Genomic DNA, 71,912 nt, shown 5'->3' on the forward strand with positions numbered 1-71,912 from the left:
TTATCTCTCAGAACTGAGCAAGTGGAGAGACGTTCGTTCATCTAGCACCAAGGGAACGGGTTGCAGGAGACACTTTTTCTCTGCTTTCTCAGTCTGTTTAATAGTGCCGGTTTGAAGTTCCTGCAGTTTTCACTGTAAAACAGAGTTGGAGCTTCTACCTCTAAATATATATGTATGGAATGGAGTTTGCAACTGAAAAGAAACTTTGTGTTCCCAAAAAGCTAGGTGAAGGACGGCTTTCACACACACTTATCTCTCAGAACTGAGCAAGTGGAGAGACTTTCGTTCATCTAGCACCAAGGGAACGGGTTGCAGGAGACACTTTTTCTCTGCTTTCTCAGTTTGTTTCCTAGTGCCGGTTTGAAGTTCCTGCAGTTTTCACTGTCAAACCGAGTTGGAGCTTGTACCTCCCCATATATATGTATGGAATGGAGTTTGCAACTGAAAAGAAACTTTGTGTTCCCAACAAGCTAGGTGAAGGACGGCTTTCACACACACTTATCTCTCAGAACTGAGCAAGTGGAGAGACGTTCGTTCATCTAGCACCAAGGGAACGGGTTGCAGGAGACACTTTTTCTCTGCTTTCTCAGTTTGTTTCCTAGTGCCGGTTTGAAGTTCCTGCAGTTTTCACTGTAAAACCGAGTTGGAGCTTCTACCTCCAAATATATATGTATGGAATGGAGTTTGCAACTGAAAAGAAACTTTGTGTTCCCAAAAAGCTAGATGAAGGACGGCTTTCACACACACTTATCTCTCAGAACTGAGCAAGTGGAGAGACGTTCGTTCATCTAGCACCAAGGGAACGGGTTGCAGGAGTCACTTTTCCTCTGCTTTCTCAGTCTGTTTCCTAGTGCCGGTTGGAAGTTCCTGCAGTTTTCACTGTAAAACCGAGTTGGAGCTTCTACCTCCAAATATATATGTATGGAATGGAGTTTGCAACTGAAAAGAAACTTTGTGTTCCCAAAATGCTAGGTGAAGGACGGCTTTCACACACACTTATCTCTCAGAACTGAGCAAGTGGAGAGACGTTCGTTCATCTAGCACCAAGGGAACGGGTTGCAGGAGACACTTTTTCTCTGCTTTCTCAGTCTGTTTCCTAGTGCCGGTTTGAAGTTCCTGCAGTTTTCACTGTAAAACCGAGTTGGAGCTAGAACCTCCCAATATATATGTATGGAATGGAGTTTGCAACTGAAAAGAAACTTTGTGTTCCCAACAAGCAAGGTGAAGGACGGCTTTCACACACACTTATCTCTCAGAACTGAGCAAGTGGAGAGACGTTCGTTCATCTAGCACCAAGGGAACGGGTTGCAGGAGACACTTTTTCTCTGCTTTCTCAGTCTGTTTCCTAGTGCCGGTTTGAAGTTCCTGCAGTTTTCACTGTAAAACCGAGTTGGAGCTTGTACCTCCCCATATATATGTATGGAATGGAGTTTGCAACTGAAAAGAAACTTTGTGTTCCCAACAAGCTAGGTGAAGGACGGCTTTCACACACACTTATCTCTCAGAACTGAGCAAGTGGAGAGACGTTCGTTCATCTAGCACCAAGGGAACGGTTTGCAGGAGAAACTTTTTCTCTGCTTTCTCAGTCTGTTTCCTAGTGCCGGTTTGAAGTTCCTGCAGTTTTCACTGTAAAACCGAGTTGGAGTTTCTACCTCCAAATATATATGTATGGAATGGAGTTTGCAACTGAAAAGAATCTTTGTGTTCCCAAAAAGCTAGGTGAAGGACGGCTTTCACACACACTTATCTCTCAGAACTGAGCAAGTGGAGAGACGTTCGTTCATCTAGCACCAAGGGAACGGGTTGCAGGAGACACTTTTTCTCTGCTTTCTCAGTCTGTTTCCTAGTGCCGGTTTGAAGTTCCTGCAGTTTTCACTGTCTAACCGAGTTGGAGCTTCTACCTCCAAATATATATGTATGGAATGGAGTTTGCAACTGAAAAGAAACTTTGTGTTCCCAACAAGCTAGGTGAAGGACGGCTTTCACACACACTTCTCTCTCAGAACTGAGCAAGTGGAGAGACGTTCGTTCATCTAGCACCAAGGGAACGGGTTGCAGGAGACACTATTTCTCTGCTTTCTCAGTCTGTTTCCTAGGGCCAGTTTGAAGTTCCTGCAGTTTTCACTGTCAAACCGAGTTGGAGCTAGTACCTCCCCATATATATGTATGGAATGGAGTTTGCAACTGAAAAGAATATTTGTGTTCCCAACAAGCTAGGTGAAGGACGGCTTTCACACACACTTTTCTCTCAGAACTGAGCAAGTGGAGAGACGTTCGTTCATCTAGCACCAAGGGAACGGGTTGCAGGAGAGACTTTTTCTCTGCTTTCTCAGTCTGTTTCCTAGTGCCGGTTTGAAGTTCCTGCAGTTTTCACTGTAAAACCGAGTTGGAGCTTCTACTTCCAAATATATATGTATGGAATGGAGTTTGCAATTGAAAAGAAACTTTGTGTTCCCAACAAGCTAGGTGAAGGACGGCTTTCACACACACTTATCTCTCAGAACATAGCAAGTGGAGAGACTTTCGTTCATATAGCACCAAGGGAACGGTTTGCAGGAGACACTTTTTCTCTGCTTTCTCAGTCTGTTTCCTAGTGCCGGTTTGAAGTTCCTGCAGTTTTCACTGTAAAACCGAGTTGGAGCTAGTACCTCCCCATATATATGTATGGAATGGAGTTTGCAACTGAAAAGAAACTTTGTGTTCCCAACAAGCTAGGTGAAGGACGGCTTTCACACACACTTATCTCTCTGAACTGAGCAAGTGGAGAGACGTTCGTTTATCTAGCACCAAGGGAACGGGTTGCAGGAGACACTTTTTCTCTGCTTTCTCAGTCTGTTTCCTAGTGCCGGTTTGAAGTTCCTGCAGTTTTCACTGTAAAACCGAGTTGGAGCTTCTACCTCCAAATATATATGTATGGAATGGAGTTTGCAACTGAAAAGAAACTTTGTGTTCCCAACAAGCTAGGTGAAGGACGGCTTTCACACACACTTATCTCTCAGAACTGAGCAAGTGGAGAGACGTTCGTTTATCTAGAACCAAGGGAACGGGTTGCAGGAGACACTTTTTCTCTGCTTTCTCAGTCTGTTTCCTAGTGCCGGTTTGAAGTTCCTGCAGTTTTCACTGTAAAACCGATTTGGAGCTTCTACCTCCAAATATATATGTATGGAATGGAGTTTGCAACTGAAAAGAAACTTTGTGTTACCAACAAGCTAGGTGAAGGACGGTTTTCACACACACTTATCTCTCAGAACTGAGCAAGTGGAGAGACGTTCGTTCATCTAGCACCAAGGGAACGGGTTGCAGGAGACACTATTTCTCTGCTTTCTCAGTCTGTTTCCTAGTGCCGGTTTGAAGTTCCTGCAGTTTTCACTGTAAAACCGAGTTGGAGCTAGTACCTCCCCATATATATGTATGGAATGGAGTTTGCAACTGAAAAGAAACTTTGTGTTCCCAACAAGCTAGGTGAAGGACGGCTTTCACAAACACTTATCTCTCAGAACTGAGCAAGTGGAGAGACGTTCGTTCATCTAGCACCAAGGGAACGGGTTGCAGGAGACACTTTTTCTCTGCTTTCTCAGTCTGTTTCCTAGTGCCGGTTTGAAGTTCCTGCAGTTTTCACTGTAAAATCGAGTTGGAGCTAGTACCTCCAAATATATATGTATGGAATGGAGTTTGCAAGTGAAAAGAAACTTTGTGTTCCCAACAAGCTAGGTGAAGGACGGCTTTCACACACACTTATCTCTCAGAACTGAGCAAGTGGAGAGACGTTCGTTCATCTAGCACCAAGGGAACGGGTTGCAGGAGACACTTTTTCTCTGCTTTCTCAGTCTGTTTCCTAGTGCCGGTTTGAAGTTCCTGCAGTTTTCACTGTAAAACCGATTTGGAGCTTCTACCTCCAAATATATATGTATGGAATGGAGTTTGCAACTGAAAAGAAACTTTGTGTTACCAACAAGCTAGGTGAAGGACGGTTTTCACACACACTTATCTCTCAGAACTGAGCAAGTGGAGAGACGTTCGTTCATCTAGCACCAAGGGAACGGGTTGCAGGAGACACTATTTCTCTGCTTTCTCAGTCTGTTTCCTAGTGCCGGTTTGAAGTTCCTGCAGTTTTCACTGTAAAACCGAGTTGGAGCTAGTACCTCCCCATATATATGTATGGAATGGAGTTTGCAACTGAAAAGAAACTTTGTGTTCCCAAAAAGCTAGGTGAAGGACGGCTTTCACAAACACTTATCTCTCAGAACTGAGCAAGTGGAGAGACGTTCGTTCATCTAGCACCAAGGGAACGGGTTGCAGGAGACACTTTTTCTCTGCTTTCTCAGTCTGTTTCCTAGTGCCGGATTGAAGTTCCTGCAGTTTTCACTGTAAAATCGAGTTGGAGCTAGTACCTCCAAATATATATGTATGGAATGGAGTTTGCAAGTGAAAAGAAACTTTGTGTTCCCAACAAGCTAGGTGAAGGACGGCTTTCACACACACTTATCTCTCAGAACTGAGCAAGTGGAGAGACGTTCGTTCATCTAGCACCAAGGGAACGGGTTGCAGGAGACACTTTTTCTCTGCTTTCTCAGTCTGTTTCCTAGTGCCGGTTTGAAGTTCCTGCAGTTTTCACTGTAAAACCGAGTTGTAGCTAGTACCTCCCCATATATATGTATGGAATGGAGTTTGCAACTGAAAAGAAACTTTGTGTTCCCAACAAGCTAGGTGAAGGACGGCTTTCACACACACTTATCTCTCAGAACTGAGCAAGTGGAGAGACGTTCGTTCATCTAGCACCAAGGGAACGGGTTGCAGGAGACACTTTTTCTCTGCTTTCTCAGTCTGTTTCCTAGTGCCGGTTTGAAGTTCCTGCAGTTTTCACTGTAAAACCGAGTTGGAGCTTCTACCTCCAAATATATATGTATGGAATGGAGTTTGCAACTGAAAAGAAACTTTGTGTTCCCAACAAGCTAGGTGAAGGACGGCTTTCACACACACTTTTCTCTCAGAACTGAGCAAGTGGAGAGACGTTCGTTCATCTAGCACCAAGGGAACGGGTTGCAGGAGACACTTTTTCTCTGCTTTCTCAGTCTGTTTCCTAGTGCCGGTTTGAAGTTCCTGCAGTTTTCACTGTCAAACCGAGTTGGAGCTAGTACCTCCCCATATATATGTATGGAATGGAGTTTGCAACTGAAAAGAAACTTTGTGTTCCCAACAAGCTAGGTGAAGGACGGCTTTCACACACACTTATCTCTCAGAACTGAGCAAGTGGAGAGACGTTCGTTCATCTAGCACCAAGGGAACGGTTTGCAGGAGAGACTTTTTCTGCTTTCTCAGTCTGTTTCCTAGTGCCGGTTTGAAGTTCCTGCAGTTTTCACTGTAAAACCGAGTTGGAGCTTCTACCTCCAAATATATATGTATGGAATGGAGTTTGCAACTGAAAAGAATCTTTGTGTTCCCAAAAAGCTAGGTGAAGGACTGCTTTCACACACACTTATCTCTCAGAACAGAGCAAGTGGAGAGACGTTCGTTCATCTAGCACCAAGGGAACGGGTTGCAGGAGACACTTTTTCTCTGCTTTCTCAGTCTGTTTCCTAGTGCCGGTTTGAAGTTCCTGCAGTTTCCACTGTCAAAACGAGTTGGAGCTTCTACCTCCAAATATATATGTATGGAATGGAGTTTACAACTGAAAAGAAACTTTGTGTTCCCAACAAGCTAGGTGAAGTTCGGCTTTCACACACACTTATCTCTCAGAACTGAGCAAGTGGAGAGACGTTCGTTCATCTAGCACCAAGGGAACGGGTTGCAGGAGACACTTTTTCTCTGCTTTCTCAGTCTGTTTCCTAGTGCCGGTTTGAAGTTCCTGCAGTTTTCACTGTAAAACCGAGTTGGAGCTAGTACCTCCCCATATATATGTATGGAATGGGGTTTGCAACTGAAAAGAAACTTTGTGTTCCCAACAAGCTAGGTGAAGGACGGCTTTCACACACACTTATCTCTCAGAACTGAGCAAGTGGAGAGACGTTCGTTCATCTAGCACCAAGGGAACGGGTTGCAGGAGACACTTTTTCTCTGCTTTCTCAGTCTGTTTCCTAGTGCCGGTTTGAAGTTCCTGCAGTTTTCACTGTCAAACCGAGTTGGAGCTAGTACCTCCCCATATATATGTATGGAATGGAGTTTGCAACTGAAAAGAAACTTTGTGTTCACAACAAGCTAAGTGAAGGACGGCTTTCACACACAATTATCTCTCAGAACTGAGCAAGTGGAGAGACGTTCGTTCATCTAGCACCAAGGGAACGGGTTGCATGAGACACATTTTCTCTTCTTTCTCAGTCTGTTTCCTAGTGCCGGTTTGAAGTTCCTGCAGTTTTCACTGTAAAACCGAGTTGGAGCTTGTTCCTCCCCATATATATGTATGGAATGTAGTTTGCAACTGAAAAGAAACTTTGTGTTCCCTACAAGCTAGGTGAAGAACGGCTTTCACACACACTTATCTCTCAGAACTGAGCAAGTGGAGAGACGTTCGTTCATCTAGCACCAAGGGAACGGGTTGCAGGAGACACTTTTTCTCTGCTTTCTCAGTCTGTTTCCTAGTGCCGGTTTGAAGTTCCTGCAGTTTTCACTGTCAAACCGATTTGGAGCTAGTATCTCCCCATATATATTTATGGAATGGAGATTACAACTGAAAAGAAACTTTGTGTTCCCAACAAGCTAGGTGAAGAGCGGCTTTCACACACATTTATCTCTCAGAACTGAGCAAGTGGAGAGACGTTCGTCCATCTAGCACCAAGGGAACGGGTTGCAGGAGACACTTTTTCTCTGCTTTCTCAGTCTGTTTCCTAGTGCCGGTTTGAAGTTCCTGCAGTTTTCACTGTAAAACCGAGTTGGAGCTTCTACCTCCCCATATATATGTATGGAATGGAGTTTGCAACTGAAAAGAAACGTTGTGTTCCCAACAAGCTAGGTGAATGACGGCTTTCACACACTCTTATCTCTCAGAACTGAGCAAGTGGAGAGACGTTCGTTCATCTAGCACCAAGGGAACGGGTTGCAGGAGACACTTTTTCTCTGCTTTCTCAGTCTGTTTCCTAGTGCCGGTTTGAAGTTCTTGCAGTTTTCACTGTAAAACCGAGTTGGAGCTAGTACCTCCCCATATATATGTATGGAATGGAGTTTGCAACTGAAAAGAAACTTTGTGTTCCCAACAAGCTAGGTGAAGGACGGCTTTCACACGCACTTATCTCTCAGAACTGAGCAAGTGGAGAGACGTTCGTTCATCTAGCACCAAGGGAACGGGTTGCAGGAGACACTTTTTCTCTGCTTTCTCACTGTGTTTCCTACTGCCGGTTTGAAGTTCCTGCAGTTTTCACTGTAAAACCGAGTTGGAGCTTCTACCTCCCCATATATATGTATGGAATGGAGTTTGCAACTGAAAAGAAACTTTGTGTTCCCAACAAGCTAGGTGAAGGACGGCTTTCACACGCAATTATCTCTCAGAACTGAGCAAGTGGAGAGACTTTCGTTCATCTAGCACCAAGGGAACGGGTTGCAGGAGACACTTTTTCTCTGCATTCTCAGTCTGTTTCCTAGTGCCGGTATGAAGTTCCTGCAGTTTTCACTGTAAAACCTAGTTGGAGCTTGTACCTCCCCATATATATGTATGGATTGGAGTTTGCAACTGAAAAGAAACTTTGTGTTCCCAACAAGCTAGGTGAAGGACGGCTTTCACACACACTTATCTCTCAGAACTGAGCAAGTGGAGAGACTTTCGTTCATCTAGCACCAAGGGAACGGGTTGAAGGAGACACTATTCTCTGATTTTTCAGAATGTTTCCTAGTGCCGGTTTGAAGGTCCTGCAGTTTTCACTGTAAAAACTAGTTGGATCTAGTACCTCCCCATATATATGTATGGAATGGAGTTTGCAACTGAAAAGAAACTTTGTGTTCCCAACAAGTTAGGTGAAGGACGGCTTTCACACATATATATCTCTCAGAACTGAGCAAGTGGAGAGCCGTTCGTTCATCTAGCACCAAGGGAACAGGTTGCAGGAGACATAATTTCTCTGCTTCCTCAGTCTGTTTCCAAGTGCCGGTTTGAAGTTCCTGCAGTTTTCACTGTAAAACAGAGTTGGAGCTTGTACCTCCCCATATATATGTAAGGAATGGAGTTTGCAACTGAAAAGAAACTTTGTGTTCCCAACAAGCTAGGTGAAGGACGGCTTTCACACACACTTATCTCTCAGAACTGAGCAAGTGGAGAGACTTTCGTTCATCTAGCACCAAGGGAACGGGTTGCAGGAGACACTTTTTCTCTGCTTCCTCTGTCTGTTTCCAAGTGCCGGTTTGACGTTCATGCAGTTTTCAGTGTAAAACCGAGTTGAAGCTTGTACCTCCCCATATATATGTATGGAATGGAGTTCGCAACTGAAAAGAAACTTTGTGTTCCCAACAAGCTAGGTGAAGTTCGGCTTTCACACACACTTATTTCTCAGAACTGAGCAAGTGAAGAGACTTTCGTTCATCTAGCACCAAGGGAACGGGTTGCAGGAGACACATTTTCTCTGCTTTCTCACTCTGTTTCCTACTGCCGGTTTGAAGTTCCTGCAGTTTTCACTGTAAAACCGAGTTGGAGCTAGTACCTCCCCATATATATGTATGGAATGGAGTTTGCAACTGAAAAGAAACTTTGTGTTCCCAACAAGCTAGGTGAAGGACGGCTTTCACACACACTTAGTTCTCTGAACCGAGCAAGTGAAGAGACGTTCGTTCATCTAGCACCAAGGGAACGGGTTGCAGGAGACACATTTTCTCTGCATTCTCAGTCTGTTTCCTAGTGCCGGTATGAAGTTCCTGCAGTTGTCACTGTCAAACAGAGTTGGAGCTAGTACCTCCCCATATATATGTATGGAATGGAGTTTGCAACTGAAAAGAAACTTTGTGTTCCCAACAAGCTAGGTGATGGACGGCTTTCACACATACATATCTCTCAGAACTGAGCAAGTGGAGAGACGTTCGTTCATCTAGCACCAAGGGAACGGGTTGCAGGAGGCACTTTTTCTCTGCTTCCTCAGTCTGTTTCCTAGTGCCGGTTTGAAGTTCCTGCAGTTTTCACTGTAAAACCGAGTTGGAGCTTGTACCTCCCCATATATATGTATGGAATGGAGTTTGCAACTGAAAAGAAACTTTGTGTTCCCAACAAGCTAGGTGAAGGACGGCTTTCACACACTCTTATCTCTCAGAACTGAGCAAGTGGAGAGACGTTCGTTCATCTAGCACCAAGAGAACGGGTTGCAGGAGACACTTTTTCTCAGCTTTCTCAGTCTGTTTCCTAGTGCCGGTTTGAAGTTCCTGCAGTTTTCACTGTAAACCCAAGTTGGAGCTAGTACCTCCCCTTATATATGTATGGAATGGAGTTTGCAACTGAAAAGAAACTTTGTGTTCCCAAAAAGCTAGGTGAAGGACGGCTTTCACACGCACTTATCTCTCAGAACTGAGCAAGTGGAGAGACGTTCGTTCATCTAGCACCAAGGGAACTGGTTGCAGGAGACAATTTTTCTCTGCTTTCTCACTCTGTTTCTTACTGCCGGTTTGAAGTTCCTGCAGTTTTCACTGTAAAACCGAGTTGGAGCTTCTACCTACCCATATATATGTATGGAATGGAGTTTGCAACTGAAAAGAAACTTTGTGTTCCCAACAAGCTAGGTGAAGGACGGCTTTCACACGCACTTATCTCTCAGAATCTAGCAAGTGGAGAGACTTTCGTTCATCTAGCACCAAGGGAACGGGTTGCAGGAGACACTTTTTCTCTGCATTCTCAGTCTGTTTCCTAGTGCCGGTTTGAAGTTCCTGCAGTTTTCACTGTAAAACCGAGTTGGAGCTTGTACCTCCCCATATATATGTATGGAATGGAGTTTGCAACTGAAAAGAAACTTTGTGTTCCCAACAAGCTAGGTGAAGGACGGCTTTCACACACTCTTATCTCTCAGAACTGAGCAAGTGGAGAGACGTTCGTTCATCTAGCACCAAGGGAACGGGTTGCAGGAGACACTTTTTCACTGCATTCTCAGTCTGTTTCCTAGTGCCGGTATGAAGTTCCTGCAGTTTTCACTGTAAAACAGAGTTGGAGCTTGTACCTCCCCATATATATGTATGGAATGGAATTTGCAACTGAAAAGAAACTTTGTGTTCCCAACAAGCTAGGTGAAGGACGGCTTTCACACACACTTATCTCTCAGAACTGAGCAAGTGGAGAGACGTTCGTTCATCTAGCACCAAGGGAACGGGTTGCAGGAGACACTTTTTCTCTGTTTTCTCAGTCTGTTTCCTAGTGCCGGTTTGAAGTTCCTGCAGTTTTCACTATAAAACTGTTTTGGAGCTAGTACCTCCCCATATATATGTATGGAATGGAGTTTGCAACTGAAAAGAAACTTTGTGTTCCCAACAACCTAGGTGAAGGACGGCTTTCACACATACATATCTCTCAGAACTGAGCAAGTGGAGAGAGGTTCGTTCATCTAGCACCAAGGGAACAGTTTGCAGGAGACATAATTTCTCTGCTTCCTCAGTCTGTTTCCTAGTTCCGGTTTGAAGTTCCTGCAGTTTTCACTGTAAAACCGTGTTGGAGCTTGTACCTCCCCATATATATGTATGGAATGGAGTTTGCAACTGAAAAGAAACTTTGTGTTCCCAACAAGCTATGTGACGGACGGCTTTCAGACACACTTATTTCTCAGAACTGAGCAAGTGAAGAGACGTTTGTTCATCTAGCACCAAGGGAACGGGTTGCTGGAGACAATTTTTCTCTGCATTCTCAGTCTGTTTCCTAGTGCCGGTATGAAGTTCCTGCAGTTTTCTCTGTAAAACCGAGTTGGAGCTTGTACCTCCCCATATATATGTATGGAATGGAGTTTGCAACTGAAAAGAAACTTTGTGTTCCCAACAAGCTATGTGAAGGACGGCTTTCACACACAGTTATCTCTCAGAAATTAGCAAGTGGAGAGACTTTCGTTCATCTAGCACCAAGGGAACGGGTTGCAGGAGACACTTTTTCTCTGCTTTCTCAGTCTGTTTCCTAGTGCCGTTTTGAAGTTCCTGCAGTTTTCACTGTCAAAACGAGTTGGAGCTAGTACCTCCCCATATAAATGTATGGAATGGAGTTTGAAACTGAAAAGAAACTTTGTGTTCCCAACAAGCTAGGTGAAGTTCGGCTTTCAAACACACTTATTTCTCAGAACTGAGCAAGTGAAGAGACTTTCGTTCATCTAGCACCAAGGGAACGGTTTGCAGGAGACACATTTTCTCTGCTTTCTCACTCTGTTTCCTACTGCCGGTTTGAAGTTCCTGCAGTTTTCACTGTAAAACGGAGTTGGAGCTAGTACCTCCCCATATATATGTATGGAATGGAGTTTGCAACTGAAAAGAAACTTTGTGTTCCCAACAAGCTAGGTGAAGGACGGCTTTCACACACACTTAGTTCTCTGAACCGAGCAAGTGAAGAGACGTTCGTTCATCTAGCAACAAGGGAACGGGTTGCAGGAGACATATTTTCTCTGCAGTCTCAGTCTGTTTCCTAGTGCCGGTATGAAGTCCCTGCAGTTGTCACTGTCAAACCGAGTTGGAGCTAGTACCTCCCCATATAAATGTATGGAATGGAGTTTGCAACTGAAAAGAAACTTTGTGTTCCCAACAAGCTAGGTGATGGACGGCTTTCACACATACATATCTCTCAGAACTGAGCAAGTGGAGAGACGTTCGTTCATCTAGCACCAAGGGAACGGGATGCAGGAGGCACTTTTTCTCTGCTTCCTCAGTGTGTTTCCTAGTGCCGGTTTGAAGTTCCTGCAGTTTTCACAGTAAAACCGAGTTGGAGCTTGTACCTCCCCATATATATGTATGGAATGGAGTTTGCAACTGAAAAGAAACTTTGTGTTCCCAACAAGCTAGGTGAAGGACGGCTTTCACACACTCTTATCTCTCAGAACTGAGCAAGTGGAGAGACGTTCGTTCATCTAGCACCAAGGGAACGTGTTGCAGGAGACACTTTTTCTCATCTTTCTCAGTCTGTTTCCTAGTGCCGGTTTGAAGTTCCTGCAGTTTTCACTGTAAAACCGAGTTGGAGCTTGTACCTCCCCATATATATGTATGGAATGGAGTTTGCAACTGAAAAGTAACTTTGTGTTCCCAAAAAGCTAGGTGAAGGACGGCTTTCACACACACTTATCTCTCAGAACAGAGCAAGTGGAGAGACGTTCGTTCATCTAGCACCAAGGGAACGGGTTGCAGGAGACACTTTTTCTCTGCTTTCTCAGTCTGTTTCCTAGTGCCGGTTTGAAGTTCCTGCAGTTTTCACTGTCAAACCGAGTTGGAGCTAGTACCTCCCCATATATATGTATGGAATTGAGTTTGCAACTGAAAAGAAACTTTGTGTTCACAACAAGCTAAGTGAAGGACGGCTTTCACACACAATTATCTCTCAGAACTGAGCAAGTGGAGAGACGTTCATTCATCTAGCACCAAGGGAACGGGTTGCAGGTGACACATTTTCTCTTCTTTCTCAGTATGTTTCCTAGTGCCGGTTTGAAGTTCCTGCAGTTTTCACTGTAAAACCGAGTTGGAGCTTGTACCTCCCCATATATATGTATGGAATGGAGTTTGCAACTGAAAAGAAACTTTGTGTTCCCTACAAGCTAGGTGAAGGACGGCTTTCACACACACTTATCTCTCAGAACTGAGCAAGTGGAGAGACGTTCGTTCATCTAGCACCAAGGGAACGGGTTGCAGGAGACACTTTTTCTCTGCTTTCTCAGTGTGTTTCCTAGTGCCGGTTTGAAGTTCCTGCAGTTTTCACTGTAAAACCGAGTTGGAGCTAGTACCTCCCCATATATATGTATGGAATGGAGTTTGCAACTGAAAAGAAACTTTGTGTTCCCAACAAGCTAGGTGAAGGACGGCTTTCACACACACTTATCTCTCAGAACAGAGCAAGTGGAGAGACGTTCGTTCATCTAGCACCAAGGGAACGGGTTGCAGGAGACACTTTTTCTCTGCTTTCTCAGTCTGTTTCCTAGTGCCGGTTTGAAGTTCCTGCAGTTTTCACTGTCAAACCGAGTTGGAGCTAGTACCTCCCCATATAATGTATGGAATGGAGTTTGCAACTGAAAAGAAACTTTGTGTTCCCAACAAGCTAGGTGAAGGACGGCTTTCACACACACTTATCTCTCGGAACTGAGCAAGTGGAGAGACGTTCGTTCATCTAGCACCAAGGGAACGGGTTGCAGGAGACACTTTTTCTCTGCTTTCTCAGTCTGTTTCCTAGTGCCGGTTTGAAGTTCCTGCAGTTTTCACTGTAAAACCGAGTTGGAGCTAGTACCTCCCCATATATATGTATGGAATGGAGTTTGCAACTGAAAAGAAACTTTGTGTTCCCAACAAGCTAGTTGAAGGACGGCTTTCACACACACTTATCTCTCAGAACTGAGCAAGTGGAGAGACGTTCGTTCATCTAGCACCAAGGGAACGGGTTGCAGGAGACACTTTTTCTCTGCTTTCTCAGTCTGTTTCCTAGTGCTGGTTTGAAGTTCCTGCAGTTTTCACTGTAAAACCGAGTTGGAGCTTGTACCTCCCCATATATATGTATGGAATGGAGTTTGCAACTGAAAAGAAACTTTGTGTTCCCAACAAGCTAGGTGAAGGACGGCTTTCACACACACTTATCTCTCAGAACTGAGCAAGTGGAGAGACGTTCGTTCATCTAGCACCAAGGGAACGGGTTGCAGGAGACACTTTTTCTCTGCTTTCTCAGTCTGTTTCCTAGTGCCGGTTTGAAGTTCCTGCAGTTTTCACTGTAAAACCGATTTGGAGCTTCTACCTCCAAATATATATGTATGGAATGGAGTTTGTAACTGAAAAGAAACTTTGTGTTCCCAACAAGCTAGGTGAAGGTCGGCTTTCACACACACTTATCTCTCAGAACTGAGCAAGTGGAGAGACGTTCGTTCATCTAGCACCTAGGGAACGGGTTGCAGGGGACACATTTTCTCTGCTTTCTCAGTATGTTTCCTAGTGCCGGTTTGAAGTTCCTGCAGTTTTCACTGTAAAACCGAGTTGGAGCTTGTACCTCCCCATATATATGTATGGAATGGAGTTTGCAACTGAAAAGAAACTTTGTGTTCCCAACAAGATAGGTGAAGGACGGCTTTCAAACACACTTATCTCTCAGAACTGAGCAATTGGAGAGACGTTCGTTCATCTAGCACCAAGGGAACTGGTTGCAGGAGACACTATTCTCTGCTTTCTCAGTCTGTTTCCTAGTGCCGGTTTGAAGTTCCTGCAGTTTTCACTGTAAAACCGAGTTGGAGCTTGTACCTCCCCATATATATGTATGGAATGGAGTTTGCAACTGAAAAGAAACTTTGTGTTCCCAACAAGCTAGATGAAGGACGGCTTTCACACACACTTATCTCTCAGAACTGAGCAAGTGGAGAGACGTTCGTTCATCTAGCACCAAGGGAACGGGTTGCAGGAGTCACTTTTCCTCTGCTTTCTCAGTCTGTTTCCTAGTGCCGGTTGGAAGTTCCTGCAGTTTTCACTGTAAAACCGAGTTGGAGCTTCTACCTCCAAATATATATGTATGGAATGGAGTTTGCAACTGAAAAGAAACTTTGTGTTCCCAAAATGCTAGGTGAAGGACGGCTTTCACACACACTTATCTCTCAGAACTGAGCAAGTGGAGAGACGTTCGTTCATCTAGCACCAAGGGAACGGGTTGCAGGAGACACTTTTTCTCTGCTTTCTCAGTCTGTTTCCTAGTGCCGGTTTGAAGTTCCTGCAGTTTTCACTGTAAAAGCGAGTTGGAGCTAGAACCTCCCCATATATATGTATGGAATGGAGTTTGCAACTGAAAAGAAACTTTGTGTTCCCAACAAGCAAGGTGAAGGACAGCTTTCAAACACACTTATCTCTCAGAACTGAGCAAGTGGAGAGACGTTCGTTCATCTAGCACCAAGGGAACGGGTTGCAGGAGACACTTTTTCTCTGCTTTCTCAGTCTGTTTCCTAGTGCCGGTTTGAAGTTCCTGCAGTTTTCACTGTAAAACCGAGTTGGAGCTTGTACCTACCCATATATATGTATGGAATGGAGTTTGCAACTGAAAAGAAACTTTGTGTTCCCAACAAGCTAGGTGAAGGACGGCTTTCACACACACTTATCTCTCAGAACTGAGCAAGTGGAGAGACGTTCGTTCATCTAGCACCAAGGGAACGGTTTGCAGGAGAAACTTTTTCTCTGCTTTCTCAGTATGTTTCCTAGTGCCGGTTTGAAGTTCCTGCAGTTTTCACTGTAAAACCGAGTTGGAGTTTCTACCTCCAAATATATATGTATGGAATGGAGTTTGCAACTGAAAAGAATCTTTGTGTTCCCAAAAAGCTAGGTGAAGGACGGCTTTCACACACACTTATCTCTCAGAACTGAGCAAGTGGAGAGACGTTCGTTCATCTAGCACCAAGGGAACGGGTTGCAGGAGACACTTTTTCTCTGCTTTCTCAGTCTGTTTCCTAGTGCCGGTTTGAAGTTCCTGCAGTTTTCACTGTCTAACCGAGTTGGAGCTTCTACCTCCAAATATATATGTATGGAATGGAGTTTGCAACTGAAAAGAAACTTTGTGTTCCCAACAAGCTAGGTGAAGGACGGCTTTCACACACACTTCTCTCTCAGAACTGAGCAAGTGGAGAGACGTTCGTTCATCTAGCACCAAGGGAACGGGTTGCAGGAGACACTATTTCTCTGCTTTCTCAGTCTGTTTCCTAGTGCCAGTTTGAAGTTCCTGCAGTTTTCACTGTCAAACCGAGTTGGAGCTAGTACCTCCCCATATATATGTATGGAATGGAGTTTGCAACTGAAAAGAATATTTGTGTTCCCAACAAGCTAGGTGAAGGACGGCTTTCACACACACTTTTCTCTCAGAACTGAGCAAGTGGAGAGACATTCGTTCATCTAGCACCAAGGGAACGGGTTGCAGGAGAGACTTTTTCTCTGCTTTCTCAGTCTGTTTCCTAGTGCCGGTTTGAAGTTCCTGCAGTTTTCACTGTAAAACAGAGTTGGAGCTTCTACTTCCAAATATATATGTATGGAATGGAGTTTGCAATTGAAAAGAAACTTTGTGTTCCCAACAAGCTAGGTGAAGGACGGCTTTCACACACACTTATCTCTCAGAACATAGCAAGTGGAGAGACTTTCGTTCATATAGCACCAAGGGAACGGGTTGCAGGAGACACTTTTTCTCTGCTTTCTCAGTCTGTTTCCTAGTGCCGGTTTGAAGTTCCTGCAGTTTTCACTGTAAAACCGAGTTGGAGCTTCTACCTCCAAATATATATGTATGGAATGGAGTTTGCAACTGAAAAGAAACTTTGTGTTCCCAACAAGCTAGGTGAAGGACGGCTTTCACACACACTTATCTCTCAGAACTGAGCAAGTGGAGAGACGTTCGTTTATCTTGAACCAAGGGAACGGGTTGCAGGAGACACTTTTTCTCTGCTTTCTCAGTCTGTTTCCTAGTGCCGGTTTGAAGTTCCTGCAGTTTTCACTGTAAAACCGATTTGGAGCTTCTACCTCCAAATATATATGTATGGAATGGAGTTTGCAACTGAAAAGAAACTTTGTGTTACCAACAAGCTAGGTGAAGGACGGTTTTCACACACACTTATCTCTCAGAACTGAGCAAGTGGAGAGACGTTCGTTCATCTAGCACCAAGAGAACGGGTTGCAGGAGACACTTTTTCTCTGCTTTCTCAGTCTGTTTCCTAGTGCCGGTTTGAAGTTCCTGCAGTTTTCACTGTAAAATCGAGTTGGAGCTAGTACCTCCAAATATATATGTATGGAATGGAGTTTGCAACTGAAAAGAAACTTTGTGTTCCCAACAAGCTAGGTGAAGGACGGCTTTCACACACACTTATCTCTCAGAACTGAGCAAGTGGAGAGACGTTCGTTCATCTAGCACCAAGGGAACGGGTTGCAGGAGAAACTTTTTCTCTGCTTTCTCAGTCTGTTTCCTAGTGCCGGTTTGAAGTTCCTGCAGTTTTCACTGTAAAACCGAGTTGGAGTTTCTACCTCCAAATATATATGTATGGAATGGAGTTTGCAACTGAAAAGAATCTTTGTGTTCCCAAAAAGCTAGGTGAAGGACGGCTTTCACACACACTTATCTCTCAGAACTGAGCAAGTGGAGAGACGTTCGTTCATCTAGCACCAAGGGAACGGGTTGCAGGAGACACTTTTTCTCTGCTTTCTCAGTCTGTTTCCTAGTGCCGGTTTGAAGTTCCTGCAGTTTTCACTGTCTAACCGAGTTGGAGCTTCTACCTCCAAATATATATGTATGGAATGGAGTTTGCAACTGAAAAGAAACTTTGTGTTCCCAACAAGCTAGGTGAAGGACGGCTTTCACACACACTTCTCTCTCAGAACTGAGCAAGTGGAGAGACGTTCGTTCATCTAGCACCAAGGGAACGGGTTGCAGGAGACACTATTTCTCTGCTTTCTCAGTCTGTTTCCTAGTGCCAGTTTGAAGTTCCTGCAGTTTTAACTGTCAAACCGAGTTGGAGCTTCTACCTCCAAATATATATGTATGGAATGGAGTTTGCAACTGAAAAGAATATTTGTGTTCCCAACAAGCTAGGTGAAGGACGGCTTTCACACACAATTATCTCTCAGAACATAGCAAGTGGAGAGACTTTCGTTCATATAGCACCAAGGGAACGGTTTGCAGGAGACACTTTTTCTCTGCTTTCTCAGTCTGTTTCCTAGTGCCGGTTTGAAGTTCCTGCAGTTTTCACTGTAAAACCGAGTTGGAGCTAGTACCTCCCCATATATATGTATGGAATGGAGTTTGCAACTGAAAAGAAACTTTGTGTTCCCAACAAGCTAGTTGAAGGACGGCTTTCACACACACTTATCTCTCTGAACTGAGCAAGTGGAGAGACGTTCGTTTATCTAGCACCAAGGGAACGGGTTGCAGGAGACACTTTTTCTCTGCTTTCTCAGTCTGTTTCCTAGTGCCGGTTTGAAGTTCCTGCAGTTTTCACTGTAAAACCGAGTTGGAGCTAGTACCTCCCCATATATATGTATGGAATGGAGTTTGCAACTGAAAAGAAACTTTGTGTTCCCAACAAGCTAGGTGAAGGACGGCTTTCACACACACTTATCTCTCTGAACTGAGCAAGTGGAGAGACGTTCGTTTATCTAGCACCAAGGGAACGGGTTGCAGGAGACACTTTTTCTCTGCTTTCTCAGTCTGTTTCCTAGTGCCGGTTTGAAGTTCCTGCAGTTTTCACTGTAAAACCGAGTTGGAGCTTCTACCTCCAAATATATATGTATGGAATGGAGTTTGCAACTGAAAAGAAACTTTGTGTTCCCAACAAGCTAGGTGAAGGACGGCTTTCACACACACTTATCTCTCAGAACTGAGCAAGTGGAGAGACGTTCGTTTATCTTGAACCAAGGGAACGGGTTGCAGGAGACACTTTTTCTCTGCTTTCTCAGTCTGTTTCCTAGTGCCGGTTTGAAGTTCCTGCAGTTTTCACTGTAAAACCGATTTGGAGCTTCTACCTCCAAATATATATGTATGGAATGGAGTTTGCAACTGAAAAGAAACTTTGTGTTACCAACAAGCTAGGTGAAGGACGGTTTTCACACACACTTATCTCTCAGAACTGAGCAAGTGGAGAGACGTTCGTTCATCTAGCACCAAGGGAACGGGTTGCAGGAGACACTATTTCTCTGCTTTCTCAGTCTGTTTCCTAGTGCCGGTTTGAAGTTCCTGCAGTTTTCACTGTAAAACCGAGTTGGAGCTAGTACCTCCCCATATATATGTATGGAATGGAGTTTGCAACTGAAAAGAAACTTTGTGTTCCCAAAAAGCTAGGTGAAGGACGGCTTTCACAAACACTTATCTCTCAGAACTGAGCAAGTGGAGAGACGTTCGTTCATCTAGCACCAAGGGAACGGGTTGCAGGAGACACTTTTTCTCTGCTTTCTCAGTCTGTTTCCTAGTGCCGGTTTGAAGTTCCTGCAGTTTTCACTGTAAAATCGAGTTGGAGCTAGTACCTCCAAATATATATGTATGGAATGGAGTTTGAAACTGAAAAGAAACTTTGTGTTCCCAACAATCTAGGTGAAGGACGGCTTTCACACACACTTATCTCTCAGAACTGAGCAAGTGGAGAGACGTTCGTTCATCTAGCACCAAGGGAACGGGTTGCAGGAGACACTATTTCTCTGCTTTCTCAGTCTGTTTCCTAGTGCCGGTTTGAAGTTCCTGCAGTTTTCACTGTAAAACCGAGTTGGAGCTAGTACCTCCCCATATATATGTATGGAATGGAGTTTGCAACTGAAAAGAAACTTTGTGTTCCCAAAAAGCTAGGTGAAGGACGGCTTTCACAAACACTTATCTCTCAGAACTGAGCAAGTGGAGAGACGTTCGTTCATCTAGCACCAAGGGAACGGGTTGCAGGAGACACTTTTTCTCTGCTTTCTCAGTCTGTTTCCTAGTGCCGGTTTGAAGTTCCTGCAGTTTTCACTGTAAAATCGAGTTGGAGCTAGTACCTCCAAATATATATGTATGGAATGGAGTTTGCAACTGAAAAGAAACTTTGTGTTCCCAACAAGCTAGGTGAAGGACGGCTTTCACACACACTTACCTCTCAGAACTGAGCAAGTGGAGAGACGTTCGTTCATCTAGCACCAAGGGAACGGGTTGCAGGAGACACTTTTTCTCTGCTTTCTCAGTCTGTTTCCTAGTGCCGGTTTGAAGTTCCTGCAGTTTTCACTGTAAAACCGATTTGGAGCTTGTACCTCCCCATATATATGTATGGAATGGAGTTTGCAACTGAAAAGAAACTTTGTGTTCCCAACAAGCTAGGTGAAGGACGGCTTTCACACACACTTATCTCTCAGAACTGAGCAAGTGGAGAGACGTTCGTTCATCTAGCACCAAGGGAACGGGTTGCAGGAGACACTTTTTCTCTGCTTTCTCAGTCTGTTTCGTAGTGCCGGTTTGAAGTTCCTGCAGTTTTCACTGTAAAACCGAGTTGGAGCTAGTACCTCCCCATATATATGTATGGAATGGAGTTTGCAACTGAAAAGAAACTTTGTGTTCCCAACAAGCTAGGTGAAGGACGGCTTTCACACACACTTATCTCTCAGAACTGAGCAAGTGGAGAGACGTTCGTTCATCTAGCACCAAGGGAACGGGTTGCAGGAGACACTTTTTCTCTGCTTTCTCAGTCTGTTTCCTAGTGCCGGTTTGAAGTTCCTGCAGTTTTCAGTGTAAAACCGAGTTGGAGCTTCTACCTCCAAATATAGATGTATGGAATGGAGTTTGCAACTGAAAAGAAACTTTGTGTTCCCAACAAGCTAGGTGAAGGACGGCTTTCACACACACTTATCTCTGAGAACTGAGCAAGTGGAGAGACGTTCGTTCATCTAGCACCAATGGAACGGGTTGCAGGAGACACATTTTCTCTGCTTTCTCAGTCTGTTTCCTAGTGCCGGTTTGAAGTTCCTGCAGTTTTCACTGTAAAACCGAGTTGGAGCTAGAACCTCCCCATATATATGTATGGAATGGAGTTTGCAACTGAAAAGAAACTTTGTGTTCCCAACAAGCTAGGTGAAGGACGGCTTTCACACACACTTATCTCTCAGAACTGAGCAAGTGGAGAGACGTTCGTTCATCTAGTACCAAGGGAACGGGTTGCAGGAGACACTTTTTCTCTGCTTTCTCAGTCTGTTTCCTAGTGCCGGTTTGAAATTCCTGCAGTTTTCACTGTAAAATCGGGTTGGATCTTCTACCTCCCCTTATATATGTATGGAATGGAGTTTGCAACTGAAAAGAAATTTTGTGTATCCAACAAGCTAAGTGAAGGACGGCTTTCACACACACTTATCTCTCAGAACTGAGCAAGTGGAGAGACTTTCGTTCATCTAGCACCAAGGGAACGGGTTGCAGGAGACGCTTTTTCTCTGCTTTCTCAGTCTGTTTCCTAGTGCCGGTTTGAAGTTCCTGCAGTTTTCACTGTAAAACCGTGTTGGAGCTTCTACCTCCCCATATATATGTATGGAATGGAGTTTGCAACTGAAAAGAAACTTTGTGTTCCCAAAAAGCTAGGTGAAGGACGGCTTTCACACACACTTATCTCTCAGAACTGAGCAAGTGGAGAGACTTTCGTTCATCTAGCACCAAGGGAACGGGTTGCAGGAGACACTTTTTCTCTGCTTTCTCAGTCTGTTTCCTAGTGCCGGTTTGAAGTTCCTGCAGTTTTCACTGTAAAATCGAGTTGGAGCTAGTACCTCCAAATATATATGTATGGAATGGAGTTTGAAACTGAAAAGAAACTTTGTGTTCCCAACAAGCTAGGTGAAGGACGGCTTTCACACACACTTATCTCTCAGAACTGAGCAAGTGGAGAGACGTTCGTTCATCTAGCACCAAGGGAACGGGTTGCAGGAGACACTATTTCTCTGCTTTCTCAGTCTGTTTCCTAGTGCCGGTTTGAAGTTCCTGCAGTTTTCACTGTAAAACCGAGTTGGAGCTAGTACCTCCCCATATATATGTATGGAATGGAGTTTGCAACTGAAAAGAAACTTTGTGTTCCCAAAAAGCTAGGTGAAGGACGGCTTTCACAAACACTTATCTCTCAGAACTGAGCAAGTGGAGAGACGTTCGTTCATCTAGCACCAAGGGAACGGGTTGCAGGAGACACTTTTTCTCTGCTTTCTCAGTCTGTTTCGTAGTGCCGGTTTGAAGTTCCTGCAGTTTTCACTGTAAAACCGAGTTGGAGCTAGTACCTCCCCATATATATGTATGGAATGGAGTTTGCAACTGAAAAGAAACTTTGTGTTCCCAACAAGCTAGGTGAAGGACGGCTTTCACACACACTTATCTCTCAGAACTGAGCAAGTGGAGAGACGTTCGTTCATCTAGCACCAAGGGAACGGGTTGCAGGAGACACTTTTTCTCTGCTTTCTCAGTCTGTTTCCTAGTGCCGGTTTGAAGTTCCTGCAGTTTTCAGTGTAAAACCGAGTTGGAGCTTCTACCTCCAAATATAGATGTATGGAATGGAGTTTGCAACTGAAAAGAAACTTTGTGTTCCCAACAAGCTAGGTGAAGGACGGCTTTCACACACACTTATCTCTGAGAACTGAGCAAGTGGAGAGACGTTCGTTCATCTAGCACCAATGGAACGGGTTGCAGGAGACACATTTTCTCTGCTTTCTCAGTCTGTTTCCTAGTGCCGGTTTGAAGTTCCTGCAGTTTTCACTGTAAAACCGAGTTGGAGCTAGAACCTCCCCATATATATGTATGGAATGGAGTTTGCAACTGAAAAGAAACTTTGTGTTCCCAACAAGCTAGGTGAAGGACGGCTTTCACACACACTTATCTCTCAGAACTGAGCAAGTGGAGAGACGTTCGTTCATCTAGTACCAAGGGAACGGGTTGCAGGAGACACTTTTTCTCTGCTTTCTCAGTCTGTTTCCTAGTGCCGGTTTGAAATTCCTGCAGTTTTCACTGTAAAATCGGGTTGGATCTTCTACCTCCCCTTATATATGTATGGAATGGAGTTTGCAACTGAAAAGAAACTTTGTGTATCCAACAAGCTAAGTGAAGGACGGCTTTCACACACACTTATCTCTCAGAACTGAGCAAGTGGAGAGACTTTCGTTCATCTAGCACCAAGGGAACGGGTTGCAGGAGACGCTTTTTCTCTGCTTTCTCAGTCTGTTTCCTAGTGCCGGTTTGAAGTTCCTGCAGTTTTCACTGTAAAACCGTGTTGGAGCTTCTACCTCCCCATATATATGTATGGAATGGAGTTTGCAACTGAAAAGAAACTTTGTGTTCCCAAAAAGCTAGGTGAAGGACGGCTTTCACACACACTTATCTCTCAGAACTGAGCAAGTGGAGAGACTTTCGTTCATCTAGCACCAAGGGAACGGGTTGCAGGAGACCCTTTTTCTCTGCTTTCTCAGTCTGTTTCCTAGTGCCGGTTTGAATTTCCTGCAGTTTTCACTGTAAAACCGAGTTGGAGCTAGTACCTCCCCATATATATGTATGGAATGGAGTTTGCAACTGAAAAGAAACTTTGTGTTCCCAACAAGCTAGGTGAAGGACGGCTTTCACACACAATTATCTCTCAGAACTGAGCAAGTGGAGAGACGTTCGTTCATCTAGCACCAAGGGAACGGGTTGCAGGAGACACTTTTTCTCTGCTTTCTCAGTCTGTTTCCTAGTGCCGTTTTGAAGTTCCTGCAGTTTTCACTGTCAAACCGTGTTGGAGCTTGTACCTCCCCATGTATATGTATGGAATGGAGTTTGCAACTGAAAAGAAACTTTGTGTTCCCAACAAGCTAGGTGAAGGACGGCTTTCACACACACTTCTCTCTCAGAATTGAGCAAGTGTAGAGACGTTCGTTCATCTATCACCAAGGGAACGGGTTGCAGGAGACACTTTTTCTCTGCTTTCTCAGTCTGTTTCCTAGTGCCAGTTTGAAGTTCCTGCAGTTTTCACTGTCAAACCGAGTTGGAGCTAGTACCTCCCCATATATATGTATGGAATGGAGTTTGCAACTGAAAAGAAACTTTGTGTTCCCAACAAGCTAGGTGAAGGACGGCTTTCACACACACTTATCTCTCAGAACTGAGCAAGTGGAGAGACGTTCGTTCATCTAGCACCAAGGGAACGGGTTGCAGGAGACACTTTTTCTCTGCTTTCTTAGTCTGTTTCCTAGTGCCGGTTTGAAGTTCCTGCAGTTTTCACTGTAAAACCGAGTTGGAGCTTCTACCTCCCCATATATATGTATGGAATGGAGTTTGCAACTGAAAAGAAACTTTGTGTTCCCAACAAGCTAGGTGAAGGACGGCTTTCACACACACTTATCTCTCAGAACTGAGCAAGTGGAGAGACGTTCGTTCATCTAGCACCAAGGGAACGGGTTGCAGGAGACACTTTTTCTCTGCTTTCTCAGTCTGTTTCCTAGTGCCGGTTTGAAGTTCCTGCAGTTTTCACTGTCAAACCGAGTTGGAGCTTCTACCTCCAAATATATATGTATGGAATGGAGTTTGCAACTGAAAAGAAACTTTGTGTTCCCAACAAGCTAGGTGAAGGACGACTTTCACACACACTTATCTCTCAGAACTGAGCAAGTGGAGAGACGTTCGTTCATCTAGCACCAAGGGAACGGGTTGCAGGAGACACTTTTTCTCTGCTTTCTCAGTCTGTTTAATAGTGCCGGTTTGAAGTTCCTGCAGTTTTCACTGTAAAACAGAGTTGGAGCTTCTACCTCTAAATATATATGTATGGAATGGAGTTTGCAACTGAAAAGAAACTTTGTGTTCCCAAAAAGCTAGGTGAAGGACGGCTTTCACACACACTTATCTCTCAGAACTGAGCAAGTGGAGAGACGTTCGTTCATCTAGCACCAAGGGAACGGGTTGCAGGAGACACTTTTTCTCTGCTTTCTCAGTTTGTTTCCTAGTGCCGGTTTGAAGTTCCTGCAGTTTTCACTGTCAAACCGAGTTGGAGCTTGTACCTCCCCATATATATGTATGGAATGGAGTTTGCAACTGAAAAGAAACTTTGTGTTCCCAACAAGCTAGGTGAAGGACGGCTTTCACACACACTTATCTCTCAGAACTGAGCAAGTGGAGAGACGTTCGTTCATCTAGCACCAAGGGAACGGGTTGCAGGAGACACTTTTTCTCTGCTTTCTCAGTCTGTTTCCTAGTGCCGGTTTGAAGTTCCTGCAGTTTTCACAGTCAAACCGATTTGGAGCTTGTACCTCCCCATATATATGTATGGAATGGAGTTTGCAACTGAAAAGAAACTTTGTGTTCCCAACAAGATAGGTGAAGGACGGCTTTCAAACACACTTATCTCTCAGAACTGAGCAATTGGAGAGACGTTCGTTCATCTAGCACCAAGGGAACTGGTTGCAGGAGACACTTTTCTCTGCTTTCTCAGTCTGTTTCCTAGTGCCGGTTTGAAGTTCCTGCAGTTTTCAGTGTAAAACCGAGTTGGAGCTTGTACCTCCCCATATATATGTATGGAATGGAGTTTGCAACTGAAAAGAAACTTTGTGTTCCCAACAAGCTAGATGAAGGACGGCTTTCACACACACTTATCTCTCAGAACTGAGCAAGTGGAGAGACGTTCGTTCATCTAGCACCAAGGGAACGGGTTGCAGGAGTCACTTTTCCTCTGCTTTCTCAGTCTGTTTCCTAGTGCCGGTTGGAAGTTCCTGCAGTTTTCACTGTCAAACCGAGTTGGAGCTTCTACCTCCAAATATATATGTATGGAATGGAGTTTGCAACTGAAAAGAAACTTTGTGTTCCCAAAATGCTAGGTGAAGGACGGCTTTCACACACACTTATCTCTCAGAACTGAGCAAGTGGAGAGACGTTCGTTCATCTAGCACCAAGGGAACGGGTTGCAGGAGACACTTTTTCTCTGCTTTCTCAGTCTGTTTCCTAGTGCCGGTTTGAAGTTCCTGCAGTTTTCACTGTAAAACCGAGTTGGAGCTAGAACCTCCCCATATATATGTATGGAATGGTGTTTGCAACTGAAAAGAAACTTTGTGTTCCCAACAAGCAAGGTGAAGGACGGCTTTCACACACACTTATCTCTCAGAACTGAGCAAGTGGAGAGACGTTCGTTCATCTAGCACCAAGGGAACGGGTTGCAGGAGACACTTTTTCTCTGCTTTCTCAGTCTGTTTCCTAGTGCCGGTTTGAAGTTCCTGCAGTTTTCACTGTAAAACCGATTTGGAGCTAGTACCTCCCCATATATATGTATGGAATGGAGTTTGCAACTGAAAAGAAACTTTGTGTTCCCAACAAGCTAGGTGAAGGACGGCTTTCACACACACTTATCTCTCAGAACTGAGCAAGTGGAGAGACGTTCGTTCATCTAGCACCAAGGGAACGGGTTGCAGGAGACACTTTTTCTCTGCTTTCTCAGTCTGTTTCCTAGTGCCGGTTTGAAGTTCCTGCAGTTTTCACTGTCAAACCGAGTTGGAGCTTCTACCTCCAAATATATACGTATGGAATGGAGTTTGCAACTGAAAAGAAACTTTGTGTATCCAACAAGCTAAGTGAAGGACGGCTTTCACACACACTTATCTCTCAGAACTGAGCAAGTGGAGAGACTTTCGTTCATCTAGCACCAAGGGAACGGGTTGCAGGAGACGCTTTTTCTCTGCTTTCTCAGTCTGTTTCCTAGTGCCGGTTTGAAGTTCCTGCAGTTTTCACTGTAAAACCGTGTTGGAGCTTCTACCTCCCCATATATATGTATGGAATGGAGTTTGCAACTGAAAAGAAACTTTGTGTTCCCAAAAAGCTAGGTGAAGGACGGCTTTCACACACACTTATCTCTCAGAACTGAGCAAGTGGAGAGACGTTCGTTCATCTAGCACCAAGGGAACGGGTTGCAGGAGACCCTTTTTCTCTGCTTTCTCAGTCTGTTTCCTAGTGCCGGTTTGAATTTCCTGCAGTTTTCACTGTAAAACCGAGTTGGAGCTAGTACCTCCCCATATATATGTATGGAATGGAGTTTGCAACTGAAAAGAAACTTTGTGTTCCCAACAAGCTAGGTGAAGGACGGCTTTCACACACAATTATCTCTCAGAACTGAGCAAGTGGAGAGACGTTCGTTCATCTAGCACCAAGGGAACGGGTTGCAGGAGACACTTTTTCTCTGCTTTCTCAGTCTGTTTCCTAGTGCCGTTTTGAAGTTCCTGCAGTTTTCACTGTCAAACCGTGTTGGAGCTTGTACCTCCCCATGTATATGTATGGAATGGAGTTTGCAACTGAAAAGAAACTTTGTGTTCCCAACAAGCTAGGTGAAGGACGGCTTTCACACACACTTCTCTCTCAGAATTGAGCAAGTGTAGAGACGTTCGTTCATCTATCACCAAGGGAACGGGTTGCAGGAGACACTTTTTCTCTGCTTTCTCAGTCTGTTTCCTAGTGCCAGTTTGAAGTTCCTGCAGTTTTCACTGTCAAACCGAGTTGGAGCTAGTACCTCCCCATATATATGTATGGAATGGAGTTTGCAACTGAAAAGAAACTTTGTGTTCCCAACAAGCTAGGTGAAGGACGGCTTTCACACACACTTATCTCTCAGAACTGAGCAAGTGGAGAGACGTTCGTTCATCTAGCACCAAGGGAACGGGTTGCAGGAGACACTTTTTCTCTGCTTTCTTAGTCTGTTTCCTAGTGCCGGTTTGAAGTTCCTGCAGTTTTCACTGTAAAACCGAGTTGGAGCTAGTACCTCCAAATATATATGTATGGAATGGAGTTTGCAACTGAAAAGAAACTTTGTGTTCCCAAAAAGCTAGGTGAAGGACGGCTTTCACACACACTTATCTCTCAGAACTGAGCAAGTGGAGAGACGTTCGTTCATCTAGCACCAAGGGAACGGGTTGCAGGAGACACTTTTTCTCTGCTTTCTCAGTCTGTTTCCTAGTGCCGGTTTGAAGTTCCTGCAGTTTTCACTGTCAAACCGAGTTGGAGCTTCTACCTCCAAATATATATGTATGGAATGGAGTTTGCAACTGAAAAGAAACTTTGTGTTCCCAACAAGCTAGGTGAAGGACGACTTTCACACACACTTATCTCTCAGAACTGAGCAAGTGGAGAGACGTTCGTTCATCTAGCACCAAGGGAACGGGTTGCAGGAGACACTTTTTCTCTGCTTTCTCAGTCTGTTTAATAGTGCCGGTTTGAAGTTCCTGCAGTTTTCACTGTAAAACAGAGTTGGAGCTTCTACCTCTAAATATATATGTATGGAATGGAGTTTGCAACTGAAAAGAAACTTTGTGTTCCCAAAAAGCTAGGTGAAGGACGGCTTTCACACACACTTATCTCTCAGAACTGAGCAAGTGGAGAGACGTTCGTTCATCTAGCACCAAGGGAACGGGTTGCAGGAGACACTTTTTCTCTGCTTTCTCAGTTTGTTTCCTAGTGCCGGTTTGAAGTTCCTGCAGTTTTCACTGTCAAACCGAGTTGGAGCTTGTACCTCCCCATATATATGTATGGAATGGAGTTTGCAACTGAAAAGAAACTTTGTGTTCCCAACAAGCTAGGTGAAGGACGGCTTTCACACACACTTATCTCTCAGAACTGAGCAAGTGGAGAGACGTTCGTTCATCTAGCACCAAGGGAACGGGTTGCAGGAGACACTTTTTCTCTGCTTTCTCAGTCTGTTTCCTAGTGCCGGTTTGAAGTTCCTGCAGTTTTCACAGTCAAACCGATTTGGAGCTTGTACCTCCCCATATATATGTATGGAATGGAGTTTGCAACTGAAAAGAAACTTTGTGTTCCCAACAAGATAGGTGAAGGACGGCTTTCAAACACACTTATCTCTCAGAACTGAGCAATTGGAGAGACGTTCGTTCATCTAGCACCAAGGGAACTGGTTGCAGGAGACACTTTTCTTTGCTTTCTCAGTCTGTTTCCTAGTGCCGGTTTGAAGTTCCTGCAGTTTTCACTGTAAAACCGAGTTGGAGCTTGTACCTCCCCATATATATGTATGGAATGGAGTTTGCAACTGAAAAGAAACTTTGTGTTCCCAACAAGCTAGATGAAGGACGGCTTTCACACACACTTATCTCTCAGAACTGAGCAAGTGGAGAGACGTTCGTTCATCTAGCACCAAGGGAACGGGTTGCAGGAGTCACTTTTCCTCTGCTTTCTCAGTCTGTTTCCTAGTGCCGGTTGGAAGTTCCTGCAGTTTTCACTGTAAAACCGAGTTGGAGCTTCTACCTCCAAATATATATGTATGGAATGGAGTTTGCAACTGAAAAGAAACTTTGTGTTCCCAAAATGCTAGGTGAAGGACGGCTTTCACACACACTTATCTCTCAGAACTGAGCAAGTGGAGAGACGTTCGTTCATCTAGCACCAAGGGAACGGGTTGCAGGAGACACTTTTTCTCTGCTTTCTCAGTCTGTTTCTTAGTGCCGGTTTGAAGTTCCTGCAGTTTTCACTGTAAAACCGAGTTGGAGCTAGAACCTCCCCATATATATGTATGGAATGGAGTTTGCAACTGAAAAGAAACTTTGTGTTCCCAACAAGCAAGGTGAAGGACGGCTTTCACACACACTTATCTCTCAGAACTGAGCAAGTGGAGAGACGTTCGTTCATCTAGCACCAAGGGAACGGGTTGCAGGAGACACTTTTTCTCTGCTTTCTCAGTCTGTTTCCTAGTGCCGGTTTGAAGTTCCTGCAGTTTTCACTGTAAAACCGATTTGGAGCTAGTACCTCCCCATATATATGTATGGAATGGAGTTTGCAACTGAAAAGAAACTTTGTGTTCCCAACAAGCTAGGTGAAGGACGGCTTTCACACACACTTATCTCTCAGAACTGAGCAAGTGGAGAGACGTTCGTTCATCTAGCACCAAGGGAACGGGTTGCAGGAGACACTTTTTCTCTGCTTTCTCAGTCTGTTTCCTAGTGCCGGTTTGAAGTTCCTGCAGTTTTCACTGTCAAACCGAGTTGGAGCTTCTACCTCCAAATATATATGTATGGAATGGAGTTTGCAACTGAAAAGAAACTTTGTGTTCCCAACAAGCTAGGTGAAGGACGACTTTCACACACACTTATCTCTCAGAACTGAGCAAGTGGAGAGACGTTCGTTCATCTAGCACCAAGGGAACGGGTTGCAGGAGACACTTTTTCTCTGCTTTCTCAGTCTGTTTAATAGTGCCGGTTTGAAGTTCCTGCAGTTTTCACTGTAAAACAGAGTTGGAGCTTCTACCTCTAAATATATATGTATGGAATGGAGTTTGCAACTGAAAAGAAACTTTGTGTTCCCAAAAAGCTAGGTGAAGGACGGCTTTCACACACACTTATCTCTCAGAACTGAGCAAGTGGAGAGACGTTCGTTCATCTAGCACCAAGGAAACGGGTTGCAGGAGACACTTTTTCTCTGCTTTCTCAGTTTGTTTCCTAGTGCCGGTTTGAAGTTCCTGCAGTTTTCACTGTCAAACCGAGTTGGAGCTTGTACCTCCCCATATATATGTATGGAATGGAGTTTGCAACTGAAAAGAAACTTTGTGTTCCCAACAAGCTAGGTGAAGGACGGCTTTCACACACACTTATCTCTCAGAACTGAGCAAGTGGAGAGACATTCGTTCATCTAGCACCAAGGGAACGGGTTGCAGGAGACACTTTTTCTCTGCTTTCTCAGTCTGTTTCCTAGTGCCGGTTTGAAGTTCCTGCAGTTTTCACTGTCAAACCGAGTTGGAGCTTCTACCTCCAAATATATATGTATGGAATGGAGTTTGCAACTGAAAAGAAACTTTGTGTTCCCAACAAGCTAGGTGAAGGACGGCTTTCACACACACTTATCTCTCAGAACTGAGCAAGTGGAGAGACGTTCGTTCATCTAGCACCTAGGGAACGGGTTGCAGGGGACACATTTTCTCTGCTTTCTCAGTATGTTTCCTAGTGCCGGTTTGAAGTTCCTGCAGTTTTCACTGTAAAACAGAGTTGGAGCTTCTACCTCTAAATATATATGTATGGAATGGAGTTTGCAACTGAAAAGAAACTTTGTGTTCCCAAAAAGCTAGGTGAAGGACGGCTTTCACACACACTTATCTCTCAGAACTGAGCAAGTGGAGAGACGTTCGTTCATCTAGCACCAAGGGAACGGGTTGCAGGAGACACTTTTTCTCTGCTTTCTCAGTTTGTTTCCTAGTGCCGGTTTGAAGTTCCTGCAGTTTTCACTGTCAAACCGAGTTGGAGCTTGTACCTCCCCATATATATGTATGGAATGGAGTTTGCAACTGAAAAGAAACTTTGTGTTCCCAACAAGATAGGTGAAGGACGGCTTTCACACACACTTATCTCTCAGAACTGAGCAAGTGGAGAGACGTTCGTTCATCTAGCACCAAGGGAACGGGTTGCAGGAGACACTTTTTCTCTGCTTTCTCAGTCTGTTTCCTAGTGCCGGTTTGAAGTTCCTGCAGTTTTCACTGTAAAACCGATTTGGAGCTAGTACCTCCCCATATATATGTATGGAATGGAGGTTGCAACTGAAAAGAAACTTTGTGTTCCCAACAAGCTAGGTGAAGGACGGCTTTCACACACACTTATCTCTCAGAACTGAGCAAGTGGAGAGACGTTCGTTCATCTAGCACCAAGGGAACGGGTTGCAGGAGACACTTTTTCTCTGCTTTCTCAGTCTGTTTCCTAGTGCCGGTTTGAAGTTCCTGCAGTTTTCACTGTCAAACCGAGTTGGAGCTTCTACCTCCAAATATATATGTATGGAATGGAGTTTGCAACTGAAAAGAAACTTTGTGTTCCCAACAAGCTAGGTGAAGGACGACTTTCACACACACTTATCTCTCAGAACTGAGCAAGTGGAGAGACTTTCGTTCATCTAGCACCAAGGGAACGGGTTGCAGGAGACACTTTTTCTCTGCTTTCTCAGTCTGTTTAATAGTGCCGGTTTGAAGTTCCTGCAGTTTTCACTGTAAAACCGAGTTGGAGCTTCTACCTCTAAATATATATGTATGGAATGGAGTTTGCAACTGAAAAGAAACTTTGTGTTCCCAAAAAGCTAGGTGAAGGACGGCTTTCACACACACTTATCTCTCAGAACTGAGCAAGTGGAGAGACGTTCGTTCATCTAGCACCAAGGGAACGGGTTGCAGGAGACACTTTTTCTCTGCTTTCTCAGTTTGTTTCCTAGTGCCGGTTTGAAGTTCCTGCAGTTTTCACTGTCAAACCGAGTTGGAGCTTGTACCTCCCCATATATATGTATGGAATGGAGTTTGCAACTGAAAAGAAACTTTGTGTTCCCAACAAGCTAGGTGAAGGACGGCTTTCACACACACTTATCTCTCAGAACTGAGCAAGTGGAGAGACGTTCGTTCATCTAGCACCAAGGGAACGGGTTGCAGGAGACACTTTTTCTCTGCTTTCTCAGTCTGTTTCCTAGTGCCGGTTTGAAGTTCCTGCAGTTTTCACTGTAAAACCGATTTGGAGCTAGTACCTCCCCATATATATGTATGGAATGGAGTTTGCAACTGAAAAGAAACTTTGTGTTCCCAACAAGCTAGGTGAAGGACGGCTTTCACACACACTTATCTCTCAGAACTGAGCAAGTGGAGAGACGTTCGTTCATCTAGCACCAAGGGAACGGGTTGCAGGAGACACTTTTTCTCTGCTTTCTCAGTCTGTTTCCTAGTGCCGGTTTGAAGTTCCTGCAGTTTTCACTGTCAAACCGAGTTGGAGCTTCTACCTCCAAATATATATGTATGGAATGGAGTTTGCAACTGAAAAGAAACTTTGTGTTCCCAACAAGCTAGGTGAAGGACGACTTTCACACACACTTATCTCTCAGAACTGAGCAAGTGGAGAGACGTTCGTTCATCTAGCACCAAGGGAACGGGTTGCAGGAGACACTTTTTCTCTGCTTTCTCAGTCTGTTTAATAGTGCCGGTTTGAAGTTCCTGCAGTTTTCACTGTAAAACAGAGTTGGAGCTTCTACCTCTAAATATATATGTATGGAATGGAGTTTGCAACTGAAAAGAAACTTTGTGTTCCCAAAAAGCTAGGTGAAGGACGGCTTTCACACACACTTATCTCTCAGAACTGAGCAAGTGGAGAGACGTTCGTTCATCTAGCACCAAGGGAACGGGTTGCAGGAGACACTTTTTCTCTGCTTTCTCAGTTTGTTTCCTAGTGCCGGTTTGAAGTTCCTGCAGTTTTCACTGTCAAACCGAGTTGGAGCTTGTACCTCCCCATATATATGTATGGAATGGAGTTTGCAACTGAAAAGAAACTTTGTGTTCCCAACAAGCTAGGTGAAGGACGGCTTTCACACACACTTATCTCTCAGAACTGAGCAAGTGGAGAGACGTTCGTTCATCTAGCACCAAGGGAACGGGTTGCAGGAGACACTTTTTCTCTGCTTTCTCAGTCTGTTTCCTAGTGCCGGTTTGAAGTTCCTGCAGTTTTCACTGTCAAACCGAGTTGGAGCTTCTACCTCCAAATATATATGTATGGAATGGAGTTTGCAACTGAAAAGAAACTTTGTGTTCCCAACAAGCTAGGTGAAGGACGACTTTCACACACACTTATCTCTCAGAACTGAGCAAGTGGAAAGACGTTCGTTCATCTAGCACCTAGGGAACGGGTTGCAGGGGACACATTTTCTCTGCTTTCTCAGTATGTTTCCTAGTGCCGGTTTGAAGTTCCTGCAGTTTTCACTGTAAAACAGAGTTGGAGCTTCTACCTCTAAATATATATGTACGGAATGGAGTTTGCAACTGAAAAGAAACTTTGTGTTCCCAAAAAGCTAGGTGAAGGACGGCTTTCACACACACTTATCTCTCAGAACTGAGCAAGTGGAGAGACGTTCGTTCATCTAGCACCAAGGGAACGGGTTGCAGGAGACACTTTTTCTCTGCTTTCTCAGTTTGTTTCCTAGTGCCGGTTTGAAGTTCCTGCAGTTTTCACTGTCAAACCGAGTTGGAGCTTGTACCTCCCCATATATATGTATGGAATGGAGTTTGCAACTGAAAAGAAACTTTGTGTTCCCAACAAGCTAGGTGAAGGACGGCTTTCACACACACTTATCTCTCAGAACTGAGCAAGTGGAGAGACGTTCGTTCATCTAGCACCAAGGGAACGGGTTGCAGCAGACACTTTTTCTCTGCTTTCTCAGTCTGTTTCCTAGTGCCGGTTTGAAGTTCCTGCAGTTTTCACTGTAAAACCGATTTGGAGCTAGTACCTCCCCATATATATGTATGGAATGGAGTTTGCAACTGAAAAGAAACTTTGTGTTCCCAACAAGCTAGGTGAAGGACGGCTTTCACACACACTTATCTCTCAGAACTGAGCAAGTGGAGAGACGTTCGTTCATCTAGCACCAAGGGAACGGGTTGCAGGAGACACTTTTTCTCTGCTTTCTCAGTCTGTTTCCTAGTGCCGGTTTGAAGTTCCTGCAGTTTTCACTGTCAAACCGAGTTGGAGCTTCTACCTCCAAATATATATGTATGGAATGGAGTTTGCAACTGAAAAGAAACTTTGTGTTCCCAACAAGCTAGGTGAAGGATGACTTTCACACACACTTATCTCTCAGAACTGAGCAAGTGGAGAGACGTTCGTTCATCTAGCACCAAGGGAACGGGTTGCAGGAGACACTTTTTCTCTGCTTTCTCAGTCTGTTTAATAGTGCCGGTTTGAAGTTCCTGCAGTTTTCACTGTAAAACAGAGTTGGAGCTTCTACCTCTAAATATATATGTATGGAATGGAGTTTGCAACTGAAAAGAAACTTTGTGTTCCCAAAAAGCTAGGTGAAGGACGGCTTTCACACACACTTATCTCTCAGAACTGAGCAAGTGGAGAGACGTTCGTTCATCTAGCACCAATGGAACGGGTTGCAGGAGACACTTTTTCTCTGCTTTCTCAGTTTGTTTCCTAGTGCCGGTTTGAAGTTCCTGCAGTTTTCACTGTGAAACCGAGTTGGAGCTTGTACCTCCCCATATATATGTATGGAATGGAGTTTGCAACTGAAAAGAAACTTTGTGTTCCCAACAAGCTAGGTGAAGGACGGCTTTCACAAACACTTATCTCTCAGAACTGAGCAAGTGGAGAGACGTTCGTTCATCTAGCACCAAGGGAACGGGTTGCAGGAGACACTTTTTCTCTGCTTTCTCAGTCTGTTTCCTAGTGCCGGTTTGAAGTTCCTGCAGTTTTCACTGTAAAACCGAGTTGGAGCTTCTACCTCCAAATATATATGTATGGAATGGAGTTTGCAACTGAAAAGAAACTTTGTGTTCCCAACAAGCTAGATGAAGGACGGCTTTCACACACACTTATCTCTCAGAACTGAGCAAGTGGAGAGACGTTCGTTCATCTAGCACCAAGGGAACGGGTTGCAGGAGTCACTTTTCCTCTGCTTTCTCAGTCTGTTTCCTAGTGCCGGTTGGAAGTTCCTGCAGTTTTCACTGTAAAACCGAGTTGGAGCTTCTACCTCCAAATATATATGTATGGAATGGAGTTTGCAACTGAAAAGAAACTTTGTGTTCCCAAAATGCTAGGTGAAGGACGGCTTTCACACACACTTATCTCTCAGAACTGAGCAAGTGGAGAGACGTTCGTTCATCTAGCACCAAGGGAACGGGTTGCAGGAGACACTTTTTCTCTGCTTTCTCAGTCTGTTTCCTAGTGCCGGTTTGAAGTTCCTGCAGTTTTCACTGTAAAACCGAGTTGGAGCTAGAACCTCCCCATATATATGTATGGAATGGAGTTTGCAACTGAAAAGAAACTTTGTGTTCCCAACAAACAAGGTGAAGGACGGCTTTCACACACACTTATCTCTCAGAACTGAGCAAGTGGAGAGACGTTCGTTCATCTAGCACCAAGGGAACGGGTTGCAGGAGACACTTTTTCTCTGCTTTCTCAGTCTGTTTCCTAGTGCCGGTTTGAAGTTCCTGCAGTTTTCACTGTAAAACCGAGTTGGAGCTTGTACCTCCCCATATATATGTATGGAATGGAGTTTGCAACTGAAAAGAAACTTTGTGTTCCCAACAAGCTAGGTGAAGGACGGCTTTCACACACACTTATCTCTCAGAACTGAGCAAGTGGAGAGACGTTCGTTCATCTAGCACCAAGGGAACGGTTTGCAGGAGAAACTTTTTCTCTGCTTTCTCATTCTGTTTCCTAGTGCCGGTTTGAAGTTCCTGCATTTTTCACTGTAAAACCGATTTGGAGCTTCTACCTCCAAATATATATGTATGGAATGGAGTTTGCAACTGAAAAGAAACTTTGTGTTACCAACAAGCTAGGTGAAGGACGGTTTTCACACACACTTATCTCTCAGAACTGAGCAAGTGGAGAGACGTTCGTTCATCTAGCACCAAGGGAACGGGTTGCAGGAGACACTATTTCTCTGCTTTCTCAGTCTGTTTCCTAGTGCCGGTTTGAAGTTCCTGCAGTTTTCACTGTAAAACCGAGTTGGAGCTAGTACCTCCCCATATATATGTATGGAATGGAGTTTGCAACTGAAAAGAAACTTTGTGTTCCCAAAAAGCTAGGTGAAGGACGGCTTTCACAAACACTTATCTCTCAGAACTGAGCAAGTGGAGAGACGTTCGTTCATCTAGCACCAAGGGAACGGGTTGCAGGAGACACTTTTTCTCTGCTTTCTCAGTCTGTTTCCTAGTGCCGGTTTGAAGTTCCTGCAGTTTTCACTGTAAAATCGAGTTGGAGCTAGTACCTCCAAATATATATGTATGGAATGGAGTTTGCAACTGAAAAGAAACTTTGTGTTCCCAACAAGATAGGTGAAGGACGGCTTTCACACACACTTATCTCTCAGAACTGAGCAAGTGGAGAGACGTTCGTTCATCTAGCACCAAGGGAACGGGTTGCAGGAGACACAATTTCTCTGCTTTCTCAGTCTGTTTCCTAGTGCCGGTTTGAAGTTCCTGCAGTTTTCACTGTAAAACCGAGTTGTAGCTCATACCTCCCCATATATATGTATGGAATGGAGTTTGCAACTGAAAAGAAACTTTGTGTTCCCAACAAGCTAGGTGAAGGACGGCTTTCACACACACTTATCTCTCAGAACTGAGCAAGTGGAGAGACGTTCGTTCATCTAGAACCAAGGGAACGGGTTGCAGGAGACACTTTTTCTCTGCTTTCTCAGTCTGTTTCCTAGTGCCGGTTTGAAGTTCCTGCATTTTTCACTGTAAAACCGATTTGGAGCTTCTACCTCCAAATATATATGTATGGAATGGAGTTTGCAACTGAAAAGAAACTTTGTGTTCCCAAAAAGCTAGGTGAAGGACGGCTTTCACAAACACTTATCTCTCAGAACTGAGCAAGTGGAGAGACGTTCGTTCATCTAGCACCAAGGGAACGGGTTGCAGGAGACACTTTTTCTCTGCTTTCTCAGTCTGTTTCCTAGTGCCGGTTTGAAGTTCCTGCAGTTTTCACTGTAAAATCGAGTTGGAGCTAGTACCTCCAAATATATATGTATGGAATGGAGTTTGCAACTGAAAAGAAACTTTGTGTTCCCAACAAGCTAGGTGAAGGACGGCTTTCACACACACTTATCTCTCAGAACTGAGCAAGTGGAGAGACGTTCGTTCATCTAGCACCAAGGGAACGGGTTGCAGGAGACACTTTTTCTCTGCTTTCTCAGTCTGTTTCCTAGTGCCGGTTTGAAGTTCCTGCAGTTTTCACTGTAAAACCGAGTTGTAGCTCATACCTCCCCATATATATGTATGGAATGGAGTTTGCAACTGAAAAGAAACTTTGTGTTCCCAACAAGCTAGGTGAAGGACGGCTTTCACACACACTTATCTCTCAGAACTGAGCAAGTGGAGAGACGTTCGTTCATCTAGCACCAAGGGAACGGGTTGCAGGAGACACTTTTTCTCTGCTTTCTCAGTCTGTTTCCTAGTGCCGGTTTGAAGTTCCTGCAGTTTTCACTGTAAAACCGAGTTGGAGCTTCTACCTCCAAATATCTATGTATGGAATGGAGTTTGCAACTGAAAAGAAACTTTGTGTTCCCAACAAGCTAGGTGAAGGACGGCTTTCACACACACTTTTCTCTCAGAACTGAGCAAGTGGAGAGACGTTCGTTCATCTAGCACCAAGGGAACGGGTTGCAGGAGACACTTTTTCTCTGCTTTCTCAGTCTGTTTCCTAGTGCCGGTTTGAAGTTCCTGCAGTTTTCACTGTCAAACCGAGTTGGAGCTAGTACCTCCCCATATATATGTATGGAATGGAGTTTGCAACTGAAAAGAAACTTTGTGTTCCCAACAAGCTAGGTGAAGGACGGCTTTCACACACACTTATCTCTCAGAACTGAGCAAGTGGAGAGACGTTCGTTCATCTAGCACCAAGGGAACGGTTTGCAGGAGACACTTTTTCTGCTTTCTCAGTCTGTTTCCTAGTGCCGGTTTGAAGTTCCTGCAGTTTTCACTGTAAAACCGAGTTGGAGCTTCTACCTCCAAATATATATGTATGGAATGGAGTTTGCAACTGAAAAGAATCTTTGTGTTCCCAAAAAGCTAGGTGAAGGACTGCTTTCACACACACTTATCTCTCAGAACAGAGCAAGTGGAGAGACGTTCGTTCATCTAGCACCAAGGGAACGGGTTGCAGGAGACACTTTTTCTCTGCTTTCTCAGTCTGTTTCCTAGTGCCGGTTTGATGTTCCTGCAGTTTCCACTGTCAAAACGAGTTGGAGCTTCTACCTCCAAATATATATGTATGGAATGGAGTTTACAACTGAAAAGAAACTTTGTGTTCCCAACAAGCTAGGTGAAGTTCGGCTTTCACACACATTATCTCTCAGAACTGAGCAAGTGGAGAGACGTTCGTTCATCTAGCACCAAGGGAACGGGTTGCAGGAGACACTTTTTCTCTGCTTTCTCAGTCTGTTTCCTAGTGCCGGTTTGAAGTTCCTGCAGTTTTCACTGTCAAACCGAGTTGGAGCTAGTACCTCCCCATATATATGTATGGAATGGAGTTTGCAACTGAAAAGAAACTTTGTGTTCACAACAAGCTAAGTGAAGGACGGCTTTCACACACAATTATCTCTCAGAACTGAGCAAGTGGAGAGACGTTCGTTCATCTAGCACCAAGGGAACTGGTTGCATGAGACACATTTTCTCTTCTTTCTCAGTCTGTTTCCTAGTGCCGGTTTGAAGTTCCTGCAGTTTTCACTGTAAAACCGAGTTGGAGCTTGTACCTCCCCATATATATGTATGGAATGTAGTTTGCAACTGAAAAGAAACTTTGTGTTCCCTACAAGCTAGGTGAAGAACGGCTTTCACACACACTTATCTCTCAGAACTGAGCAAGTGGAGAGACGTTCGTTCATCTAGCACCAAGGGAACGGGTTGCAGGAGACACTTTTTCTCTGCTTTCTCAGTCTGTTTCCTAGTGCCGGTTTGAAGTTCCTGCAGTTTTCACTGTCAAACAGATTTGGAGCTAGTATCTCCCCATATATATTTATGGAATGGAGATTACAACTGAAAAGAAACTTTGTGTTCCCAACAAGCTAGGTGAAGAGCGGCTTTCACACACATTTATCTCTCAGAACTGAGCAAGTGGAGAGACGTTCGTCCATCTAGCACCAAGGGAACGGGTTGCAGGAGACACTTTTCTCTGCTTTCTCAGTCTGTTTCCTAGTGCCGGTTTGAAGTTCCTGCAGTTTTCACTGTAAAACCGAGTTGGAGCTTCTACCTCCCCATATATATGTATGGAATGGAGTTTGCAACTGAAAAGAAACTTTGTGTTCCCAACAAGCTAGGTGAAGGACGGCTTTCACACACTCTTATCTCTCAGAACTGAGCAAGTGGAGAGACGTTCGTTCATCTAGCACCAAGGGAACGGGTTGCAGGAGACACTTTTTCTCTGCTTTCTCAGTCTGTTTCCTAGTGCCGGTTTGAAGTTCTTGCAGTTTTCACTGTAAAACCGAGTTGGAGCTAGTACCTCCCCATATATATGTATGGAATGGAGTTTGCAACTGAAAAGAAACTTTGTGTTCCCAACAAGCTAGGTGAAGGACGGCTTTCACACGCACTTATCTCTCAGAACTGAGCAAGTGGAGAGACGTTCGTTCATCTAGCACCAAGGGAACGGGTTGCAGGAGACACTTTTTCTCTGCTTTCTCACTGTGTTTCCTACTGCCGGTTTGAAGTTCCTGCAGTTTTCACTGTAAAACCGAGTTGGAGCTTCTACCTCCCCATATATATGTATGGAATGGAGTTTGCAACTGAAAAGAAACTTTGTGTTCCCAACAAGCTAGGTGAAGGACGGCTTTCACACGCAATTATCTCTCAGAACTGAGCAAGTGGAGAGACTTTCGTTCATCTAGCACCAAGGGAACGGGTTGCAGGAGACACTTTTTCTCTGCATTCTCAGTCTGTTTCCTAGTGCCGGTATGAAGTTCCTGCAGTTTTCACTGTAAAACCTAGTTGGAGCTTGTACCTCCCCATATATATGTATGGAATGGAGTTTGCAACTGAAAAGAAACTTTGTGTTCCCAACAAGCTAGGTGAAGGACGGCTTTCACACACACTTATCTCTCAGAACTGAGCAAGTGGAGAGACTTTCGTTCATCTAGCACCAAGGGAACGGGTTGAAGGAGACACTATTCTCTGATTTTTCAGAATGTTTCCTAGTGCCGGTTTGAAGGTCCTGCAGTTTTCACTGTAAAAACGAGTTGGATCTAGTACCTCCCCATATATATGTATGGAATGGAGTTTGCAACTGAAAAGAAACTTTGTGTTCCCAACAAGCTAGGTGAAGGACGGCTTTCACACACACTTATCTCTCAGAACTGAGCAAGTGGAGAGACTTTCGTTCATCTAGCACCAAGGGAACGGGTTGAAGGAGACACTATTCTCTGATTTTTCAGAATGTTTCCTAGTGCCGGTTTGAAGGTCCTGCAGTTTTCACTGTAAAAACGAGTTGGATCTAGTACCTCCCCATATATATGTATGGAATGGAGTTTGCAACTGAAAAGAAACTTTGTGTTCCCAACAAGTTAAGTGAAGGACGGCTTTCACACATATATATCTCTCAGAACTGAGCAAGTGGAGAGCCGTTCGTTCATCTAGCACCAAGGGAACAGGTTGTAGGAGACATAATTTCTCTGCTTCCTCAGTCTGTTTCCAAGTGCCGGTTTGAAGTTCCTGCAGTTTTCACTGTAAAACCGAGTTGGAGCTTGTACCTCCCCATATATATGTAAGGAATGGAGTTTGCAACTGAAAAGAAACTTTGTGTTCCCAACAAGCTAGGTGAAGGACGGCTTTCACACACACTTATCTCTCAGAACTGAGCAAGTGGAGAGACTTTCGTTCATCTAGCACCAAGGGAACGGGTTGCAGGAGACACTTTTTCCCTGCTTCCTCTGTCTGTTTCCAAGTGCCGGTTTGACGTTCATGCAGTTTTCAGTGTAAAACCGAGTTGAAGCTTGTACCTCCCCATATATATGTATGGAATGGAGTTTGCAACTGAAAAGAAACTTTGTGTTCCCAACAAGCTAGGTGAAGTTCGGCTTTCACACACACTTATTTCTCAGAACTGAGCAAGTGAAGAGACTTTCGTTCATCTAGCACCAAGGGAACGGGTTGCAGGAGACACATTTTCTCTGCTTTCTCACTCTGTTTCCTACTGCCGGTTTGAAGTTCCTGCAGTTTTCACTGTCAAACCGAGTTGGAGCTAGTACCTCCCCATATATATGTATGGAATGGAGTTTGCAACTGAAAAGAAACTTTGTGTTCCCAACAAGCTAGGTGAAGGACGGCTTTCACACACACTTAGTTCTCTGAACCGAGCAAGTGAAGAGACGTTCGTTCATCTAGCACCAAGGGAACGGGTTGCAGGAGACACATTTTCTCTGCATTCTCAGTCTGTTTCCTAGTGCCGGTATGAAGTTCCTGCAGTTGTCACTGTCAAACCGAGTTGGAGCTAGTACCTCCCCATATATATGTATGGAATGGAGTTTGCAACTGAAAAGAAACTTTGTGTTCCCAACAAGCTAGGTGATGGACGGCTTTCACACATACATATCTCTCAGAACTGAGCAAGTGGAGAGACGTTCGTTCATCTAGCACCAAGGGAACGGGTTGCAGGAGGCACTTTTTCTCTGCTTCCTCAGTCTGTTTCCTAGTGCCGGTTTGAAGTTCCTGCAGTTTTCACTGTAAAACCGAGTTGGAGCTTGTACCTCCCCATATATATGTATGGAATGGAGTTTGCAACTGAAAAGAAACTTTGTGTTCCCAACAAGCTAGGTGAAGGACGGCTTTCACACACTCTTATCTCTCAGAACTGAGCAAGTGGAGAGACGTTCGTTCATCTAGCACCAAGAGAACGGGTTGCAGGAGACACTTTTTCTCAGCTTTCTCAGTCTGTTTCCTAGTGCCGGTTTGAAGTTCCTGCAGTTTTCACTGTAAACCCAAGTTGGAGCTAGTACCTCCCCTTATATATGTATGGAATGGAGTTTGCAACTGAAAAGAAACTTTGTGTTCCCAAAAAGCTAGGTGAAGGACGGCTTTCACACGCACTTATCTCTCAGAACTGAGCAAGTGGAGAGACGTTCGTTCATCTAGCACCAAGGGAACGGGTTGCAGGAGACAATTTTTCTCTGCTTTCTCACTCTGTTTCTTACTGCCGGTTTGAAGTTCCTACAGTTTTCACTGTAAAACCGAGTTGGAGCTTCTACCTACCCATATATATGTATGGAATGGAGTTTGCAACTGAAAAGAAACTTTGTGTTCCCAACAAGCTAGGTGAAGGACGGCTTTCACACGCACTTATCTCTCAGAATCTAGCAAGTGGAGAGACTTTCGTTCATCTAGCACCAAGGGAACGGGTTGCAGGAGACACTTTTTCTCTGCATTCTCAGTCTGTTTCCTAGTGCCGGTTTGAAGTTCCTGCAGTTTTCACTGTAAAACCGAGTTGGAGCTTGTACCTCCCCATATATATGTATGGAATGGAGTTTGCAACTGAAAAGAAACTTTGTGTTCCCAACAAGCTAGGTGAAGGACGGCTTTCACACACTCTTATCTCTCAGAACTGAGCAAGTGGAGAGACGTTCGTTCATCTAGCACCAAGGGAACGGGTTGCAGGAGACACTTTTTCACTGCATTCTCAGTCTGTTTCCTAGTGCCGGTATGAAGTTCCTGCAGTTTTCACTGTAAAACAGAGTTGGAGCTTGTACCTCCCCATATATATGTATGGAATGGAATTTGCAACTGAAAAGAAACTTTGTGTTCCCAACAAGCTAGGTGAAGGACGGCTTTCACACACACTTATCTCTCAGAACTGAGCAAGTGGAGAGACGTTCGTTCATCTAGCACCAAGGGAACGGGTTGCAGGAGACACTTTTTCTCTGTTTTCTCAGTCTGTTTCCTAGTGCCGGTTTGAAGTTCCTGCAGTTTTCACTGTAAAATTGTTTTGGAGCTAGTACCTCCCCATATATATGTATGGAATGGAGTTTGCAACTGAAAAGAAACTTTGTGTTCCCAACAACCTAGGTGAAGGACGGCTTTCACACATACATATCTCTCAGAACTGAGCAAGTGGAGAGAGGTTCGTTCATCTAGCACCAAGGGAACAGTTTGCAGGAGACATAATTTCTCTGCTTCCTCAGTCTGTTTCCTAGTTCCGGTTTGAAGTTCCTGCAGTTTTCACTGTAAAACCGTGTTGGAGCTTGTACCTCCCCATATATATGTATGGAATGGAGTTTGCAACTGAAAAGAAACTTTGTGTTCCCAACAAGCTATGTGACGGACGGCTTTCACACACACTTATTTCTCAGAACTGAGCAAGTGAAGAGACGTTTGTTCATCTAGCACCAAGGGAACGGGTTGCTGGAGACAATTTTTCTCTGCATTCTCAGTCTGTTTCCTAGTGCCGGTATGAAGTTCCTGCAGTTTTCTCTGTAAAACCGAGTTGGAGCTTGTACCTCCCCATATATATGTATGGAATGGAGTTTGCAACTGAAAAGAAACTTTGTGTTCCCAACAAGCTATGTGAAGGACGGCTTTCACACACAGTTATCTCTCAGAACTTAGCAAGTGGAGAGACTTTCGTTCATCTAGCACCAAGGGAACGGGTTGCAGGAGACACTTTTTCTCTGCTTTCTCAGTCTGTTTCCTAGTGCCGTTTTGAAGTTCCTGCAGTTTTCACTGTCAAAACGAGTTGGAGCTAGTACCTCCCCATATAAATGTATGGAATGGAGTTTGCAACTGAAAAGAAACTTTGTGTTCCCAACAAGCTAGGTGAAGTTCGGCTTTCACACACACTTATTTCTCAGAACTGAGCAAGTGAAGAGACTTTCGTTCATCTAGCACCAAGGGAACGGTTTGCAGGAGACACATTTTCTCTGCTTTCTCACTCTGTTTCCTACTGCCGGTTTGAAGTTCCTGCAGTTTTCACTGTAAAACGGAGTTGGAGCTAGTACCTCCCCATATATATGTATGGAATGGAGTTTGCAACTGGAAAGAAACTTTGTGTTCCCAACAAGCTAGGTGAAGGACGGCTTTCACACACACTTAGTTCTCTGAACCGAACAAGTGAAGAGACGTTCGTTAATCTAGCACCAAGGGAACGGGTTGCAGGAGACATATTTTCTCTGCAGTCTCAGTCTGTTTCCTAGTGCCGGTATGAAGTCCCTGCAGTTGTCACTGTCAAACCGAGTTGGAGCTAGTACCTCCCCATATAAATGTATGGAATGGAGTTTGCAACTGAAAAGAAACTTTGTGTTCCCAACAAGCTAGGTGATGGACGGCTTTCACACATACATAACTCTCAGAACTGAGCAAGTGGAGAGACGTTCGTTCATCTAGCACCAAGGGAACGGGATGCAGGAGGCACTTTTTCTCTGCTCCCTCAGTGTGTTTCCTAGTGCCGGTTTGAAGTTCCTGCAGTTTTCACTGTAAAACCGAGTTGGAGCTTGTACCTCCCCATATATATGTATGGAATGGAGTTTGCAACTGAAAAGAAACTTTGTGTTCCCAACAAGCTAGGTGAAGGACGGCTTTCACACACTCTTATCTCTCAGAACTGAGCAAGTGGAGAGACGTTCGTTCATCTAGCACCAAGGGAACGGGTTGCAGGAGACACTTTTTCTCATCTTTCTCAGTCTGTTTCCTAGTGCCGGTTTGAAGTTCCTGCAGTTTTCACTGTAAAACCGAGTTGGAGCTTGTACCTCCCCATATATATGTATGGAATGGAGTTTGCAACTGAAAAGAAACTTTGTGTTCCCAACAAGCTAGGTGAAGGACGGCTTTCACACACTCTTATCTCTCAGAACTGAGCAAGTGGAGAGACGTTCGTTCATCTAGCACCAAGGGAACGGGTTGCAGGAGACACTTTTTCTCAGCTTTCTCAGTCTGTTTCCTAGTGCCGGTTTGAAGTTCCTGCAGTTTTCACTGTAAACCCAAGTTGGAGCTAGTTCCTCCCCTTATATATGTATGGAATGGAGTTTGCAACTGAAAAGAAACTTTGTGTTCCCAAAAAGCTAGGTGAAGGACGGCTTTCACACGCACTTATCTCTCAGAACTGAGCAAGTGGAGAGACGTTCGTTCATCTAGCACCAATGGAACGGGTTGCAGGAGACAATTTTTCTCTGTTTCTCACTCTGTTTCCTACTGCCGGTTTGAAGTTCCTGCAGTTTTCACTGTAAAACCGAGTTGGAGCTTCTACCTCCCCATATATATGTATGGAATGGAGTTTGCAACTGAAAAGAAACTTTGTGTTCCCAACAACCTAGGTGAAGGACGGCTTTCACACATACATATCTCTCAGAACTGAGCAAGTGGAGAGAGGTTCGTTCATCTAGCACCAAGGGAACAGTTTGCAGGAGACATAATTTCTCTGCTTCCTCAGTCTGTTTCCTAGTTCCGGTTTGAAGTTCCTGCAGTTTTCACTGTAAAACCGTGTTGGAGCTTGTACCTCCCCATATATATGTATGGAATGGAGTTTGCAACTGAAAAGAAACTTTGTGTTCCCAACAAGCTATGTGACGGACGGCTTTCACACACACTTATTTCTCAGAACTGAGCAAGTGAAGAGACGTTCGTTCATCTAGCACCAAGGGAACGGGTTGCTGGAGACAATTTTTCTCTGCATTCTCAGTCTGTTTCCTAGTGCCGGTATGAAGTTCCTGCAGTTTTCTCTGTAAAACCGAGTTGGAGCTTGTACCTCCCCATATATATGTATGGAATGGAGTTTGCAACTGAAAAGAAACTTTGTGTTCCCAACAAGCTATGTGAAGGACGGCATTCACACACAGTTATCTCTTAGAACTTAGCAAGTGGAGAGACTTTCGTTCATCTAGCACCAAGGGAACGGGTTGCAGGAGACACTTTTTCTCTGCTTTCTCAGTCTGTTTCCTAGTGCCGGTTTGAAGTTCCTGCAGTTTTCACTGTCAAAACGAGTTGGAGCTAGTACCTCCCCATATATATGTATGGAATGGAGTTTGCAACTGAAAAGAAACTTTGTGTTCCCAACAAGCTAGGTGAAGTTCGGCTTTCACACACACTTATTTCTCAGAACTGAGCAAGTGAAGAGACTTTCGTTCATCTAGCACCAAGGGAACGGGTTGCAGGAGACACATTTTCTCTGCTTTCTCACTCTGTTTCCTACTGCCGGTTTGAAGTTCCTGCAGTTTTCACTGTAAAACGGAGTTGGAGCTAGTACCTCCCCATATATATGTATGGAATGGAGTTTGCAACTGAAAAGAAACTTTGTGTTCCCAACAAGCTAGGTGAAGGACGGCTTTCACACACACTTAGTTCTCTGAACCGAGCAAGTGAAGAGACGTTCGTTCATCTAGCACCAAGGGAACGGGTTGCAGGAGACATATTTTCTCTGCATTCTCAGTCTGTTTCCTAGTGCCGGTATGAAGTCCCTGCAGTTGTCACTGTCAAACCGAGTTGGAGCTAGTACCTCCCCATATAAATGTATGGAATGGAGTTTGCAACTGAAAAGAAACTTTGTGTTCCCAACAAGCTAGGTGAAGGACGGCTTTCACACACTCTTATCTCTCAGAACTGAGCAAGTGGAGAGACGTTCGTTCATCTAGCACCAAGGGAACGGGTTGCAGGAGACACTTTTTCTCAGCTTTCTCATTCTGTTTCCTAGTGCCGGTTTGAAGTTCCTGCAGTTTTCACTGTAAACCCAAGTTGGAGCTAGTACCTCCCCTTATATATGTATGGAATGGAGTTTGCAACTGAAAAGAAACTTTGTGTTCCCAACAAGCTAGGTGAAGGACGGCTTTCACACGCACTTATCTCTCAGAACTGAGAAAGTGGAGAGACGTTCGTTCATCTAGCACCAAGGGAACGGGTTGCAGGAGACAATTTTTCTCTGTTTCTCACTCTGTTTCCTACTGCCGGTTTGAAGTTCCTGCAGTTTTCACTGTAAAACCGAGTTGGAGCTTCTACCTCCCCATATATATGTATGGAATGGAGTTTGCAACTGAAAAGAAACTTTGTGTTCCCAACCAGCTAGGTGAAGGACGGCTTTCACACGCACTTATCTCTCAGAATCTAGCAAGTGGAGAGACATTCGTTCATCTAGCACCAAGGGAACGGGTTGCAGGAGACACTTTTTCTCTGCTTTCTCAGTCTGTTTCCTAGTGCCGGTTTGAAGTTCCTGCAGTTTTCACTGTAAAACCGAGTTGGAGCTTGTACCTCCCGATATATATGTATGGAATGGAGTTTGCAACTGAAAAGAAACTTTGTGTTCCCAACAAGCTAGGTGAAGGACGGCTTTCACACACTCTTATCTCTCAGAACTGAGCAAGTGGAGAGACGTTCGTTCATCTAGCACCAAGGGAACGGTTTGCAGGAGACACTTTTTCTCAGCTTTCTCAGTCTGTTTCCTAGTGCCGGTTTGAAGTTCCTGCAGTTTTCACTGTAAAACCGAGTTGGAGCTAGTACCTCCCCTTATATATGTATGGAATGGGGTTTGCAACTGAAAATAAACTTTGTGTTCCCAACAAGCTAGGTGAAGGACGGCTTTCACACGCACTTATCCCTCAGAACTGAGCAAGTGGAGAGACGTTCGTTCATCTAGCACCAAGGGAACGGGTTGCAGGAGACAATTTTTCTCTGCTTTCTCAATTTGTTTCCTACTGCCGGTTTGAAGTTCCTGCAGTTTTCACTGTAAAACCGAGTTGGAGCTTCTACCTCCCCATATATATGTATGGAATGGTGTTTGCAACTGAAAAGAAACTTTGTGTTCCCAACAAGCTATGTGACGGACGGCTTTCACACACACTTATTTCTCAGAACTGAGCAAGTGAAGAGACGTTCGTTCATCTAGCACCAAGGGAACGGGTTGCTGGAGACAATTTTTCTCTGCATTCTCAGTCTGTTTCCTAGTGCCGGTATGAAGTTCCTGCAGTTTTCTCTGTAAAACCGAGTTGGAGCTTGTACCTCCCCATATATATGTATGGAATGGAGTTTGCAACTGAAAAGAAACTTTGTGTTCCCAACAAGCTATGTGAAGGACGGCATTCACACACAGTTATCTCTTAGAACTTAGCAAGTGGAGAGACTTTCGTTCATCTAGCACCAAGGGAACGGGTTGCAGGAGACACTTTTTCTCTGCTTTCTCAGTCTGTTTCCTAGTGCCGGTTTGAAGTTCCTGCAGTTTTCACTGTCAAAACGAGTTGGAGCTAGTACCTCCCCATATATATGTATGGAATGGAGTTTGCAACTGAAAAGAAACTTTGTGTTCCCAACAAGCTAGGTGAAGTTCGGCTTTCACACACATTTATTTCTCAGAACTGAGCAAGTGAAGAGACTTTCGTTCATCTAGCACCAAGGGAACGGTTTGCAGGAGACACATTTTCTCTGCTTTCTCACTCTGTTTCCTACTGCCGGTTTGAAGTTCCTGCAGTTTTCACTGTAAAACCGAGTTGGAGCTAGTACCTCCCCATATATATGTATGGAATGGAGTTTGCAACTGAAAAGAAACTTTGTGTTCCCAACAAGCTAGGTGAAGGACGGCTTTCACACACTCTTATCTCTCAGAACTGAGCAAGTGGAGAGACGTTCGTTCATCTAGCACCAAGGGAACGGTTTGCAGGAGACACTTTTTCTCAGCTTTCTCAGTCTGTTTCCTAGTGCCGGTTTGAAGTTCCTGCAGTTTTCACTGTAAAACCGAGTTGGAGCTAGTACCTCCCCTTATATATGTATGGAATGGGGTTTGCAACTGAAAATAAACTTTGTGTTCCCAACAAGCTAGGTGAAGGACGGCTTTCACACGCACTTATCCCTCAGAACTGAGCAAGTGAAGAGACGTTCGTTCATCTAGCACCAAGGGAACGGGTTGCAGGAGACACTTTTTCTCTGCTTTCTCAGTCTGTTTCCTAGTGCCGGTTTGAAGTTCCTGCAGTTTTCACTGTCAAAACGAGTTGGAGCTAGTACCTCCCCATATATATGTATGGAATGGAGTTTGCAACTGAAAAGAAACTTTGTGTTCCCAACAAGCTAGGTGAAGTTCGGCTTTCACACACACTTATTTCTCAGAACTGAGCAATGAAGAGACTTTCGTTCATCTAGCACCAAGGGAACGGTTTGCAGGAGACACATTTTCTCTGCTTTCTCACTCTGTTTCCTACTGCCGGTTTGAAGTTCCTGCAGTTTTCACTGTAAAACCGAGTTGGAGCTAGTACCTCCCCATATATATGTATGGAATGGAGTTTGCAACTGAAAAGAAACTTTGTGTTCCCAACAAGCTAGGTGAAGGACGGCTTTCACACACACTTAGTTCTCTGAACCGAGCAAGTGAAGAGACGTTCGTTCATCTAGCACCAAGGGAACGGGTTGCAGGAGACATATTTTCTCTGCATTCTCAGTCTGTTTCCTAGTGCCGGTATGAAGTCCCTGCAGTTGTCACTGTCAAACCGAGTTGGAGCTAGTACCTCCCCATATAAATGTATGGAATGGAGTTTGCAACTGAAAAGAAACTTTGTGTTCCCAACAAGCTAGGTGATGGACGGCTTTCACACATACATATCTCTCACAACTGAGCAAGTGGAGAGACGTTCGTTCATCTAGCACCAAGGGAACGGGATGCAGGAGGCACTTTTTCTCTGCTTCCTCAGTGTGTTTCCTAGTGCCGGTTTGAAGTTCCTGCAGTTTTCACTGTAAAACCGAGTTGGAGCTTGTACCTCCCCATATATATGTATGGAATGGAGTTTGCAACTGAAAAGAAACTTTGTGTTCCCAACAAGCTAGGTGAAGGACGGCTTTCACACACTCTTATCTCTCAGAACTGAGCAAGTGGAGAGACGTTCGTTCATCTAGCACCAAGGGAACGGGTTGCAGGAGACACTTTTTCTCATCTTTCTCAGAATGTTTCCTAGTGCCTGTTTGAAGTTCCTGCAGTTTTCACTGTAAAACCGAGTTGGAGCTTGTACCTCCCCATATATATGTATGGAATGGAGTTTGCAACTGAAAAGAAACTTTGTGTTCCCAACAAGCTAGGTGAAGGACGGCTTTCACACACTCTTATCTCTCAGAACTGAGCAAGTGGAGAGACGTTCGTTCATCTAGCACCAAGGGAACGGGTTGCAGGAGACACTTTTTCTCAGCTTTCTCATTCTGTTTCCTAGTGCCGGTTTGAAGTTCCTGCAGTTTTCACTGTAAACCCAAGTTGGAGCTAGTACCTCCCCTTATATATGTTTGGAATGGAGTTTGCAACTGAAAAGAAACTTTGTGTTCCCAAAAAGCTAGGTGAAGGACGGCTTTCACACGCACTTATCTCTCAGAACTGAGAAAGTGGAGAGACGTTCGTTCATCTAGCACCAAGGGAACGGGTTGCAGGAGACAATTTTTCTCTGTTTCTCACTCTGTTTCCTACTGCCGGTTTGAAGTTCCTGCAGTTTTCACTGTAAAACCGAGTTGGAGCTTCTACCTCCCCATATATATGTATGGAATGGAGTTTGCAACTGAAAAGAAACTTTGTGTTCCCAACAAGCTAGGTGAAGGACGGCTTTCACACGCACTTATCTCTCAGAATCTAGCAAGTGGAGAGACTTTCGTTCATCTAGAACCAAGGGAACGGGTTGCAGGAGACACTTTTTCTCTGCATTCTCAGTCTGTTTCCTAGTGCCGGTTTGAAGTTCCTGCAGTTTTCACTGTAAAACCGAGTTGGAGCTTGTACCTCCCGATATATATGTATGGAATGGAGTTTGCAACTGAAAAGAATCTTTGTGTTCCCAACAAGCTAGGTGAAGGACGGCTTTCACACACTCTTATCTCTCAGAACTGAGCAAGTGGAGAGACGTTCGTTCATCTAGCACCAAGGGAACGGTTTGCAGGAGACACTTTTTCTCAGCTTTCTCAGTCTGTTTCCTAGTGCCGGTTTGAAGTTCCTGCAGTTTTCACTGTAAAACCGAGTTGGAGCTAGTACCTCCCCTTATATATGTATGGAATGGGGTTTGCAACTGAAAATAAACTTTGTGTTCCCAACAAGCTATGTGAAGGACGGCTTTCACACGCACTTATCCCTCAGAACTGAGCAAGTGGAGAGACGTTCGTTCATCTAGCACCAAGGGAACGGGTTGCAGGAGACAATTTTTCTCTGCTTTCTCAATCTGTTTCCTACTGCCGGTTTGAAGTTCCTGCAGTTTTCACTGTAAAACCGAGTTGGAGCTTCTACCTCCCCATATATATGTATGGAATGGTGTTTGCAACTGAAAAGAAACTTTGTGTTCCCAACAAGCTAGGTGAAGGACGGCTTTCACACGCACTTATCTCTCAGAACCTAGCAAGTGGAGAGACTTTCGTTCATCTAGCACCAAGGGAACGGGTTGCAGGAGACACTTTTTCTCTGCATTCTCAGTCTGTTTCCTAGTGCCGGTATGAAGTTCCTGCAGTTTTCACTGTAAAACAGAGTTGGAGCTTGTACCTCCCCATATATATGTATGGAATGGAGTTTGCAACTGAAAAGAAACTTTGTGTTCCCAACAAGCTAGTTGAAGGACGGCTTTCACACACACTTATCTCTCAGAACTGAGCAAGTGGAGAGACGTTCGTTCATCTAGCACCAAGGGAACGGGTTGCAGGAGACACTATTTCTCTGCTTTCTCAGTCTGTTTCCTAGTGCCGGTTGGAAGTTCCTGCAGTTTTCACTGTAAAACCTTTTTGGAGCTAGTACCTCCCCATATATATGTATGGAATGGAGTTTGAAACTGAAAAGAAACTTTGTGTTCCCAACAACCTAGGTGAAGGACGGCTTTCACACATACATATCTCTCAGAACTTAGCAAGTGGAGAGAGGTTCGTTCATCTAGCACCAAGGGAACAGTTTGCAGGAGACATAATTTCTCTGCTTCCTCAGTCTCTTTCCTAGTTCCGGTTTGAAGTTCCTGCAGTTTTCACTGTAAAACCGTGTTGGAGCTTGTACCTCCCCATATATATGTATGGAATGGAGTTTGCAACTGAAAAGAAACTTTGTGTTCCCAACAAGCTATGTGACGGACGGCTTTCACACACACTTATTTCTCAGAACTGAGCAAGTGAAGAGACGTTCGTTCATCTAGCACCAAGGGAACGGGTTGCTGGAGACAATTTTTCTCTGCATTCTCAGTCTGTTTCCTAGTGCCGGTATGAAGTTCCTGCAGTTTTCACTGTAAATCCGAGTTGGAGCTTGTACCTCCCCATATATATGTATGGAATGGAGTTTGCAACTGAAAAGAAACTTTGTGTTCCCAACAAGCTATGTGAAGGACGGCTTTCACACACAGTTATCTCTCAGAACTTAGCAAGTGGAGAGACTTTCGTTCATCTAGCACCAAGGGAACGGGTTGCAGGAGACACTTTTTCTCTGCTTTCTCAGTCTGTTTAATAGTGCCGGTTTGAAGTTCCTGCAGTTTTCACTGTCAAACCGAGTTGGAGCTAGTACCTCCCCATATATATGTATGGAATGGAGTTTGCTACTGAAAAGAAACTTTGTGTTCCCAACAAGCTAGGTGAAGGACGGCTTTCACACATACATATCTCTCAGAACTGAGCAAGTGGAAAGACGTTCGTTCATCTAGCACCAAGGGAACAGGTTGCAGGAGACACTTTTTCTCTGCTTCCTCAGTCTGTTTCCTAGTGCCGGTTTGAAGTTCCTGCAGTTATCACTGTAAAACCGAGTTGGAGCTTGTACCTACCCATATAAATGTATGGAATGGTGTTTGCATCTGAAAAGAAACTTTGTGTTCCCAACAAGCTAGTTGAAGGACGGCTTTCACACACACTTATCTCTCAGAACTGAGCAAGTGGAGAGACATTCGTTCATCTAGCACCTAGGGAACGGGTTGCAGGAGACACTTTTTCTCTGCTTTCTCAGTCTGTTTCCTAGTGCCGGTTTGAAGTTCCTGCAGTTTTCACTTTCAAACCGATTTGGAGCTAGTATCACCCCATATATATGTATGGAATTGAGTTTACAACTGAAAAGAAACTTTGTTTTCCCAACAAGCTAGGTGAAGGACGGCTTTCACACACACTTATCTCTCAGAACTGAGCAAGTGGAGAGACGTTCGTTCATCTAGCACCAAGGGAACGGGTTGCAGGAGACACTTTTTCTCTGCTTTCTCAGTCTGTTTCCTAGTGCCGGTTTGAAGTTCCTGCAGTTTTCACTGTAAAACCGATTTGGAGCTTCTACCTCCCCATATATATGTATGGAATGGAGTTTGCAACTGAAAAGGAACTTTGTGTTCCCAACAAGCTAGGTGAAGGACGGCTTTCACACGCACATATCTCTCAGAACTGAGCAAGTGGAGAGACGTTCATTCATCTAGCACCAAGGGAACGGGTTGCAGGAGACACTTTTTGTCAGCTTTCTCAATCTGTTTCCTAGTGCCGGTTTGAAGTTCCTGCAGTTTTCACTGTCAAACGGAGTTGGAGCTAGTATCTCCCCATATATATGTATGGAATGGAGTTTGCAACTGGAAAGAAACTTTGTGTTCCCAACAAGCTATGTGACGGACGGCTTTCACACACACTTATTTCTCAGAACTGAGCAAGTGAAGAGACGTTCGTTCATCTAGCACCAAGGGAAAGGGTTGCTGGAGACAATTTTTCTCTGCATTCTCAGTCTGTTTCCTAGTGCCGGTATGAAGTTCCTGCAGTTTTCTCTGTAAAACCGAGTTGGAGCTTGTACCTCCCCATATATATGTATGGAATGGAGTTTGCAACTGAAAAGAAACTTTGTGTTCCCAACAAGCTATGTGAAGGACGGCATTCACACACAGTTATCTCTTAGAACTTAACAAGTGGAGAGACTTTCGTTCATCTAGCACCAAGGGAACGGGTTGCAGGAGACACTTTTTCTCTGCTTTCTCAGTCTGTTTCCTAGTGCCGGTATGAAGTTCCTGCAGTTTTCTCTGTAAAACCGAGTTGGAGCTTGTACCTCCCCATATATATGTATGGAATGGAGTTTGCAACTGAAAAGAAACTTTGTGTTCCCAACAAGCTATGTGAAGGACGGCTTTCACACACAGTTATCTCTCAGAACTTAGCAAGTGGAGAGACTTTCGTTCATCTAGCACCAAGGGAACGGGTTGCAGGAGACACTTTTTCTCTGCTTTCTCAGTCTGTTTCCTAGTGCCGTTTTGAAGTTCCTGCAGTTTTCACTGTCAAAACGAGTTGGAGCTAGTACCTCCCCATATAAATGTATGGAATGGAGTTTGCAACTGAAAAGAAACTTTGTGTTCCCAACAAGCTAGGTGAAGTTCGGCTTTCACACACACTTATTTCTCAGAACTGAGCAAGTGAAGAGACTTTCGTTCATCTAGCACCAAGGGAACGGTTTGCAGGAGACACATTTTCTCTGCTTTCTCACTCTGTTTCCTACTGCCGGTTTGAAGTTCCTGCAGTTTTCACTGTAAAACGGAGTTGGAGCTAGTACCTCCCCATATATATGTATGGAATGGAGTTTGCAACTGGAAAGAAACTTTGTGTTCCCAACAAGCTAGGTGAAGGACGGCTTTCACACACACTTAGTTCTCTGAACCGAGCAAGTGAAGAGACGTTCGTTAATCTAGCACCAAGGGAACGGGTTGCAGGAGACATATTTTCTCTGCAGTCTCAGTCTGTTTCCTAGTGCCGGTATGAAGTCCCTGCAGTTGTCACTGTCAAACCGAGTTGGAGCTTGTACCTCCCCATATATATGTATGGAATGGAGTTTGCAACTGAAAAGAAACTTTGTGTTCCCAACAAGCTAGGTGAAGGACGGCTTTCACACACTCTTATCTCTCAGAACTGAGCAAGTGGAGAGACGTTCGTTCATCTAGCACCAAGGGAACGGGTTGCAGGAGACACTTTTTCTCAGCTTTCTCAGTCTGTTTCCTAGTGCCGGTTTGAAGTTCCTGCAGTTTTCACTGTAAACCCAAGTTGGAGCTAGTACCTCCCCTTATATATGTATGGAATGGAGTTTGCAACTGAAAAGAAAGTTTGTGTTCCCAAAAAGCTATGTGAAGGACGGCTTTCACACGCACTTATCTCTCAGAACTGAGCAAGTGGAGAGACGTTCGTTCATCTAGCACCAATGGAACGGGTTGCAGGAGACAATTTTTCTCTGTTTCTCACTCTGTTTCCTACTGCCGGTTTGAAGTTCCTGCAGTTTTCACTGTAAAACCGAGTTGGAGCTTCTACCTCCCCATATATATGTATGGAATGGAGTTTGCAACTGAAAAGAAACTTTGTGTTCCCAACAACCTAGGTGAAGGACGGCTTTCACACATACATATCTCTCAGAACTGAGCAAGTGGAGAGAGGTTCGTTCATCTAGCACCAAGGGAACAGTTTGCAGGAGACATAATTTCTCTGCTTCCTCAGTCTGTTTCCTAGTTCCGGTTTGAAGTTCCTGCAGTTTTCACTGTAAAACCGTGTTGGAGCTTGTACCTCCCCATATATATGTATGGAATGGAGTTTGCAACTGAAAAGAAACTTTGTGTTCCCAACAAGCTATGTGACGGACGGCTTTCACACACACTTATTTCTCAGAACTGAGCAAGTGAAGAGACGTTCGTTCATCTAGCACCAAGGGAACGGGTTGCTGGAGACAATTTTTCTCTGCATTCTCAGTCTGTTTCCTAGTGCCGGTATGAAGTTCCTGCAGTTTTCTCTGTAAAACCGAGTTGGAGCTTGTACCTCCCCATATATATGTATGGAATGGAGTTTGCAACTGAAAAGAAACTTTGTGTTCCCAACAAGCTATGTGAAGGACGGCATTCACACACAGTTATCTCTTAGAACTTAGCAAGTGGAGAGACTTTCGTTCATCTAGCACCAAGGGAACGGGTTGCAGGAGACACTTTTTCTCTGCTTTCTCAGTCTGTTTCCTAGTGCCGGTTTGAAGTTCCTGCAGTTTTCACTGTCAAAACGAGTTGGAGCTAGTACCTCCCCATATATATGTATGGAATGGAGTTTGCAACTGAAAAGAAACTTTGTGTTCCCAACAAGCTAGGTGAAGTTCGGCTTTCACACACACTTATTTCTCAGAACTGAGCAAGTGAAGAGACTTTCGTTCATCTAGCACCAAGGGAACGGGTTGCAGGAGACACATTTTCTCTGCTTTCTCACTCTGTTTCCTACTGCCGGTTTGAAGTTCCTGCAGTTTTCACTGTAAAACCGAGTTGGAGCTAGTACCTCCCCATATATATGTATGGAATGGAGTTTGCAACTGAAAAGAAACTTTGTGTTCCCAACAAGCTAGGTGAAGGACGGCTTTCACACACACTTAGTTCTCTGAACCGAGCAAGTGAAGAGACGTTCGTTCATCTAGCACCAAGGGAACGGGTTGCAGGAGACATATTTTCTCTGCATTCTCAGTCTGTTTCCTAGTGCCGGTATGAAGTCCCTGCAGTTGTCACTGTCAAACCGAGTTGGAGCTAGTACCTCCCCATATAAATGTATGGAATGGAGTTTGCAACTGAAAAGAAACTTTGTGTTCCCAACAAGCTAGGTGATGGACGGCTTTCACACATACATATCTCTCACAACTGAGCAAGTGGAGAGACGTTCGTTCATCTAGCACCAAGGGAACGGGATGCAGGAGGCACTTTTTCTCTGCTTCCTCAGTGTGTTTCCTAGTGCCGGTTTGAAGTTCCTGCAGTTTTCACTGTAAAACCGAGTTGGAGCTTGTACCTCCCCATATATATGTATGGAATGGAGTTTGCAACTGAAAAGAAACTTTGTGTTCCCAACAAGCTAGGTGAAGGACGGCTTTCACACACTCTTATCTCTCAGAACTGAGCAAGTGGAGAGACGTTCGTTCATCTAGCACCAAGGGAACGGGTTGCAGGAGACACTTTTTCTCATCTTTCTCAGACTGTTTCCTAGTGCCGGTTTGAAGTTCCTGCAGTTTTCACTGTAAAACCGAGTTGGAGCTTGTACCTCCCCATATATATGTATGGATTGGAGTTTGCAACTGAAAAGAAACTTTGTGTTCCCAACAAGCTAGGTGAAGGACGGCTTTCACACACTCTTATCTCTCAGAACTGAGCAAGTGGAGAGACGTTCGTTCATCTAGCACCAAGGGAACGGGTTGCAGGAGACACTTTTTCTCTGCTTTCTCAGTCTGTTTCCTAGTGCCGGTTTGAAGTTCCTGCAGTTTTCACTGTAAACCCAAGTTGGAGCTAGTACCTCCCCTTATATATGTATGGAATGGAGTTTGCAACTGAAAAGAAACTTTGTGTTCCCAAAAAGCTAGGTGAAGGACGGCTTTCACACGCACTTATCTCTCAGAACTGAGAAAGTGGAGAGACGTTCGTTCATCTAGCACCAAGGGAACGGGTTGCAGGAGACAATTTTTCTCTGTTTCTCACTCTGTTTCCTACTGCCGGTTTGAAGTTCCTGCAGTTTTCACTGTAAAACCGAGTTGGAGCTTCTACCTCCCCATATATATGTATGGAATGGAGTTTGCAACTGAAAAGAAACTTTGTGTTCCCAACCAGCTAGGTGAAGGACGGCTTTCACACGCACATATCTCTCAGAATCTAGCAAGTGGAGAGACTTTCGTTCATCTAGCACCAAGGGAACGGGTTGCAGGAGACACTTTTTCTCTGCTTTCTCAGTCTGTTTCCTAGTGCCGGTTTGAAGTTCCTGCAGTTTTCACTGTAAAACCGAGTTGGAGCTTGTACCTCCCGATATATATGTATGGAATGGAGTTTGCAACTGAAAAGAAACTTTGTGTTCCCAACAAGCTAGGTGAAGGACGGCTTTCACACACTCTTATCCCTCAGAACTGAGCAAGTGGAGAGACGTTCGTTCATCTAGCACCAAGGGAACGGTTTGCAGGAGACACTTTTTCTCAGCTTTCTCAGTCTGTTTCCTAGTGCCGGTTTGAAGTTCCTGCAGTTTTCACTGTAAAACCGAGTTGGAGCTAGTACCTCCCCTTATATATGTATGGAATGGGGTTTGCAACTGAAAATAAACTTTGTGTTCCCAACAAGCTAGGTGAAGGACGGCTTTCACACGCACTTATCCCTCAGAACTGAGCAAGTGGAGAGACGTTCGTTCATCTAGCACCAAGGGAACGGGTTGCAGGAGACAATTTTTCTCTGCTTTCTCAATTTGTTTCCTACTGCCGGTTTGAAGTTCCTGCAGTTTTCACTGTAAAACCGAGTTGGAGCTTCTACCTCCCCATATATATGTATGGAATGGTGTTTGCAACTGAAAAGAAACTTTGTGTTCCCAACAAGCTATGTGACGGACGGCTTTCACACACACTTATTTCTCAGAACTGAGCAAGTGAAGAGACGTTCGTTCATCTAGCACCAAGGGAACGGGTTGCTGGAGACAATTTTTTTCTGCATTCTCAGTCTGTTTCCTAGTGCCGGTATGAAGTTCCTGCAGTTTTCTCTGTAAAACCGAGTTGGAGCTTGTACCTCCCCATATATATGTATGGAATGGAGTTTGCAACTGAAAAGAATCTTTGTGTTCCCAACAAGCTATGTGAAGGACGGCATTCACACACAGTTATCTCTTAGAACTTAGCAAGTGGAGAGACTTTCGTTCATCTAGCACCAAGGGAACGGGTTGCAGGAGACACTTTTTCTCTGCTTTCTCAGTCTGTTTCCTAGTGCCGGTTTGAAGTTCCTGCAGTTTTCACTGTCAAAACGAGTTGGAGCTAGTACCTCCCCATATATATGTATGGAATGGAGTTTGCAACTGAAAAGAAACTTTGTGTTCCCAACAAGCTAGGTGAAGTTCGGCTTTCACACACACTTATTTCTCAGAACTGAGCAAGTGAAGAGACTTTCGTTCATCTAGCACCAAGGGAACGGGTTGCAGGAGACACATTTTCTCTGCTTTCTCACTCTGTTTCCTACTGCCGGTTTGAAGTTCCTGCAGTTTTCACTGTAAAACCGAGTTGGAGCTAGTACCTCCCCATATATATGTATGGAATGGAGTTTGCAACTGAAAAGAAACTTTGTGTTCCCAACAAGCTAGGTGAAGGACGGCTTTCACACACACTTAGTTCTCTGAACCGAGCAAGTGAAGAGACGTTCGTTCATCTAGCACCAAGGGAACGGGTTGCAGGAGACATATTTTCTCTGCATTCTCAGTCTGTTTCCTAGTGCCGGTATGAAGTCCCTGCAGTTGTCACTGTCAAACCGAGTTGGAGCTAGTACCTCCCCATATAAATGTATGGAATGGAGTTTGCAACTGAAAAGAAACTTTGTGTTCCCAACAAGCTAGGTGATGGACGGCTTTCACACATACATATCTCTCACAACTGAGCAAGTGGAGAGACGTTCGTTCATCTAGCACCAAGGGAACGGGATGCAGGAGGCACTTTTTCTCTGCTTCCTCAGTGTGTTTCCTAGTGCCGGTTTGAAGTTCCTGCAGTTTTCACTGTAAAACCGAGTTGGAGCTTGTACCTCCCCATATATATGTATGGAATGGAGTTTGCAACTGAAAAGAAACTTTGTGTTCCCAACAAGCTAGGTGAAGGACGGCTTTCACACACTCTTATCTCTCAGAACTGAGCAAGTGGAGAGACGTTCGTTCATCTAGCACCAAGGGAACGGGTTGCAGGAGACACTTTTTCTCATCTTTCTCAGAATGTTTCCTAGTGCCTGTTTGAAGTTCCTGCAGTTTTCACTGTAAAACCGAGTTGGAGCTTGTACCTCCCCATATATATGTATGGAATGGAGTTTGCAACTGAAAAGAAACTTTGTGTTCCCAACAAGCTAGGTGAAGGACGGCTTTCACACACTCTTATCTCTCAGAACTGAGCAAGTGGAGAGACGTTCGTTCATCTAGCACCAAGGGAACGGGTTGCAGGAGACACTTTTTCTCAGCTTTCTCATTCTGTTTCCTAGTGCCGGTTTGAAGTTCCTGCAGTTTTCACTGTAAACCCAAGTTGGAGCTAGTACCTCCCCTTATATATGTTTGGAATGGAGTTTGCAACTGAAAAGAAACTTTGTGTTCCCAAAAAGCTAGGTGAAGGACGGCTTTCACACGCACTTATCTCTCAGAACTGAGAAAGTGGAGAGACGTTCGTTCATCTAGCACCAAGGGAACGGGTTGCAGGAGACAATTTTTCTCTGTTTCTCACTCTGTTTCCTACTGCCGGTTTGAAGTTCCTGCAGTTTTCACTGTAAAACCGAGTTGGAGCTTCTACCTCCCCATATATATGTATGGAATGGAGTTTGCAACTGAAAAGAAACTTTGTGTTCCCAACAAGCTAGGTGAAGGACGGCTTTCACACGCACTTATCTCTCAGAATCTAGCAAGTGGAGAGACTTTCGTTCATCTAGCACCAAGGGAACGGGTTGCAGGAGACACTTTTTCTCTGCATTCTCAGTCTGTTTCCTAGTGCCGGTTTGAAGTTCCTGCAGTTTTCACTGTAAAACCGAGTTGGAGCTTGTACCTCCCGATATATATGTATGGAATGGAGTTTGCAACTGAAAAGAATCTTTGTGTTCCCAACAAGCTAGGTGAAGGACGGCTTTCACACACTCTTATCTCTCAGAACTGAGCAAGTGGAGAGACGTTCGTTCATCTAGCACCAAGGGAACGGTTTGCAGGAGACACTTTTTCTCAGCTTTCTCAGTCTGTTTCCTAGTGCCGGTTTGAAGTTCCTGCAGTTTTCACTGTAAAACCGAGTTGGAGCTAGTACCTCCCCTTATATATGTATGGAATGGGGTTTGCAACTGAAAATAAACTTTGTGTTCCCAACAAGCTATGTGAAGGACGGCTTTCACACGCACTTATCCCTCAGAACTGAGCAAGTGGAGAGACGTTCGTTCATCTAGCACCAAGGGAACGGGTTGCAGGAGACAATTTTTCTCTGCTTTCTCAATCTGTTTCCTACTGCCGGTTTGAAGTTCCTGCAGTTTTCACTGTAAAACCGAGTTGGAGCTTCTACCTCCCCATATATATGTATGGAATGGTGTTTGCAACTGAAAAGAAACTTTGTGTTCCCAACAAGCTAGGTGAAGGACGGCTTTCACACGCACTTATCTCTCAGAACCTAGCAAGTGGAGAGACTTTCGTTCATCTAGCACCAAGGGAACGGGTTGCAGGAGACACTTTTTCTCTGCATTCTCAGTCTGTTTCCTAGTGCCGGTATGAAGTTCCTGCAGTTTTCACTGTAAAACAGAGTTGGAGCTTGTACCTCCCCATATATATGTATGGAATGGAGTTTGCAACTGAAAAGAAACTTTGTGTTCCCAACAAGCTAGTTGAAGGACGGCTTTCACACACACTTATCTCTCAGAACTGAGCAAGTGGAGAGACGTTCGTTCATCTAGCACCAAGGGAACGGGTTGCAGGAGACACTATTTCTCTGCTTTCTCAGTCTGTTTCCTAGTGCCGGTTGGAAGTTCCTGCAGTTTTCACTGTAAAACCTTTTTGGAGCTAGTACCTCCCCATATATATGTATGGAATGGAGTTTGCAACTGAAAAGAAACTTTGTGTTCCCAACAACCTAGGTGAAGGACGGCTTTCACACATACATATCTCTCAGAACTTAGCAAGTGGAGAGAGGTTCGTTCATCTAGCACCAAGGGAACAGTTTGCAGGAGACATAATTTCTCTGCTTCCTCAGTCTCTTTCCTAGTTCCGGTTTGAAGTTCCTGCAGTTTTCACTGTAAAACCGTGTTGGAGCTTGTACCTCCCCATATATATGTATGGAATGGAGTTTGCAACTGAAAAGAAACTTTGTGTTCCCAACAAGCTATGTGACGGACGGCTTTCACACACACTTATTTCTCAGAACTGAGCAAGTGAAGAGACGTTCGTTCATCTAGCACCAAGGGAACGGGTTGCTGGAGACAATTTTTCTCTGCATTCTCAGTCTGTTTCCTAGTGCCGGTATGAAGTTCCTGCAGTTTTCACTGTAAAACCGAGTTGGAGCTTGTACCTCCCCATATATATGTATGGAATGGAGTTTGCAACTGAAAAGAAACTTTGTGTTCCCAACAAGCTATGTGAAGGACGGCTTTCACACACAGTTATCTCTCAGAACTTAGCAAGTGGAGAGACTTTCGTTCATCTAGCACCAAGGGAACGGGTTGCAGGAGACACTTTTTCTCTGCTTTCTCAGTCTGTTTCCTAGTGCCGGTTTGAAGTTCCTGCAGTTTTCACTGTCAAACCGAGTTGGAGCTAGTACCTCCCCATATATATGTATGGAATGGAGTTTGCTACTGAAAAGAAACTTTGTTTTCCCAACAAGCTAGGTGAAGGACGGCTTTCACACATACATATCTCTCAGAACTGAGCAAGTGGAAAGACGTTCGTTCATCTAGCACCAAGGGAACAGGTTGCAGGAGACACTTTTTCTCTGCTTCCTCAGTCTGTTTCCTAGTGCCGGTTTGAAGTTCCTGCAGTTATCACTGTAAAACCGAGTTGGAGCTTGTACCTACCCATATAAATGTATGGAATGGTGTTTGCATCTGAAAAGAAACTTTGTGTTCCCAACAAGCTAGTTGAAGGACGGCTTTCACACACACTTATCTCTCAGAACTGAGCAAGTGGAGAGACATTCGTTCATCTAGCACCTAGGGAACGGGTTGCAGGAGACACTTTTTCTCTGCTTTCTCAGTCTGTTTCCTAGTGCCGGTTTGAAGTTCCTGCAGTTTTCACTGTCAAACCGATTTGGAGCTAGTATCACCCCATATATATGTATGGAATTGAGTTTACAACTGAAAAGAAACTTTGTTTTCCCAACAAGCTAGGTGAAGGACGGCTTTCACACACACTTATCTCTCAGAACTGAGCAAGTGGAGAGACGTTCGTTCATCTAGCACCAAGGGAACGGGTTGCAGGAGACACTTTTTCTCTGCTTTCTCAGTCTGTTTCCTAGTGCCGGTTTGAAGTTCCTGCAGTTTTCACTGTCAAAACGAGTTGGAGCTAGTACCTCCCCATATATATGTATGGAATGGAGTTAGCAACTGAAAAGAAACTTTGTGTTCCCAACAAGCTAGGTGAAGTTCGGCTTTCACACACACTTATTTCTCAGAACTGAGCAAGTGAAGAGACTTTCGTTCATCTAGCACCAAGGGAACGGGTTGCAGGAGACACATTTTCTCTGCTTTCTCACTCTGTTTCCTACTGCCGGTTTGAAGTTCCTGCAGTTTTCACTGTAAAACCGAGTTGGAGCTAGTACCTCCCCATATATATTTATGGAATGGAGTTTGCAACTGAAAAGAAACTTTGTGTTCCCAACAAGCTAGGTGAAGTACGGCTTTCACACACACTTAGTTCTCTGAACCGAGCAAGTGAAGAGACGTTCGTTCATCTAGCACCAAGGGAACGGTTTGCAGGAGACATATTTTCTCTGCATTCTCAGTCTGTTTCCTAGTGCCGGTATGAAGTCCCTGCAGTTGTCACTGTCAAACCGAGTTGGAGCTAGTACCTCCCCATATAAATGTATGGAATGGAGTTTGCAACTGAAAAGAAACTTTGTGTTCCCAACAAGCTAGGTGATGGACGGCTTTCACACATACATATCTCTCACAACTGAGCAAGTGGAGAGACGTTCGTTCATCTAGCACCAAGGGAACGGGATGCAGGAGGCACTTTTTCTCTGCTTCCTCAGTGTGTTTCCTAGTGCCGGTTTGAAGTTCCTGCAGTTTTCACTGTAAAACCGAGTTGGAGCTTCTACCTCCCCATATATATGTATGGAATGGAGTTTGCAACTGAAAAGAAACTTTGTGTTCCCAACAAGCTAGGTGAAGGACGGCTTTCACACACTCTTATCTCTCAGAACTGAGCAAGTGGAGAGACGTTCGTTCATCTAGCACCAAGGGAACGGGTTGCAGGAGACACTTTTTCTCATCTTTCTCAGTCTGTTTCCTAGTGCCGGTTTGAAGTTCCTGCAGTTTTCACTGTAAAACCGAGTTGGAGCTTGTACCTCCCCATATATATGTATGGAATGGAGTTTGCAACTGAAAAGAAACTTTGTGTTCCCAACAAGCTAGGTGAAGGACGGCTTTCACACACTCTTATCTCTCAGAACTGAGCAAGTGGAGAGACGTTCGTTCATCTAGCACCAAGGGAACGGGTTGCAGGAGACACTTTTTCTCAGCTTTCTCATTCTGTTTCCTAGTGCCGGTTTGAAGTTCCTGCAGTTTTCACTGTAAACCCAAGTTGGAGCTAGTACCTCCCCTTATATATGTATGGAATGGAGTTTGCAACTGAAAAGAAACTTTGTGTTCCCAAAAAGCTAGGTGAAGGACGGCTTTCACACGCACTTATCTCTCAGAACTGAGAAAGTGGAGAGACGTTCGTTCATCTAGCACCAAGGGAACGGGTTGCAGGAGACAATTTTTCTCTGTTTCTCACTCTGTTTCCTAGTGCCGGTTTGAAGTTCCTGCAGTTTTCACTGTAAAACCGAGTTGGAGCTTCTACCTCCCCATATATATGTATGGAATGGAGTTTGCAACTGAAAAGAAACTTTGTGTTCCCAACAAGCTAGGTGAAGGACGGCTTTCACACGCACTTATCTCTCAGAACCTAGCAAGTGGAGAGACTTTCGTTCATCTAGCACCAAGGGAACGGGTTGCAGGAGACACTTTTTCTCTGCATTCTCAGTCTGTTTCCTAGTGCCGGTTTGAAGTTCCTGCAGTTTTCACTGTAAAACCGAGTTGGAGCTTGTACCTCCCGATATATATGTATGGAATGGAGTTTGCAACTGAAAAGAAACTTTGTGTTCCCAACAAGCTAGGTGAAGGACGGCTTTCACACATACATATCTCTCAGAACTGAGCAAGTGGAGAGAGGTTCGTTCATCTAGCACCAAGGGAACAGTTTGCAGGAGACATAATTTCTCTGCTTCCTCAGTCTGTTTCCTAGTTCCTGTTTGAAGTTCCTGCAGTTTTCACTGTAAAACCGAGTTGGAGCTTGTACCTCCCCATATATATGTATGGAATGGAGTTTGCAACTGAAAAGAAACTTTGTGTTCCCAACAAGCTATGTGACGTACGGCTTTCACACACACTTATTTCTCAGAACTGAGCAAGTGGAGAGACTTTCGTTCATCTAGCACCAAGGGAACGGGTTGCAGGAGACACTTTTTCTCTGCTTTCTCAGTCTGTTTCCTAGTGCCGGTTTGAAGTTCCTGCAGTTTTCACTGTCAAACCGAGTTGGAGCTAGTACCTCCCCATATATATGTATGGAATGGAGTTTGCAACTGAAAAGAAACTTTGTGTTCCCAACAAGCTAGGTGAAGGACGGCTTTCACACATACATATCTCTCAGAACTTAGCAAGTGGAAAGACGTTCGTTCATCTAGCACCAAGGGAACAGGTTGCAGGAGACACTTTTTCTCTGCTTCCTCAGTCTGTTTCCTAGTGCCGGTTTGAAGTTCCTGCAGTTATCACTGTAAAACCGAGTTGGAGCTTGAACCTACCCATATATATGTATGGAATGGTGTTTGCATCTGAAAAGAAACTTTGTGTTCCCAACAAGCTAGTTGAAGGACGGCTTTCACACACACTTATCTCTCAGAACTGAGCAAGTGGAGAGACGTTCGTTCATCTAGCACCAAGGGAACGGGTTGCAGGAGACACTTTTTCTCTGCTTTCTCAGTCTGTTTCCTAGTGCCGTTTTGAAGTTCCTGCAGTTTTCACTGTCAAACCGATTTGGAGCTAGTATCACCCCATATATATGTATGGAATTGAGTTTACAACTGAAAAGAAACTTTGTGTTCCCAACAAGCTAGGTGAAGGACGGCTTTCACACACACTTATCTCTCAGAACAGAGCAAGTGGAGAGACGTTCGTTCATCTAGCACCAAGGGAACGGGTTGCAGGAGACACTTTTTCTCTGCTTTCTCAGTCTGTTTTCTACTGCCGGTTTGAAGTTCCTGAAGTTTTCAGTGTTAAACCGAGTTGGGGCTTCTACCTCCCCATATATATGTATGGAATGGAGTTTGCAACTGAAAAGAAACTTTGTGTTCCCAACAAGTTTGGTGAAGGACGGCTTTCACACACTCTTATCTCTCCGAACTGAGCAAGTGGAGAGACGTTCGTTCATCTAGCACCAAGGGAACGGGTTGCAGGAGACACTTTTTGTCAGCTTTCTCAATCTGTTTCCTAGTGCCGGTTTGAAGTTCCTGCAGTTTTCACTGTCAAACGGAGTTGGAGCTAGTATCTCCCCATATATATGTATGGAATGGAGTTTGCAACTGGAAAGAAACTTTGTGTTCCCAACAAGCTAGGTGAAGGACGGCTTTCATACACACTTATTTCTCAGAACTGAGCAACTGAAGAGACCTTCTTTCATCTAGAACCAAGGGAACGGGTTGCAGGAGACACTTTTTGTCAGCTTTCTCAGTCTGTTTCCTAGTGCCGGTATGAAGTTCCTGCAGTTTTCATTGTAAAACCGAGTTGGAGCTTGTACCTCCCCATATATATGTATGGAATGGAGTTTGCAACTGAAAAGAAACTTTGTGTTCCCAACAAGCTAGGTGAAGGACGGCTTTCACACACACTTATCTCTCAGAACTAAGCAATTGGAGAGACTTTCGTTCATCTAGCACCAAGGGAACGGGTTGCAGGAGACACTTTTTCTCTGCTTTCTCAGTCTGTTTCCTAGTGCCGGTTTGAAGTTCCTGCAGTTTTCACTGTAAACCCGAGTTGGAGCTAGTACCTCCCCATATATATGTATGGAATGGAGTTTGCAACTGAAAAGAAACTTTGTGTTCCCAACAAGCTAGGTGAAGGACGGCTTTCACACACACTTATCTCTCAGAACTGAGCAAGTGGAGAGACGTTCGTTCATCTAGCACCAAGGGAACGGGTTGCAGGAGACACTTTTTCTCTGCTTTCTCAGTCTGTTTCCTAGTGCCGGTTTGAAGTTCCTGCAGTTTTCACTGTAAAACAGAGTTGGAGCTAGTACCTCCCCATGTATGGAATGGAGTTGGCAACTGAAAAGAAACTTTGTGTTCCCAACAAGCTAGGTGAAGGACGGCTTTCACACACAATTATCTCTCAGAACTGAGCAAGTGGAGAGACGTTCGTTCATCTAGCACCAAGGGAACGGGTTGCAGGAGACACTTTTTCTCTGCTTTCTCAGTCTGTTTCCTAGTGCCGTTTTGAAGTTCCTGTAGTTTTCACTGTAAAACCGAGTTGGAGCTTCTACCTCCCCATATATATTTATGGAATGGAGTTTGCAACTGAAAAGAAACTTTGTGTTCCCAACAAGCTAGGTGAAGGACGGCTTTAACACACACATATCTCTCAGAACAGAGCAAGTGGAGAGACGTTCTTTCATCTAGAACCAAGGGAACGGGTTGCAGGAGACACTTTTTCTCTGCTTTCTCAGTCTGTTTCCTAGTGCCGGTTTGAATTTCCTGCAGTTTTCACTGTCAAACCGAGTTGGAGCTAGTACCTCCCCCTATATATGTATGGAATGGAGTTTGCAACTGAAAAGAAACTTTGTGTTCCCAACAAGCTAGGTGAAGGACGGCTTTCACACACACTTATCTCTCAGAACTGAGCAAGTGGAGAGACGTTCGTTCATCTAGCACCAAGGGAACGGGTTGCAGGAGACAATTTTTCTCTGCTTTCTCAGTCTGTTTCCTAGTGCCTGTTTGAAGTTCCTGCAGTTTTCAGTGTAAAACCGAGTTGGGGCTTCTACCTCCCCATATATATGTATGGAATGGAGTTTGCAACTGAAAAGAAACTTTGTGTTCCCAACAAGTTTGGTGAAGGACGGCTTTCACACACTCATATCTCTCCGAACTGAGCAAGTGGAGAGACGTTCGTTCATCTAGCACCAAGGGAACGGGTTGCAGGAGACACATTTTCTCTGCTTTCTCACTATGTTTCCTACTGCCGGTTTGAAGTTCCTGCAGTTTTCACTGTAAAACCGATTTGGAGCTTCTACCTCCCCATATATATGTATGGAATGGAGTTTGCAACTGAAAAGGAACTTTGTGTTCCCAACAACTAGGTGAAGGACGGCTTTCACACGCACATATCTCTCAGAACTGAGCAAGTGGAGAGACGTTCATTCATCTAGCACCAAGGGAACGGGTTGCAGGAGACACTTTTTGTCAGCTTTCTCAATCTGTTTCCTAGTGCCGGTTTGAAGTTCCTGCAGTTTTCAGTGTCAAACGGAGTTGGAGCTAGTATCTCCCCATATATATGTATGGAATGGAGTTTGCAACTGGAAATAAACTTTGTGTTCCCAACAAGCTAGGTGAAGGACGGCTTTCATACACACTTATTTCTCAGAACTGAGCAAGTGAAGAGACCTTCTTTCATCTAGCACCAAGGGAACGGGTTGCAGGAGACACTTTTTGTCAGCTTTCTCAGTCTGTTTCCTAGTGCCGGTATGAAGTTCCTGCAGTTTTCATTGTAAAAACGAGTTGGAGCTTGTACCTCCCCATATATATGTATGGAATGGAGTTTGCAACTGAAAAGAAACTTTGTGTTCCCAACAAGCTAGGTGAAGGACGGCTTTCACACACACTTATCTCTCAGAACTAAGCAATTGGAGAGACTTTCGTTCATCTAGCACCAAGGGAACGGGTTGCAGGAGACACTTTTTCTCTGCTTTCTCAGTCTGTTTCCTAGTGCCGGTTTGAAGTTCCTGCAGTTTTCACTGTAAACCCGAGTTGGAGCTAGTACCTCCCCATATATATGTATGGAATGGAGTTTGCAACTGAAAAGAAACTTTGTGTTCCCAACAAGCTAGGTGAAGGACGGCTTTCACACACACTTATCTCTCAGAACTGAGCAAGTGGAGAGACGTTCGTTCATCTAGCACCAAGGGAACGGGTTGCAGGAGACACTTTTTCTCTGCTTTCTCAGTCTGTTTCCTAGTGCCGGTTTGAAGTTCCTGCAGTTTTCACTGTAAAACAGAGTTGGAGCTAGTACCTCCCCATGTATGGAATGGAGTTTGCAACTGAAAAGAAACTTTGTGTTCCCAACAAGCTAGGTGAAGGACGGCTTTCACACACAATTATCTCTCAGAACTGAGCAAGTGGAGAGACGTTCGTTCATCTAGCACCAAGGGAACGGGTTGCAGAAGACACTATTTCTCTGCTTTCTCAGTCTGTTTCCTAGTGCCGTTTTGAAGTTCCTGCAGTTTTCACTGTAAAACCGAGTTGGAGCTTCTACCTCCCCATATATATTTATGGAATGGAGTTTGCAACTGAAAAGAAACTTTGTGTTCCCAACAAGCTAGGTGAAGGACGGCTTTAACACACACATATCTCTCAGAACAGAGCAAGTGGAGAGACGTTCGTTCATCTAGAACCCACGGAACGGGTTGCAGGAGACACTTTTTCTCTGCTTTCTCAGTCTGTTTCCTAGTGCCGGTTTGAATTTCCTGCAGTTTTCACTGTCAAACCGAGTTGGAGCTAGTACCTCCCCCTATATATGTATGGAATGGAGTTTGCAACTGAAAAGAAACTTTGTGTTCCCAACAAGCTAGGTGAAGGACGGCTTTCACACACACTTATCTCTCAGAACTGAGCAAGTGGAGAGACGTTCGTTCATCTAGAACCAAGGGAACGGGTTGCAGGAGACAATTTTTCTCTGCTTTCTCAGTCTGTTTCCTAGTGCCTGTTTGAAGTTCCTGCAGTTTTCACTGTAAAACCGAGTTAGAGCTTCTACCTCCCCATATATATGTATGGAATGGAGTTTGCAACTGAAAAGAAACTTTGTGTTCCCAAAAAGCTAGGTGAAGGACGGCTTTCACACGCACTTATCTCTCAGAACCTAGCAAGTGGAGAGACTTTCGTTCATCTAGCACTAAGGGAACGGGTTGCAGGGGACACTTTTTCTCTGTTTTCTCAGTCTGTTTCCTAGTGCCGGTTTTAAGTTCCTGCAGTTTTCACTGTAAAACCGTTTTGGAGCTAGTACCTCCCCATATATATGTATGGAATGGAGTTTGCAACTGAAAAGAAACTTTGTGTTCCCAACAACCAAGGTGAAGGACGGCTTTCACACATACATATCTCTCAGAACTGAGCAAGTGGAGAGAGGTTCGTTCATCTAGCACCAAGGGAACAGTTTGCAGGAGACATAATTTCTCTGTTTTCTCAGTCTGTTTCCTAGTGCCGGTTTGAAGTTCCTGCAGTTTTCACTGTAAAACCGTTTTGGAGCTAGTACCTCCCCATATATATGTATGGAATGGAGTTTGCAACTGAAAAGAAACTTTGTGTTCCCAACAACCTAGGTGAAGGACGGCTTTCACACATACATATCTCTCAGAACTGAGCAAGTGGAGAGAGGTTCGTTCATCTAGCACCAAGGGAACAGTTTGCAGGAGATATAATTTCTCTGCTTCCTCAGTCTGTTTCCTAGTCCCGGTTTGAAGTTCCTGCAGTTTTCACTGTAAAACCGTGTTGGAGCTTGTACCTCCCCATATATATGTATGGAATGGAGTTTGCAACTGAAAAGAAACTTTGTGTTCCCAACAAGCTATGTGACGGACGGCTTTCACACACACTTATTTCTCAGAACTGAGCAAGTGAAGAGACGTTCGTTCATCTAGCACCAAGGGAACGGGTTGCTGGAGACAATTTTTCTCTGCATTCTCAGTCTGTTTCCTAGTGCCGGTATGAAGTTCCTGCAGTTTTCACTGTAAAACCGAGTTGGAGCTTGTACCTCCCCATATATATGTATGGAATGGAGTTTGCAACTGAAAAGAAACTTTGTGTTCCCAACAAGCTATGTGAAGGACGGCTTTCACACACAGTTATCTCTCAGAACTTAGCAAGTGGAGAGACTTTCGTTCATCTAGCACCAAGGGAACGGGTTGCAGGAGACACTTTTTCTCTGCTTTCTCAGTCTGTTTCCTAGTGCCGGTTTGAAGTTCCTGCAGTTTTCACTGTCAAACCGAGTTGGAGCTAGTACCTCCCCATATATATGTATGGAATGGAGTTTGCAACTGAAAAGAAACTTTGTGTTCCCAACAAGCTAGGTGAAGGACGGCTTTCACACATACATATCTCTCAGAACTGAGCAAGTGGAAAGACGTTCGTTCATCTAGCACCAAGGGAACAGGTTGCAGGAGACACTTTTTCTCTGCTTCCTCAGTCTGTTTCCTAGTGCCGGTTTGAAGTTCCTGCAGTTATCACTGTAAAACCGAGTTGGAGCTTGTACCTACCCATATATATGCATGGAATGGTGTTTGCATCTGAAAAGAAACTTTGTGTTCCCAACAAGCTAGTTGAAGGACGGCTTTCACACACACTTATCTCTCAGAACTGAGCAAGTGGAGAGACGTTCGTTCATCTAGCACCAAGGGAACGGGTTGCAGGAGACACTTTTTCTCTGCTTTCTCAGTCTGTTTCCTAGTGCCGGTTTGAAGTTCCTGCAGTTTTCACTGTCAAACCGATTTGGAGCTAGAATCACCCCATATATATGTATGGAATTGAGTTTACAACAGAAAAGAAACTTTGTGTTCCCAAAAAGCTAGGTTAAGGACGGCTTTCACACACACTTACCTCTCAGAACTGAGCAAGTGGAGAGACGTTCGTTCATCTAGCACCAAGGAAACGGGTTGCAGGAGACACTTTTTCTCTGCTTTCTCAGTCTGTTTCCTACTGCCGGTTTGAAGTTCCTGCAGTTTTCAGTGTAAAACCGAGTTGGGGCTTCTACCTCCCCATATATATGTATGGAATGGAGTTTGCAACTGAAAAGAAACTTTGTGTTCCCAACAAGTTTGGTGAAGGACGGCTTTCACACACTCTTATCTCTCCGAACTGAGCAAGTGGAGAGACGTTCGTTCATCTAGCACCAAGGGAACGGGTTGCAGGAGACACTTTTTCTCTGCTTTCTCAGTCTGTTTCCTAGTGCCGGTTTGAAGTTCCTGCACTTTTCACTGTCAAACCGATTTGGAGCTAGTATCACCCCATATATATGTATGGAATTGAGTTTACAACTGAAAAGAAACTTTGTGTTCCCAACAAGCAAGGTGAAGAGC

This window comes from Camelus dromedarius, unplaced genomic scaffold (assembly GCF_036321535.1).
Source record: "Camelus dromedarius isolate mCamDro1 unplaced genomic scaffold, mCamDro1.pat HAP1_SCAFFOLD_179, whole genome shotgun sequence".
Classification (NCBI taxonomy): domain Eukaryota; kingdom Metazoa; phylum Chordata; class Mammalia; order Artiodactyla; family Camelidae; genus Camelus; species Camelus dromedarius.